Source organism: Dufourea novaeangliae, unplaced genomic scaffold (assembly GCF_001272555.1).
Source record: "Dufourea novaeangliae isolate 0120121106 unplaced genomic scaffold, ASM127255v1 scaffold105, whole genome shotgun sequence".
NCBI classification, from domain to species: Eukaryota; Metazoa; Arthropoda; class Insecta; order Hymenoptera; family Halictidae; genus Dufourea; species Dufourea novaeangliae.
In genome coordinates this window covers 231,013-296,821 of record NW_015373975.1, presented here as the reverse complement: position 1 = coordinate 296,821, position 65,809 = coordinate 231,013, and the positions used below count along the sequence as shown (strand labels likewise).

Genomic DNA, 65,809 nt, shown 5'->3' with positions numbered 1-65,809 from the left:
TCTACCGCTCTCGTTTATTTATGATGTTCATATTCCCCAAATAAATATCATATTTAACTAATTTGTTTAAGCGACATGTTCCTTTTAAAGATTTATCTCTCCAGTATAAATCCCTAAGACCCTTATTTATTATTCATTTCTTTTTGAACATTCTAATTTCATAGCCCTAAACCGGGTACCTGAAAGTATTTCATTGAATTTGTGTAAAAGATTTTACTACTTCCTAAAAGATTCCGTGTGCTATTTGATAGCATAAAAAACAATGTGCCGATACAGGGTTTCGATTTATTTACGAAACTAATCTGACCAGTTGCTGCATTCTTTGACACTAATTTTCAAGAAAATAAAACTTCTGTATTTCACTTAATTTGAGAGACATGTAGCTGAAATTAACATACATTCATTATTTAATTACTCGCAATAAATAAAATTTTTGGAAGTAAATAACGTGTAAGTGTATTCATATGTAAAAATTTACCAATTGCCAGAATGTAATTGTTCGTGCGTATTAAAATTCTTACAATAGGCGGTAAAACTATTCACACTCCCATATAAATTATAAATATGTAGATGTTAATGAAAGCGGTGTATATATTCTCCCACATGTAGATTTGATAAACTATTTATGACACTACATCTATTCTGAATTTATCTGTTACAAATATACAAATGTAAGGCAAGATATAAAAACGAATAAAACAAGAACATGTAAAAAGTAACATTAATAAAAATGTCCACTAACGATGCATTTAGAATAAATTGTCTTGTAGTTAAGTGAAAAAATATATACTTTCCCGTTTCATGTTTCATGACTGTCATATTTATCCCTTAACCTTAAACTGAAGCATCGGATATTTTTATTCCCGTCAAATCATATAGATACACTAATACACGCAATATGAATGGAATATATAACATTTCATTTGTGCTAATAATACTCAGAATTCATGCTTTATCGGTAACGTCGGGTATTGACATTAAAATGGTAAGTGGGCTTCTGACGTCCTCGAAGCATGGAACAGAAAATTACAGTGCATGTTAGGTCTATTCGTATATCTCGTCTATGATAATACCCACTATTCATGCAGTATCGGTAACGTTGGGTAGTGACAATTCAACAGTGTTGGGGCTCTTGAGCCCCCAAAAAGGGGGTTACATACCCCAGTAAAGTGGGCTGAAGAAATGCAAAAAGGGGGTTACATACCCCAGTAAAGTGGGCTGAAGAAATGCATTAGATGAATGATCTACTCGTCTCTGCCTCGTCTGTGACCTAACGGAGACATTCAAAACTAAATTGAGAAGTTCTAGACTTGGTTCTACTTTCCGCAACCAGGTGGCTACAATAAAAAATGAAATTTTCCATGTGTAGTTTACTCGCGCGTTTCCAAATTCAAATTTCACCCCAAAAAAATCAAATTTACTTTCAACAGTCTTAACTAAATTTAACAATTATTTATTTATTTATTTTTGGAAAATATGGGATAGACATAGTGATAGGCTTAATAATCAATACATATGTAACGTACTATAGTATTTGTATGAATATAACAACAGTTGCCTTATAAGGGTGTAACAAAAATGTTGTCCGACCCGGAAATGCAGCATTCGGGGGGTGAATTGGAATAACTTTTTCCTTAGCAACGTCTTAGTGAATAGTCGCGCATAGGATCAGAGTCCGTTAGGTGAAAAACGGTACGTATTTGAGAAGTTGTAGCGGCACAACCTCCTACATTCACCATCAGAGGTCTATCGAGTTGACACCTTTCCGGCAACTACCTGAAGCCTTCCTCGTTCGTATATATGCGTCCTTAACCGACCATCGTATATCCCTGCGTCTAAGGCAGGATCTGCTAGGTACCCTTACTGACGAGTGCACTATAGCAGGCCCAGGACGAAACGCTTCCTCTCCTTTACTTTTTTCACATTTTCCAGTCTCCAGATTGCCGCCAAAAAGTCAAACCGACTTGGTGGTGGTATTGAGAGCAAAAACCGTCTCTGACATCCTCACGCGTACGCGCCTCAAACCGAGGGGTCGCGGGCACAAACCGCGCCGTGGTACAGCCGATACGAGACAGACCGTGACGAACTATCGGACGATACAACGTAGAAGTCACCAAACTAAAATTCACAAATCAGATTAAATTCCATTCTCACTTGCGTCTTTTGTACTGCGGATTAACTGAGGTTTAGTGCACGTCTCCATCCCAGAAATTCTCCCGATTTATCGGCAGAATCATCGGCTGCTGCGATGTCTACGCACGGAATTTATTTATATTTTTTTTTAATTTGTGTCTCTCCTTTACTTCAAGCAATTCAGATTTTACTGCAAATGTTTCACGACCGTCCAGTGTCAAAATCTTTACAACTGCTTGTTATTTTTTCATTCAAATGAACCGCAAGCAAATGAGGTAGCTAACTCTATTTGTGGTATGGCTGGTGAAGAAGTTGCGTTTATAATGGCGTGGCAGCGTAATTACTCATTGTGCTAATCCACAACGATACGAGTATACACAGACGTTGCGTAATTAGCGCGTGGGCTGCAAAGAAAAAAAAACGAAGAGCGAAAGGTCAGAGGGATTTCCTGAAGTGAAATATACCACCAAAACGTTATAAAATCCGTATACTTGCGTACTTTCTACATTTTACAGATATATATGCGTCGATAAATACAGGAAATATATATTAATGATGAACGAAGACTATTTCTATAGTCTACTATTAGTTATTCGTGTGTTCTACAAAGTGGATGTGAAATTTTATTCATGGTATTTCGCGTTCGTACAAAAGGTTCGCTCGTTTATATAAATAAATAAATAAATCAATGAAATAAATAAGAACCATTCTTTATCGATGGTAATTCGTTATTGGAGTTCATCCTTGAATATTGCATACCATCGTGTTATTCGGTCCCGAGGGAATTAGTGTTCTTAAGCTTCACATGAAGTACAGTTTATTATACATACAGTGAAAATCGTTAACAAGTTACTATTTTCATGAAGTCTTTTTATAGTGTAGGCCATAGAGAAGAATATGTTCGAAACTCAAGTACTTACCAAAATATTCGTATAGCCTAGAATCTAGGCCCTAGATGATTCAATCAGTTGCCTGTCGATTTAAATGGAAATATTCTGAATTTGTATGACAGTCTATGTAAAATAAATTAGATAAATGAGATCGATGCGTCGCTTGTGTGCTTTACGAAAATTGTTTCACAGTTGTCGCGTGATTCGTACTAAGCCTCACGCGCATGAACGATTATTATTTGAGTCTAAATAAACGCAATTATTCGTATCTATTGGATCGATAATCATGACAAACTTATGAAAATATACAAATGTATAAATTAACTAATTTCTTCACTTACATATTACAATAAAGCGTGTAAAACATCTGAGGAAATGCATTGTTGTGATATTTTTATTATTCTTATATGAATGCACTAATCAGCCGCTATGACTGCTTTGGTAGTTCTAGTGTTACTAGTGATCGATGTAACTACATTAAATAATAAATTTAAGTAAAATCCATGAAATACAGTGGCCTTTAAATAAGAAAAAACTATTTTGGGTATTAATACATAATTTTCCGAAAAATGAGGGAATAAGTTATGCGTTTGTTTCAAAATACCACATTAGGTCTTATAAGGCAAAGTTTATAATTTAATTACCTGCAATGTACTACCTCACAGCATTGATCCCATAAGTACACAGGGTACGTGGAAACAATGGCAGCACAACCATACATGTACATGGAAACATTAATTCCAAATAAAGAATAAAGCTTTCTTATACTATAAGCTCAATTTCTTAAGAATGAGATGCAATGAGTCCCACCAACACTTGCTGTTTCTACTTACAAAATTTTCTAATAATAATCGAATGCACATTTTTCGCATAAAGTTTGAGGCTCATTTTTTTCCGAAAACAAAATATACTTACATATTTAGAGCTTATTTCTACAGAAAGAAGAGAAGATCTAATTGTGATTTTTTAAATAAGAATTCGACACACAAAAATAATGGGTCCTCTTTTGCTCTCGAAATAAAGTCTGGCAATTTGTGACAAATTTAATGTACAAAAAACCTAATTGTCAACCATTTATTTATACATTGCATTAAATATTGAACAGTGCGACAAAAGAGCAACGTAAATTACAACTTAAAAGAGATTTTCATGAAAGAAAAAAGTCATCTCACACGCGATTGTTCTATCATTGCAAACACACCCTATATAAAAATTGCAGTCTGCTCTTTGAAATATCATATTTCCTATAAGATTTAGTATAGCCCTGAATATTACTGTAATCTGGAATCTTCATGTCACATAAAACAGATCGTTTTTCGGTTCCCATTATTGTATGTGATTTCGTCTGGAACCAGCAACTTACTTAGCGTTTATATCTCATACTATCAGCCTGAAGATTTTGGTTGCTATAATTAATTATGTGGCATAATAAATAATTCAGGGCAGAAAAGGTTAATTTTTCGATAACAAAAACGCGTCTGTCATAATTATAGTATTATAAAAAACCTGAGATATACTGTTCAAATATTCTTATACGTGTATATGTAGTTGAATATTCCTGTACAGCCTTGGCCAAAAACATTGGGATTTCTTTGGAACTTTTCTATTGTTCATCACCCTTTCTGGGGTAGCTCAAAGGAATTTTAAAACATTTTACAAAGTTTATAGTGGGTCATAAAGCAACTGAGAGCAGTCGTAGTCCTAATTTTGTGTTTCTTCCTAAAAGTTACAGTCTGCTGTCAGTACACGCTATTAACATACATTAATTTTGCTTCCATTTTGCTGATAATATTTCGAAAATTAGAAAGTTTTCCTTGAAATACGCCAAAAAAGAGTGATCTGAGTGACCATGAACGCAAGATAATTCTTTAGTTTAAAGAAATAGTGCAAATGACCGAAAGTAATTGCTGTGATTGTCAAATGATGACTCAACGAAATATTGACAAAATTAATGAAAAATGATTCTTTTCACATTTCGATGGTTTGATTTCTTCCTAATACAAAAATATTTATTTATCTATATTTATTTAGTTATTAAACAAGTATAAACCCAGTATACATAAATAAACATTTAATGAATGGAATATAGTATACAGTACGGAATTAATCGTAATAGAGAATTTTTAATTAATCGTTAACTTAAATTAAACAGTTCTTAGTGCCCTATATAAGAATTTCTTCGAGTGCTCAATAAAGCCATTGAAAAAGTCAGTCACATTCATAAATTTATTGGCTGATATCAGTATTCGATAAATTGAATTACTTGAACCATATTAAGTATTTATGGTAGCATAATATAATATATGAATCCTTCTAACATACATTCAAGGAACAAAAGAATGAACAAGCTGCAACAATTGAGGACATGAGATCTGGCCATTTATAAGCTTAAACAAAAAAGAAATATCGTTGACAACTCTGCGATCAGTTAAAGAAGTCATATTGAATGTGTTTAATAATGGTCCATAATCGTGATCGTTAAAATATGTTTTAAAAAGTTCATATTTTATGGAATGCCTGATACTTTTGGCCAAGGCTGTATGTATGTATAACGGGGAACCGAGGGGCTGAAAAACTGCTCGTGTGCGAGGTCTCATTTGATTACGTTTGTTTCATTCAACATCGCGGTAACCGCACAGCGAAGAAGAAAAGAACCGACCGCGTCTATTTCACCGCTACGAAAAACGACCACTAGTGCATCTTCCGTGTAAATTAACGTACAGTATTCAAAGCCGTAGGAACGTTAAGGCCAAATTCACACTAACGGTTAAAGGTACGGTCCGATCACGATCAGTTTAAATTTAGACTATATCTCTTTCGTTAAGTGATCGTACCGTGACCACTAGTGTGAATCCGGCTTAAGGAGTCTTCCGTGGTCCGAAATTTTCAAAAATTCGGTATCATCAAATTGACTTCTTAGAGGCGGCCAGTACAGCAGAAGATCTACTATATAGACCTGGAATAGTGTGTAATTTAAAAAAAATTTTCATTTACATCTTAAATTGAATTTGACACTTTGAAACGCGTTTTTTTTCAAAACGATATTTTCAAAGTCATTAACCACGATTAATCGAAAATCGTTGAGCGGTTCTGTTCCAAATTTAGAGAGCTTATTTTAAATATAAAAATCTAGTCTCTAATCGAAGGATTTCACTTCTCTATGTTTAGGTTTTATCATGTAGTCTAAAAATAAGAATTTTTAAAATGAAACTCGGTCACATAACTTCCAACATTAGCCATTTTGTCCCGAATGATTTGTTTCTAAAATACTTCGATTAAAGACTAAATAAACTAATATATTAAATACATTTTCCCGAAATTTTGCTGTCAGGTGGTCCAGTTCCGAGGAGGAATGGGAACTGCGAACCACCTATTTAAGAAGGCCTTCCGGAAAGTTCTGCATAATTCTTAAATAAATCAATATTTTTCCATTAAAATTCAACGAAATACTCTTTAAAGAATAACTTTATTCCCTCACAACCACAGAAGAGCCATTAAATGGCCGAGAACCGTTCATGCGCGTTCGGCTTTACAGTTAAATGAATCACAGGTAGCCTAGACCTGAACCTCGGTAATCGATGGATCTTCGTTTGTTAGACTTCATGCTCTCGAAGTTTCTTTCCTCCCGTTCGCCGGAATCGGTAGCTTTCGATTACTCCGGTCCAAGTTGGTTCTACTCTTGAAGCACTTTCGACACGTCAGCCGCCAAAACGCCAGCCTGAAGTCGGCCGAGTAAAAAGCGTAGATGAAAGGATTTATAGCTGAATTAATCCACCCTGGAACGAACATCGAACGAGTTTTGTTACGATGAATTATTAAACACTTTGATCTTGTGAAGTGTGAAAAAAAACATACACGATGTGTTTACAGATTTATAATGTGTACAGACTTTCTGACATATTTCGTCTTAACGAATTTTAGGGAAGAGAAAAGTGTTAATATCAAGAAGCACAAAAGTCAACATTTTCTGATTTCTAATGGACTCTTTGTGTATCTTGTTTTTATTAATAATTAGGTTAATTTATATTAGGTCAGTGCAAAAATTTCGATAGATTCACATTTGGATAAACGATTATGTTCTTATATTGTACGTTGATTTAAATCAATATTTAATTTTAGATTATATCTTTTATTATAGAAATTTCTAAATCAATTTGGCACCACTAGCTTACATATATTATAATCTAGTGACACATAAGTATGTATCTCTAACTCAATTTTAATTCAGACACAATGTGATTAAAAGAATGGCAATTAAATTTTTTATTGAACAGTGTACGAGAGTAAAAGTGAATTTAGAAAGATTCACTAAAGATCTGACATTCGAAGCGACACCGTAGGCGGTAAAAAGGAAACGATACCTACCTAGCCACGTTAGTGCCGACATAAGGACATCTGGCGGTTTCATGGGTATGAAAGGTGTGGCCAGATAGAGGGTGAAGAAAGGTAACCAACACGCGATGAATCCACCTACGACCACCGCCAATGTGCCAGCGGTTTTTGTCTCTTTAGCTGCTCTGTTGATGCAACTCTGCTGATGACTACGGACAATCCCCGACTTTTTGCTGGTGCTCGGTGGCTCCGTCTCATCTGAAGGCTTGTCGCAGCTCACCGTGGTGTTGACGCATTCGGTTCTTCGTATTCTGATACTCTTTGCTCGTTCGATCTGCACGTAATTGACACGGCAATTGAAATTAACATACAGCTTTGGACCAAAGTATTAAGCACCTTTATTAGTACTCAAACAGCGCAAATACATCATGTGTACATCCGGAGAACATACGTTCCGGACGTTCGATACGTACGGAGAATGTCCCGAAAAGGTCAACCTGTCCCCCTCACGCCCTGGTTAAGATCTTTAAATGTCGTAGGAAGGTCCTATTTACAAACTGAAACGTCCTGAGGATGTCCTGTGTCAAGATTCATAGAAAATTTTCCAAATGTGTAAAACTGACATTCTCTGTATTTTTTGGGAACGTTCAAAGAGTTTTTAAGAACGCTATGGTAATGTCGGAAAAGGCGTATAAGAAACATTTCCCAAATGTTTCAAATTACGGTTAGATTTCATTCTTTGCAAGGTGATAGAAGTTAGGTTAGGTTGGTCTGTGTTTAATAAATAAAACATTAATTTTCCTGCAATTTCCGCGCCTAGAAGGAATTACATTAAGTTAGTTCCAGTTAATAAATAAAAGGTTAAATTTCCTGTAAGAAATTATAATGAAAATATAGGTCTGGGGATTATGATCTCAAAGTACATTGTGTTTATTTTTATTTTCAAAGCAAAATACTGATTCTGTGTTGGTTAGAGCCAGTTTAAGGAAAAAAATGTTTTTTCCAAATTTCCGGAGGTTTCCTAACGAAACCACTAAACGAAACCATCCGTAATTTAAATCCTACGAACACTCGTAAAACTTTAGAAACGGACATTTCTAGAACATGTGAAATTTAAGTCTTGAGAACATCTGTAGAACTTTCGGGACGGACGTTTCTAGAACATCCGATATTTAAGTCTTACGAACATCTTAGGGATGTTCAAAATGGACGTAGGACATGCGGATATAAACTGGATACGAAACGGACGTTTCTTGGATGTACGGTGCTATCTGGATACAGCCTGCTGCGAAAACTATTTCTTTGAAATCTTTCTTGTATTATTCATAAACCTTTGTCGGATAGTTCAAAGGAATTTTAAAACAGTTGATAACGTTTACGGTGGTTCATGAAGCAACTGTGCGATCCATACTCTACATTTTGTATTTCTTCCTAAAGCTTACAGTCTACTGTCAGTACTCGCTGCTAGACAGTTTAATTTTGCTGTTAATATTTTGAAGGTTAGAATGTTCTCCTTGAAATATGCCAAAAAAGAGTGAACGGAGTAACCATCAACGCCAGTAGATTTCTTTTCGTAGAAGAAGAAGAAGCACTACATGTCTTAAAGGTTTCTATAAAATCGGCAACCCGAAGTGAGGGCCATCTCCTTGTTAACGGTGGGCTCTGCAGCATTTCGAATCGCTTCGAATATGTATGTACATATGGCGAAACATTCGAATCATTTCGAACATGATTCGATACTTATAGCTCTTGAAAGTCTTGATGAGTCTTGAATCTTAAGTCTTTAAAGATTCGATATGTCCTGAAATATTCGCGAGTACTCAGTATCGTAAAAAAGTTTTCAAAATGTATCTTTGTAAGACACTGCTTTCAAGTCCTATCAAAACTTTCAAAACTTTGAAAATTATCAAAACTCTCAAGACTTCTCAGACTTGAGGCCTATCGAGTCTTTAGAGACTCAAGACTAATCACGACTTAAGATTCGTTTTAAATATCGAATCGTGTTCAAAGTAATTCGAATTTTCACAATATTGGGAAAGTTCGAATCTCGTCGAAAGTGAGATTCAAACGCCCATCACGATTTGTATTATATTACTATGCAACTATCGATATCCATCGATAATGCAACAGGTAAAAGAATCGTGACGTTTTGACAGGTTACAGAGCACGGCCATAACATGCCTAATGGAGTTTAGTAGCTGTTTGTTTCGTGTAATTAATAGATGTATTCTGCTACATCATCGGGAAATGAGCGAAACTTGTTGCTATTAAAGAGAGCGACGCTGCTTTTTTTTCTGATATTTTGGAGCTCATTACGGATCTGTAAGTGAGGTAAAGGTGCCCTCAGGCAGTGACAACGTTGAAATTTTGACCCTTTTTGTTAATCTGTTGAACAAAAGGAGGACAAAATGTGGCACGGTCCTATATTATGCATCATTTGGAAGAGAGATCAGTTAAAGAATGTATATTAAATAACAGTAATAAAATCCTTACAATATTATGACCTCTGTCGAAGGTATGAAATCGAACAAGTTAATATTACTCTAGATGTTCTTTAACTTACTTACAGGAAATGAAAATACTGTTGTTTATATATGAAAGTCATGAAATGAAAAAGTTCAATACATTTGAAGAAAATGTTAACGGTAGTATAACAATTGTCATTTTTTTACTAAATTCAGCATAATACAATTCTCACGGCTAGATTAAAATTTAAGAAGGCCGTATTTGTAATTTATCAAGTATTAAAATGTTCTTAAGCTTTCAAATGAAACAGACAATAATAAGACTGTTTGGTATTTTGTTTCACGCGTGCACACACTGGAACACTTCCTCCAATCTCTGTTCCATTTTTCATTCTGTATTTTGCAAACGATCAAGAATAGCTATTTTTCCGTTATTATTTGAATAAAGAGTACCCTATTTTATTTGTACTATTATTAATGAAAAATAGTTTACATTTAATATGTAAATAGTTTTTATTTTATTCATTTGAATTCTTTAAAGAAACACATTTTGTAGTGAGAAATATCGTGGTTTTTTTTTATTACATTATGATCCTCATGTGTGCAACCATGCACCTATAAATATGCATGCATAAGAAACTTATTATTGTTCGAAATATATTAATTGAAATTTAAACAAGGACCTTGTGCAAGGATACAACATTTTTAATTATTCAGAATGTTAGGAATAAAAAAAATATATGAGGGACCAGTGAATTTTATTTGCTCCGCTGCTTATTAAAACACCTCAAGGGAAATTCATACGATGTAACCTATTTAATGAAATGAGAGACATTTGAAGACATAAGCCAACTGTTCCTTTAAAATTACATTTCGATAACACCTGCTGAAAATTCGTAGGTAACTCGAAGAAATATTTCTTCACAGGTTTGGATTAATTTATCTACTTCTTGATTTACCTTCATGGCCTAGAAGTTTAAACAATATTTGTAAATTCCTCTGTTAATAAACAATTGCTTATTGAGAATAAGTTGAAAATTTTATTACAATTAACTATTCCGCTTTCCATCCTTAACCAGCTTGAATTAAAAGTGACTTACGAATTTTATAATTACAACAATTCCACATTTTTCAATTATTTCACTATAAGCAGAATCGATAGAGAGAGGGAGAGGGAGAGGGAGAGGGACTTAAAAATGACTTAAGAACTTGCGTAATTTCAAGCATTTAAAATACTTGTTAATTAGGTCATTAGCGTGAGGTATTCGTAGTCGATACAACATGCAATAATCGATATTTTAAACGTGCATTCATGAACTTTGCGTAGCACAATGTAATTCTATCGAGCAGTATCGTGATAAATTTGTACTAAGTATTCGTTTAAATAGATTCAAATTGCCAATCGATTTCTCATTTACGCCTGCTTGTTCGACTTTCCGCGTGAACTGTAATCCACGTCTGATTTATTCTTCAAGCGAAGTCACTTTCTTTGTTTTTTATAGCGAATTTAAAATAAATGTTAGAAGGAATGTTAAACGTTCAAAAGGCTGTCCAATCCCATATTACAAAAATTGTGTTTGTATTTAGTATTGGGATTAATCGCCTTCTTGAACATTTAAAAAATATTCATTGTAATAATATTAGCTGTGCTCTTAGATTTTAACGAAATTTCATGAACTTCTAAACTTTTTCCTGCTGTTGACAATTATGTTTTCAAATAATCACTTCCTACGTTACCTTTAAATTGTCATTTTATTTCTTAAGTCGTGTTTCCAATAGTGAGTTTTTCGTAGACTGATCAACTTATTCTTCTGTTTCACTTGAACTTATCATGTTATTTCAGTATACCTACATTTATTTTTAACGCTAGAACTATGTACCAGCGTTAAATGTACACTGCATTAAATTGTCTTGTATAATAGGATCATATAATATGTATAATTAGTATAGTTTAGAATATAGTATAATATAAAATCTGGAAAAATTATAGGTTATCATAAATTCCGACTGAAGCACCTTTACAATTTCTGTAATTGTAAAGCAAGAAATCTAAAATCCGTCAGTTTGAGAGGCTTTGGTACTTCTAGTGTTAAAGGCATATATCTTTAGGCTTAATTGGTTGTTTTCTATGTCATCTATATCATATAAAAGTACTACTCCTTTTCAACTACAAGATGACATAAAAGTCAGAAAATCAACATAAACGAACTTATCATGTTTTTCACCTTTGGTCTTCATATACAGGATGTCCCAAAAGATGGTACAATCAGCTGCGCGTAGGGCCACACGTACGCACAGCAGCATAGTCGAGAAGCAGAGATCAGTGACCTGCATCGTGTGCTTCTAGACTGTGTCTGTCTGCGCGTACGTGTGGCCCACCGCGCAGCTGATTGGAGTTCGTTTAACTGCTAATACCTCGGAAATGGAGCTTCAGATTACAAAGCGGTAAAGGACTTTTTGATTTGCATTTGTATGAGGAATATGCATGTTGCGGATTGTCCCACCTTTTGGGATACTCTGTACAGGGGAGAGTTGTCTATATTGGACCGACTCCTAGATTGGACCATTTGTGTATTTCTATAAAGAAATATATTTACAGTGTTTCCGTTGGCTATATTGATTTGAGGAGATGAAATCAAATGTGCGACAACAGTGAAACAGGTAATTAATTTGTTTGTCGCTTCACGTCGTCGAGATATAGAAATACATGGTGCGTGATCATTATTTTTCGTACTATTTTTTCGTATAATTTCAAATAATACTAGTATAAAGTGTACTGTCTTAGCTAGAATTTCATATTCATACTTTCCCATTTTCGTTTAAATATAACAATGAAAATATATTTTTCTGGTGCAACCTACAAGTTGCCTTATATTGGACCACCGCTAGTTGTCTAAATTGGGCTGGTCTATTCTAGGATACAATCTATATCATGGTAGCGAATAGTTCAAAGTATACTAAAACGGTTTATTTCGATTCGAAATGGCGACAACACGAAAATATGGAAAATGTGAAATCCACTAAAAAAACGTACTAATGCACTACGTGCACCTTAGGATACTTTTTTCAATGCCTTGAACAGTTTATTTTCAATTGTAGATTTAATTTTATTGGTTTTTAGAAGCGGTCCAATGTAAGAAACTGGTGGTCCAAATTAGGAAACCAGTTGCCTGCAATGGACCGAAGTCATCAGTTTAGTTTTTTAAGATATTACTCTTATCACACGTTTTTTCAATCTATGTATAATGCTAGTCTTTTTTCCGTTTCTCTTTGCATCCTGCGATGTTCTATGCCTGTGTAAGAGAGAAAAATAAAAAAATGATCCAAAATAGGCAACTCTCCCTTATTAGTACCGATAAGTAATCAACTATATTTTATCAAAATCAGTACTTATTTTCGAGGAAATCAGAAGCCTATGCTGTATCAGTGATATTTAGCCTCGTTCTACAATGTTCGCCGTCATTTTGAAAGAAGCAAATGGTAGAAAGATATTTCAAGTTTAAGCTGTGTTATCATTTAATGCAAAAGAAATAGTAGATCAGTATTCAAAGTATCCTCACCAAAATTTTTCTGCGCGGTAGGATGTTTTCGTTGCCGGTGGCCTCGAGGTTTCTATGACGACTCGCGATCAGGCAGGATATCCTCCCGTAAACGTACAGCATCACCAGCATCGGTAGAAAAAAGGATCCCATCGCGGAGAATATCACGTACGAGGAGTCCATATTGTACGAGCATTTTTTACTGTCGCGATTCGTTGCACGCGGAAAGCATCCCAATAGAGGAGGGCTGGTTATGGCGCCGGCCAGGATCCAGACCGCCACGATCATCAAACCGGCCAGTCGTTTACTTCGACGTCGCCGGCTGTATATTAACGGCTGAGTTATGGCTAGGTACCTTGAACGGAAATTTAATTCATTTAGACCTGTTGAAGGAACGCCAAACCGTCCAGGATTATTTAACACATTCGCGGCTTGGTTTTTCTAAAGATTTATCCCAACCACTCATGTCAACGGAGCGGCTTGATGCCAGGATTGTTGTGTGTATCAAATGTTATTGTGTTCTGTAGTCACTGGTATTTTTATCACTTCAATTGCTGTTTGTTATTTAGAGGCATTATTGAGTTGGTGAGAAAGTAATTTCCTTGCTCGCATACACAGTCTGTTCCATGAACTCTGTCCAGCAGAAACATTTTTGTTATTTCAAACAATATGCGAAAATCTTACTAATGAAAGTTGTAGGATTTAAAGAAGTACATTAGTATGGTAATAATGGTTTCTTGGCGGGTGGATGCGTAAAGGAGATATAGAGGTTAATTTCGTTTCCTTAAATGGAATGTCCAATTTTTTATGCTTGGTTTCGATAGAATACCTTTAAATTACTTGAATAATTTTGAGTATGAAAGTACTAAGATCCGTTTATACTACAATCTACCGTTTCTGAGATATTTGACTTTGTTCATATGACATTGCACATGGTCAACACTTCGAACACTTTTCGTAACGAAATTAATAAGATGAACAAATTCAAATATGTCGGAAACGGTAAGTTTTAAGATAAATGTACTTTAATACTTTCATACTCAGAATTCGCTATTCTATCAAAATCAAGCATAAAAAGTTGGTCATTCTATTTAATAAAACAAAACTGACCTCTATATCTCCTCTACGCATCCACCCGTCAAGAAACCATAATTACCATACAAAGGAAAAACCTATATTATCGATTAATTATAATGGAGGAAATTAAATTGTTGATGAAAGAAATTGTTACTATTTAAAAATTGTTGCTTCTTTTTTAATGTTGCAGAACCAAAAAAAATTTTCCTTCCGACGCAATATACAGGGTGTTCCACCTAACTTTGCCACCCTTAATTATTCTTTTATTTGTCACGGTACAAAACAATAGTTCGTGAGAAAGTTAGTGTATTTTAGGGGGGAAATTAGGCTATGAGATTAAAGGTCATCTGAAGGTCATATCTTCTGAGATTTCTCTAATGATGACGTTTTCTTAAATGGTATGCCCCATTTTTTCATTTGCCATTACAAAGAGGAGATCAAAACGTATCCAACAGTGTATCACACTATTGGGTGGCAACACTTTGAACATACACTAAAATAATAAATAATGCGATTATGGTGTTCATTTTATTTCTGCAATTCATTTTCTGTGAGCTTTCACCTCAACCAGTTACGTGCGAAATTTTCAGCCCATGATCATTTCAAGGACATAGTGTGATACATTGTTGGATATGTTTTGATCTCCTCTTTGTAATAGCAAACAAAGAATTAGGGCATCCCATTTAAAAAAAACGTTACGATTCGAGAAATCTCAGAAGATATGACCTTGAGATGACCTTCAATCTCATAGCCTAATTTCCCCCCTAAAATACACTAACTGTCTCCCGATCCATTTTTTTTGTACCCTGACAAATAAGAGAATTATTAAGGGTGGCAGAGTTAGGTGGGACACCCTGTATGTATAACATTTTGTGTACGTCATATCAATTGATCTGGATGATCACATTTGTTTCCGCAAATGTGAATACACAAGTCAATTTGCGCAAATAATTTCAACATAAGCTACCGTTTAGGCGTCACGATTTTTTCGCGCAAATGTGAATACACAAATCAGTTCGCGTAAATTATTTAAACTTGTAAGTAGGCCTAATATCCTGAAAAACAATCTGCTCTTAAACCAACGATTAAAACAACAAAATCACGTGCAACATAGCCATCAGCCGCGAAGATATTGAGGCCCCCTAATTTTTGGCGACGTAGCTTCCGTTCACCCGGTCAAGTATAGGTCGATACAAAACGCAGAGATAGGAGAACGCCGGAACGTGATCGGGAATTTAACGCGTGGTAAACGGTATTTCTCCTGCCCCGAAAAATCTCCTATAAACTTTCGACGATCCTTTCGTCGACATCCCCGCGAACTAAACCCGCGGCTTCCACTTTGAAAATTCTACTCAGTAAGAGGGGTAAAGGGAGGGATTTGGAGGGGTGTTTCATTGTTGATACCAGGACGATCTGTTTGAGGTGCATAAGCCAAAACCTGACCTGTAATCTTGTCCCGTTTACGTGCAACGATTTGGTAATACGGTGGCGGATAACTCACCTGTCTATGGATATGGCGCATAACGACAGAATGCTGGCAGTGCAGAGGAGGACGTCGAGGGAGACCCAAGAGTCGCATAGCACTTCGCCCAACTCCCAAGTACCACCTGTGAGCTTTGTCAAATTTATTATATTAGACGCGAAATTTTCTTATCTAACTGACGACTGTATATGTACTGCTAACATCTGCGCGACCGGTCACCGGCGTTGTAACGGTGCTGGTACACCGACGAGTAAACTCGGCTTCCGCTAGGGGAAAAAGTGAGGTAGGCGAAGGGCCTCCTAGCATTTAGTTTTGGCAATTACTGAAATTTATGCCAAATTAACATTCGATTTAACATTTATTTCAGTACCTGAAATAAATTTTGCTAAATGGTAGAAAGCTCTTTCCTTACGCCACTTTTTCCCCTAGCGGAAGTCGAGTTTGCACGTCAGTGTACGCCCATAAATATAGAAATAAAAACAGCGTCTTCCTGAAAACGGGCGTCCCAAGTTTAAAAAGGGATAGATAGCTTTGTGAGGACTTGGCATCTGTTTTTAAATTTAAGTAGCGGGGAGTGAGGTTCTGGAGGTTTGGGTTTTGGCTGGTTGACTCAGCTACATTAGAAAGAGATAGCAAATCCTCCGAAAGTAACCCGTCTCTTTCTAAAGTTGGAACATCAGGTCAGCCTCACACGTATTCTATACATATTTCTATGTCTATGGGTGCACCGCATGATTTATCTGACATTTTTCTTACTGCTATTTGAGACACCTGGTTAGTATTCTGGTGAATCTAGAGCAAAAATAAACAGACCCATATTCGAGTGTCTCCCAATACGCATTATTTGTATAGACATTTAACATTTAATTTTCCGATATCCAGATTCTACGTGAAAAAAATAAGAAAAAATTTCCACATAAAATTTGTTCGACTGAGGTTTCGAGAAAGAGAAATTTGAAGATTGGTCAGATATGCGTACAATTGAGTACGACTTGGCTATCGTGTATGTGACCAATCTTTAAATTCGACTTTCCCGAAAATTTGGTCGAACAAATTTTATATGGAAATGTTTTCTTATCCTTTCACGTAAAATCGCCCTCTTTCCGGTTGTACTACAATTTCTGACCCATCCTATATTTGAATATCCGAAAATGAATTGTTGAATATCTTGACAAATAATGCGTATTGACAAAGACGTGGGATTGTTTATTTTTGCTGATTTGCTCAAATTCACAAGAAAAAGTTTGATTAACATCGACTACCCCACAGCAGTGACCTTTGCTTGTCAGTTGTATAGGTTCCTTAGGAACAAAAAGTGATTTGACTTCATTAGGTAAAAATTTTTCGGTATTCCATTTAGAAATAATCTAGTTCTAATTGTTTCATTCAAACACGGCGATACCTACGGCAGAAGCTTAAAACCCCTTGCGTCCGTGGCCAGTCAACGCGTAGCGAGCACGGTCGTCAATGGGTCAAAGAAGTATTCCCCATTTGGGGATCATTTTTAAGAGATTTTTAAAACTAAAAATTAACACATTGGCGCCCGATTTTTGGCATACAGAGTGTAACAAAAATGTTGTCCGACCTGGAAATGGGGCACTCGGGGGATGAATCGGAAAAATGTTTTTCCTTAGCGACAATGTAATCTGAGGCTTCGTTACGGAGATATTAACGAAAAACCGCGACCAATCAGAGCGTGAGTTTACCAGTCGAGTTCCCGCGGTAAAGCTGCCTACCAGTCGCAGCACGTAGCCACCGCTAGCGCGGGAACTCGGCTGGCAAATTCGCGCTCTGATTGGTCGGGGTTTTTTGTTAATATCTCCGTAACGAAGCCTCAGATTACATTGTTGCTAAGGAAAAACTTTTTCCATTTCACTCCCCGAGTGCCCCATTTCCGGGTCGGACAACATTTTTGTTACACCCTGTATATGACTTGTCCCTGCTCTTGACGCAGATCTGCGATAACGGGCGCCAACATATTAATGGACCATGGAGCTGGATGTTTTTCGTATACATGTTTGCTCACATTTCAAGAATGCGCAATAAAATTTATATACAATTCATTTTTATAGTAATAATGTTACTGCATGTTCTTTTGCAGCGTATCTTGTATTCATTCACGTATTCTTGTATTCATTTCAAACAGAAAACTTAAAATTAATCTTAATCGATATTGGTGTGGTTACTGTTCGTACTAGAATGAAGTAAAAAACATGTATTTTGACGAAAGCGCAGCCATACACAAAAAAATATATGAATTTTACCATAAAAGTTTCAAATTTCTCAAACGATAAAAAACAAACGATTAAGAATAAAAAACCAAAAAAGAAAAAGGTAAAGGACCATCTATGTTGTATGTACAGAAAAGCTGAAATGAATTGGTTATCTGATTATTGAAACTCATGGCAACCGATTTGGAAAACATGATTTCGAGAAAATCGCGTTTAAAGTTTTCGCTGCAAATGACTTTATACTGTCATTCGCATTAAACCAACTAATAGAGTCAAGAAATAAAATCAAGGAAGAGATCACGACAGCGATCCTTCGCAATTTTTGTGTATAATTTCATTTCGGAGGAATGTGGTGTATCGCTTTCTTGAAATATTTGTAACTGTATCATTTCGTCGAATTCAAGCATAACGTTTTATGTACACATTTTCAAAATATTATACTTTAAGGAAATGAAAATAAAAAATTAAACTTTTGACCCCTCCAAATTGGAATATTCTCTTAACCTTCAGAAGACTAACCCGTGGAAAGCCCAACCAAGCCATTTCTGACCCACATCGAAATCTCGTATAAATATTGGGTCGTTTGAACAGTTCATAAAGTTTCGAGCACAGTGTCTTCGTTACTTTCTTACTGGACGAAGGAAACATCATTGGAATAAGTACTATTTCCCAGGTGTGGATTGAATGAATAGGCACAAAGTCTATTCTGATTACGTTCTATCATACTTGTAAAGAAATTGCACTACTTGGAGCGGAAAATTTTCTAGTATATACCCTTTTAATTACACTTTATCCCAACAGATGATTATTCCTTTGGATCGTTATAATATTTTGCATCAAGGAAAAACGTTCAAAGCAAAATTCATCTTAGAAACAGATTGAACAGTTGTGTTTAGCGAAACCAATTGAAATTGTACATAACTAGTACAATAAAATTAATTGAAAAATGTAAACAAATTATTAAAATAGTATGCTATGAATTGAAAAGTATAGATTGTAACTGTGCCCTTGAAGAAGCTACGAACTTTCCGAACAACCCAATGTTTCGTCAAAATATTCAGCCTACGTTCTAACTTAGGCATAACACTTCGACTGCCACGTCATCTAGATGGTAAAACACTATATAAAACATATTCAGTAAAGGCCTATGAAATTTGAAAATGTAAAAAAAATACTAATGTGGAAAATCTTAGTTTACAAGAAGCAATATCATTAAAAAAAATGCTCCCATTTTGTGGACTTTTGACAGTCAACGTGTTAAAATCTGAGTCCAGAATGACCCACTTCGTCATCCGAGGGTTAAAGCTTAAAGCACATGAGGATTTTCCGTTTAGGGAGCTGAAAGCTCGGCAGTCCCTCTGGGAAATGACTTGGACATTCCGCTAACATTGTAAATAGTTTCATTCGTAGCCTGCGGGCGTGCTGATAATGAAGTTTTCATGCGTTTGGTCTTATACACGGTATCTTTGTTTTTACGTAGAAGTGGATTTACTTCATAGAGATTACGTTGAAGCGTTGGAATAGATTTGGTATGGCGTAGAGCCTTTTTCTGGATTATTCTGACTTTCTTTTGAAATAAAATTGAATAGAATTGTATTCGACAGTGCATATTAAAAATATTTCAAATGAGTACTTATTATATACGTTCTAGCTTCTTGTTGCAATGATAGCCGTGAGAGTTCGGGGGTCCGATGCAAGGGGGAGCTATGCCATAACAGTAGCATTGTGAGATATTAAGGCTTTTATGAAAAGTAGTATACATCATAGTACACTATGATTTTATATACAGTGTGTTTGGTTATACAAAAAAATTTGCAAACTAGTGGAAAACTATCCACTGTATGAAAGAATGGTTCAGACAAGAAGTGAATGTTCTCAAGGGGGACATAATCTGGTATAATTAGTTTTTTGTAGATGGTCAAGTAAAAGTCATATTGTGAAGGTGGCATATGCTATTTTAAATAAAATCATATAGTTTTAACTCTTGTACTCGATTTGTCTCGGTATTCTCTACAAAAAATGTATTAACTTATTTATGTCAAAAAATGATTAGTTTTGGGGATATTTAAATCCTAATATGTATTGCAAAGTGATTGTCAATTGAAGAAAGGTGCAGACATACTGGTTAAAGGGGATTAAAAGGGGATTACATTAATACGTAGGTTATTGAACGTTACACGTGGAAATCGCAGGGTAAAGAAGGAAGTTGGTTTACCGAGCGTCTGAGCGAGAGGCTCTCGTGCCGAAGTGCCGGAGGATGGAAAGAGACACACAGTGGAATTGAGATCGTGACAACGTCGCACGAAATACGCAGCTCGCGTTGGATCCCCACCAGGCCACGCGCCGAGGCAGGGCGACCGTCGAGGGCTCTTCTTTAGAAAAACAGACCATAGACACCAAAAGGTGCCAGAATGAACAAAAATCTCGTTTTTCAATATTTTGTGGCATAACTCCCGCTTAAACTGGACCCCTCAAATGTTCAATTGGATTATCTTGCGAACTTCGCTTATAGGAGAACGAATTAATGTTATCCAGATTGATATCAATAGAAATAAAAGAATAAACTGTTCTTCGACGTATTGAATGTAGTTTACACTTGTAATGAATGGTTGAGATTTCACTTGATTGATGAAGTGGACTTGTTTGTAGTTGTATCCAGACATCCTTGTTATTGTCTGTTCGATTGCACCTTGGTTTTCTCTCTGTGTCAATTGGATGATTGATGTATCGGAAAGGTGGATATGTTAGTGTATGAATGGTATTCGGTGTTTGTGTGGGTATGGCAAAATTGGTGATATTCGTGGAAGGTAGGACGAGATGCCGATGTTACCCCTCTCAATGTAGATCTGTTTTTCTTGGAACATACAATCAGCTGCAGGGAGAAACTGTAAATTGGTTAAAAATTCTTGATTATCCTGTATATGTTTTCTAACTGTTCAACAATCCCTGGTGCTGATTATCGTTTGGTCTACAATAAACATTTTCGAAAAAGTATGGTGGTAGCGAACGTGTTAATTACAATTTTATTTATTTCTCGGCTCTTTCTAAATGTATTAAAGTTTATAAATATTAACAGCTATTTACTATTGTTATTCTATGGATATCCTATTTCAATCCAATACGAGCAGTAGCAACATTTAGAAATATTAAGACTTATATTAATTTGTCAGTCTAAAGGAAAGAGCAAGGAATTTATCTTTCGAGAATTATTACTTTATTTTTGTTACAGAAATTAAACTTTATGGCCGCACTGTGAAAGTGATGTTGGTATTTATATTACTATGTCTCAATGAAAATACTATTATATGCAGGTGATAACAATTGGCTATTCCCAATTGATCACTGAATAGTTGCTCTCAATCTCAACACGTGGGGAGATTGATTACCGGAGATTTACGAGTTAATAGGGATATTAATTTAGAGAGCCACAAATAGTTAATCATGTGGTGTCAGATAATTATGTATTTTAATATCCATTTGCCGTTAATACTTGATGAGTGGTTTTGGTTACATTAATATCATCAAAGTGGTATTTTCATTGTAATAATACATTGTAGTATTACTGGGATGCTCCATAAATTCGTCCATTTTTTAATATATTCCTTTGTACTATTTTTTGGAATGAATAAAGTTATTTCAAATTACTTATTTGAATTATACAATTGATTACAAAAGTATTTAGCCATCATAGGCATTAAGCGAATTTTGCATAGAATTGTAAGTAGGTTTGCAAATAAAAAACTATATCAAAACCTACTTTTAATATTATTTGGAATTTATTGTAAAATAAACTAATAAATGTTCATTAAAAATAGGTTTTGATATAGTTTTTAAAATTTGTTTTCTGTAAGGTATAAGCATTTGTTCTTAACTCGATAAGCTAATCTCTTAATCTGTTTTCATTTATTTTACAGATATTTGCAAAATGGATACAAAGTTATTTTCTAAACAACGTAGTATTAACTTATAATTAAAATGGGATAAATACACATTTCGCGTAGAAAGTAAGGGACGTAATATTGTGGAAGTGGTGCATAGAGGGTACATTAATTACTGTATGTAAATGATTTCTTTCTGTAGCTATAAATGCTTGACACTGAAGTTACGGGACTCGTGTGAATGACGGATGTCTGATTTCTTATTTGGTAATTACTGAAATCATAAGCGTGCTTCTATTAGAATCTAGGTATGATATATTATAGTTTTTTCCATACTTTATGTTATACTACATTATATTATGTTATCTTATATATTATGAAATTTATTATGACTATGTGACAAAATTTAAAATACTCCAGAAAGTTGAATGAATTCGATCATTTGAGACATAAATGCAAAAATGTAAGCTTCTTTGGATTCGTTTCGATGTAAATTATGAAATAATAATAATATTCATTTTAAACATTTTTTTGTATTATAAAACTGATTCCAGATATTTTCGTGATTCATTGTATACCTCGACATACATAATTGCAAGTTACATCTTCAATACACTAGGAGAATATAACACTCGAGCCGAACATGAATGACTGAAATGTTGTTTCCATTCTACCCTATTAATCTTCCTCCGTGATATCCTAATGCATTCTACTTTTATCCTCTGCTACTCTCTTACGTTCCATTATTCCAACGTGTTCAACAAGATGTGTGTCCATTTACGGCTTAAATGGGACACCGTGTATACGTCTCGCGTCAATGTTGTACGTAAACTTATGCACTCTGTCGTGTCTATTTGATGGAATGAAGATTTGCAATGCTACAGACAAGAAATTATTTTGATTCGTACTAATTATTTCATGTCCTACTAACTGCAACGTGGAAAAATCGATTATTTAATTATTAGAATTAATTGCGGCACTAGAACAAGGAATCAGCTTAGATTATGTGTTATATTTATTCTAATACTCTGTATTTACATTAATAGTTACTAAAAATCACCGATACACTTTAAATATTTTATACAGTATCGTTTTGCATAGAATAAAACGTTATAACAGGAGAGACCACATTTTCATTTTATTTTTCAATTTATAAACCCCTTAAATAATGAAACATATTTTCTCCGATTCAGGTGTCTATAAAATAACTTATTTAAAAATCTGCAATTCTATTAATCATTTTGAGAAATAGCTACTCAATCAGTTAAATAGGAAGAAATCGGGAAGTAGACAGAAAGTTTTGGGGAAGTCTTAAACGCTTAAAAAACTTTGGAGAATATTCATAATCTGATGTTTCACTGTTTGCTCACCTTGGAAAACTTATTCGGGGCATGTCAAAAGTATGTGACACGAACAACTAAAATCAAAATAAAACATCAACATGTCTAACACGAATTAATGAAAGTTTTTAAACAACCACATAATATCAAATTTACAACACTTTAAACAACGTGTTTAACGTTATTGAATTCTTCTTTTCCAGATGAATGTTGTTGTAATTCAAAGATACTTTGCAGTTAATATTAGGCCATTTTGTATTTGACATTATTATTAATGAACCGTTTTTATTTACATGTCAGTAACTATTTAATTTGTCTTAATGAATTGTTCTGAAGGAATGGTTCACTATTATTGAATTTACATTATAAATTATACAATAAATTCATTTATTTTCTTCAAACAACAATTTAGGTTCTCGAAACCAATAAAATTTGCATGTAAGGTGTATGAGCAACAAGTCTACTGCAAACATAATATTAAAAGATATATATGTATATCTATAATATATTATTAAATTATATATGTACAGTATTAGAGATATTTGTTAACATATACATATTCATAGAATATACATAATATACTATATTAAAACCATAACAGATATTAACTTGGACTTCTGCACATTATTCTATTCAAGTAACTATTTACTTATGAAAAATAATATTTTTTATTGAGAATCGGGAAGAATGTACGCAGTATACTACGTGTCCAAGTCATTACTCTTGATACAAATTACTGATCATCCGTCTCTTTCATCCACACAGTGATTTATATTGACAATAATTACAGTGTTGGCTCCCACAATACACGGCTCTCATGGTTCCAATAAAACTTATTTCCATTCTACGTCCTCCTATTCTTGGAATTGTTCGGAATCCTACTTTTGAATTATTAAAGCACTACTTGGTCTCCTATTTTTGGTCAAACGCGAGAGCATCGATCGGGTAGGTTATTCAGTAAAGAACAGGAAGGTACGACAACGAAGAATACAAAAATTTTTATATTTCTTCTGCAATACAGTTTATGTAAATATGTTAAACGTATTTTAGAAGCAAGTTAGTTCCCATTATATTTATTTTGGCTTCATGACATCTTACAAATTAAAAACGATCTGATTGTGAGTTAAGTCCGCTTGGTTTCATTTCCACAGAATAGTTTTGCTAATATGATGAATAATTAAGAAATATTTGACCGTTTGCACTCGACCGTCGTCTCTGAAGCGACAAAATATATGGAAAATCAGAAATTCCGAGTGCAAAGGGTTAAAAAATCGAATATGAAAATTCATTGGCTGAATTGTAATTTCATTCCACTACTGACTATTTCGATTCTAGTATATCCATTTATGATTATTAGCAGCGATTTAGTATTTCTTTTCTACCCTTTTACGTCCTATTGACTACATACTATATAGGTCATTAGTGACGAAGTTCAGCCGGTATTACGATATTTTTGGGTAATTAGGTTTTAAAATAAAGATCTGTGTCCTATAGCAAATTGATTGTGTTCCTGAAGTGACACTGTGCAATGAGAGCAGTGTCAGGGTTTATTTCATGTTTTCGCCTTTGATTCGAATCTTCTGCACTCAATCAGAAAATAGTTGCTTGATATATGTTTGTGGCAATAGTTGCAGTAATATGGTTCTGTTTTTTTTGCGTCACTTTCACAATGAATATCCTGTTTCCATCTAATGCTAATTAATAAATATTAAGGTTTGCATTAATCTTTTAATCTGCCGATAATGCATAAATATAATGTATAGAAGTCACAGACAACATATTTGTCACCATGGTTCAGAAAATAGGTAATAACTAACTGTTACACCTACTTAACCAAAATTGTCTAAAAATAAAATTTAAATATTTACTTCCAAGCAACCGAAGTACATCTCATATAGTTTTTTCTCACCTCTCTGAGACGAAAGTTCTATGATTCGGAGCATTACTCAGCTCATGTGACTTTTCAACTTCGCAGTACTTTGTAACGTATAATGTGAGGAAAGACGGGAAAGAAAGTACAGAACGCTAGTGTTACGGGTTATGGTCTGTTTTTCTAAAGAAGAGCCCTGGGAGGTAGGCCAGACTTTTTGCGGTGTTGTCGCGATCGCGAGACATCTATGGCACTTGTGTCTCTTTCACTATTCGCGTCTTGGCCAATGACGTTCGACCGTCGACGTGCGTCCTCGTCTACGGTCGTCTGTCTCCATCGCACGTATTACAAACTTCTCGAGAAGGACCGCTTTGGAACGCTTCGAATCGCTTCGAATCTGTACACGGACGAAAACTTCGAATCACTTCAAATCTGATTCGAAGCTACAAAAGTCTTGAAAGTCTTGAAAGTCTTGAACGGATTCGAAGTTCCGAGGCGATTCGAAGACTCGAGCGGCTTCGAAGTCTTGAATGGATTCGAAGTCTTGAGCGGATTCGAGTCTTGAACGGTCTTGGAAATCTTAGGAGTTCTCTACGCACAGCCTCTTAGCGAGACGTCTGGGTCGTCGAGTTTGTATATTTTCATGGATAGGCTGTGCGTGATGAATCGACCAAACGCATTGAAGGCACGTCCACTTAGGAGTGCAACCCCCACTGTCTTTCCTAAAAGACATTTTCCTCAAGATTTCCAAGACCGTTCAAGACTCGAATCTGCTCAAGACTTCGAATCCGTTCAAGACTTCGAATCTGGTCAAGACTTCGAATCCGTTCAAGACTTCGAAGCCGCTCGAGACTTCGAATCGCCTCGGAACTTGGAATCCGTTCAAGACTTTCAAGACTTTTGTAGCTTCGAATCAGATTCGAAGCGATTCGAATTTGTCGCTCGAATTCAAGACAGTTTCGAATCGATTCGAAGCGTTCCAAATCCCATCACTAATTACAAACCTCTCGAGAAGGATCTACGTAAAATCTCAAGTAGTGGGGACTGCGTTTGGCACGCGCCCGTCAATCATCCATTGCCTGGAAATGGCGGAGAATGTTGATGAGACGCTGAACGTTTTCACACGTCAAGATTTAAAATACATAAATAAAAAAAAGTTTATTTCCTTTGAAAGAATGTATTGTACCCAAATATTGAAGAACATATTAAAATGGGATTAAATTAATACGTAGATTATTACAGTGGCCGCCTGTTTATTGTATATTTCGGGGCTGTAGAGGGCCAGAATTTCAGGAATTATGCAATAAACGTACGCCAATTACCCGAGCGCTTTCCCCACCACTCTGGTCTACTTCAGTCGTGCTCGCAGCTACATGTAGGGTAGGCTGAATATGCGCATTTTACGGTTACACTAATTATCTCCGTTATTTTGAGAGATATCAGAAAAGTTCATTCACAGAAGTTGTTCAGTATGAAGAGGACTATTACTTAGCCGTAACAAGTTTTTCGTAGGTGGAGTATCTTCTAAGTTTTCAAAGTTAATTATGTTATTTTTAATAATAATATTGAAATATTATGGAATAAAATACTTTTATTACATAAATTGATTCTTCCAAATATTCTGCGTAATAAAGTATTAAGGTATTATGTGAAAAAGGTAATAATTCGTGACATATTTTAGTAGCAAATGTCTAGCTTGGTTAGCATCTTTTACCCAGTACGTCTGATCCGCGAGACAAGAAGCAATCAAATTACCACTAATATTCATTATACCAATATCTATTGCACCAATAAAAACATTATTAAAACAGTATGTACATTATTATAACAGTGTTCCGTTGTAGAGTACGCGCGCGTGTGTGAGAAATACGTGTGAGCAAGGGGCGTGGCTTTCGTGCAGATAACGGTGGCGCGGGAAACGAGTGTCTACTGTACATAGATTATTAAACACTACACGTGGAAATCGCAGGGTAAAGAAAGAAGTTGGATTACGGAGTATCTATCGCACGAAATACACAGCTTGCGTTGGATCCCCTCCAGGCCACGCGCCGAGGCGGGGCCTACCTCCCAGGAATCTTCTTTCGATAAACAGACTATAACACACAAGTTGCACTGATCCTCATACCATTACAGTCGCTTTATCTCCCTTTCTATTTCTCATTTCTCCATAGAGAATTCTGAAATGCAGATATTTCCTTCTTTCAAAAATCTTTGATTTGTCGCTATATTCAATTTTTAACAGTAGGTGATTCTGTAAAAAAAAAACATAAATCGGAAGAAAAGAATAGCATTTCTTTGAGTTACTTACAGAAATGTTATTAATCCCTGTTAAAGTTTTTGTTTTATTTCGTTTTACGTACCCTTATATACCATAGATACACCAAATACTTGGTTAATTAATAACTTTCAGCCTCCTGATAAAACGTAATAGCCATTATTTCTAAAATTAATGTAGAAATAAACATACAACAAAAAAGTTAGAAACATACAAACGATAGAATTTTCCTAACACCCCGTAGGAATAAAAATAGAAATCGTTTGTGTTAAGGGCACTGTTATGTTCCTAATCCAAACATAACAGCCGTTGTTTACCAAAGTAATATGGAAATAAACATAAATAAAACAAAAATGTAAGAGGCATACAGACGATAAAATTCTCCTCAGATCTTGTATTTATTTTCTAACCAAAATGATATATGACAGAAAAATATTTTGATTGTCAGAGAAGCGTCAGGCAGGAGGAGTGCCAACTAACTATCCTTGCGCAGCCACAGCTCGTAACTGCAGGTATGTTGTCTCATATGGCGTGACATATTGCATGAATGTTTTTTTCTGGAAACACTGTAACGTTCTCCGATACCTAGGTATGTTCATTTGCATAGGAATAATAGTTATAATATTCTTCGATGAACAGTTTGTATTTTTCGTTGGAGACATAGAAAAAAAGATTCTGACTGTATTATCATTGACTTATATTACTTAAATTTGGGGAGTAGTACATGGTAAGCAGCAGTACACTGACGTTTATAATAATTAACGTGTTATAAAAAATATTAGGTAGATGAATGTATGATGTGTAATCATAGTTTAGACTTTAGACAAACGAAAATAATGGTTGTTATGTAGTAATGTTTCTTCTCTATGACGAAATATTCGTTAAGATTTTTGTAATAAAACATGTACAGTGGAAGAGAATTTTAAAGAAATTTTAAATGAAACATTATGCCGAATTAACGACTTGACGGACTTTATACATATTCTGTTAATACACTTCTGTTAATTTCGAAGTGTTTTTCGTAAAAGTAGATACAACAACAAAAGAAAATAACAGTTTAAACTTAATATTATGATTCCTTTCCATTATTATAAATGTTCAACATAAAAAATGTAAAAAAAAAATGGGAACACTTTTTAATATTATACTATGAGCAAGAAAACTATGGCCCACTATGGCAAGTAATAATAAAAGTGAGACATTAGAAGGATACATTTAGATCCTCAAACTATTCGTTACAATAACTGCGAACGATGTTTTGCTTGAATTAATGAATTGACATGCAACATTGTTTAAATCCAGTATATTATCCCGCCTCTGTGATTAACAAAACTGACATCAGATGTCAGAGAGTAGTTACGAATACTATTGAGAAAATGGAATGGAAATAATGATATTAAAGATTTTTAACACATTGTATGCGAGCTATCTTGCGCGTTTCACCTGACGACGTGGCACGGGTCACGTTATGTTTGGCGACTTGGATGCGTTAGCAAGGTATTTCAAGAAGTCGCCCCAATTACTAATTCACTGTGATTTTTTAATTTTTTATTTAATCTTTTTTTACTATTCCCTTGATGGCTTTCTCTCAAAATACATTATTTATAAATACCAGATATTTTTTTAAGATTAACAGTAAACAAACGCTAAATATTACATTTTTCGGTTTAAAAATTGGTTTATGAGGTTATATTTTATACAAAACAATATATTTAAAACTTCAGAAATGTTTTATGGTACGGTACCGTTCAATTCCAAATGATATATGAAAGACGTACTACATAATAGGTACTTGTTCCGGAAACTATCGACAGTGTACGAAAAACGTACTACATACGTGCTCCACAAACAATGTGTTAAGTTGAATAATAACTCTTAAATACAAGATTAACAAAATCGTACCTTTTCTATTGATTCACACCAATTTTCAAAACGACATCCCTATGCACTTAAGTAAATGCACTAGTAAATACATAACACAACGAAAGCTTAAATTAAAATCAATGAAGATCCAGAGCTAAAAACTATTTTATTCAACGTATTTCTTTTTTCATTAGTAGACTGCTGATGTTTATACATACATATATAGCATCTCTTAGTTTGGAAAAACGTAATGAGATGAAGATTTTAATTAATTTCAATACTATCTATATATTATTAACGTAGTAAAGTTTCCAGTACAGAATTAACAATTCTGCTCCATTTGAATTGTTAAATATTGGTATTGGAAATTGTGAATTTACATTTCGCAATTATTTATTGTTCACTTATCCGATTAACTTTATTCAAACTAAAATTTTACAAGTGTTTCCACGCTGTTGTCCGAAAGCTCTAGAACGGTCCCTTAAATTTAATAAACATCGTCCGTCATTCTGCACAGTAAGGAGTTCTACGCGTTGCTGCCATATGCAGATTTAATAACTAGCTACCGACTCGCTTCCCAACAATTCTAATTTCATGGGACGAGGCATGAATACGAAGGTATGTAATTCGAGTTTCCAAGTTTCTTGTGTCACGTACTCACGACGTTTCCCCGGCTCCCATCCGTAAATATCTTTCTACATTTCTACGCCGCTGAAATACACCGTTTATGTACCTGTAGCAACACTGCCGGTGGCATGACAGCCAGGCCAACCAATAAATCCGCAGCGGCCAAACTGGATACGAAACAATTAGTCACGGACCTTAGGCGCCTAGTTGTTATTACAGCGGCAATTACTAGGGTGTTTCCTACCTGCGATGCAACAGAAAACACGTGTGACATTTCAGCTGAATCAGTACAGATGAATAGAATGTCTAGTTTTTCATACACATTTCACTACTTTATTACTTTCATCCATTTCGCTTGTTTCATATTAGATTGTTGCCCATGAAATGGCCATTTTAATACCGGCACTTCATATTAAATTGAACATTATGTGAATGTTATTAGTTATTAGTCAACGTATTCTTACACAATTATTGTACTGAATTTGAAGATGACTCTTCGAAAACACTTTCAACTATCACTTTTTCGCTAATTGTACGTATTGTCAACACTAAGGGGGTAGCATACCAAATTGTCAATTGCCGATTTTGATGGAACTGTGTAAGATTGTGGTTCTCATAAAAATATTTGATAAGTATTCTTTTTAGCTGCTCTTGTCCACGTTAGAGTGGTGAAAACAGCCCTCAAAGTTAGGGGTGTGAACTCTATTTAGTCCAATATCTCGGAAACTATTAGAGATAGAAAAACGCTATAACCTGCAATATATGTGCTCCTTTATAAGACATCCAGCTATGTGATTTGATTCCAAAATAATCCATTTGTTTAAACAGTTAATTTAAAAAACAAGCATATTTTGTTAATTTTTCTGGTCAAATGTTAATCGACTTTCTTGTACATTTGTATATGAAAACTACGTACCCAAATATTAAATACGAATAACTTGAAATTTTGATTTTCGCATTATTAAAAAAGGTACAGTATTTCAAATTTTCGCGCATCTTGTTCAAGATGAAATGTTTCAAGACACAGCTTTTTAAATGTTCGAAGCCATTTTGGTTCAACTGTCTGTTTAATAAATGTTTTACAATCGTGAATTGATCGATCATCGCTTGTTCGTTACACCTTACCTATGTAATGTACCTTTTACGCCGACTTACAGCAGTGCGCGTTGCAGGTAACTCTTATAACTGCAGCCTTAATTTTAACCATTTGAGGATCAACCAGCAAAGCATACTGTAATATAATTACGCAAAACTTGAAAAAGTGTACTATCTTTCTCATTATACGAATTCAAGTACTCCATTTTACAGAAAATGCGAAAAAATTTCAGATACAATATTGTTTTTAATAATGCAAACATCAAAACTTCAATTTAACCGTATTTTATATTTGGCAATATAGTTTTTACATACAAATGTACAAGAAAATCAATTAATATTTGAACAGAAATTGTTTAAACAAATGTATTATTCTGGAATTCAATCACATAGTTGGATTTCTTATAAAAAAAACACGCAATATTACAGTTTATACTGTTTTTCTATCTCTAATAGGTTCCGAGAAATTCGACCGAATACAGTTCATAGAGCAGCTAAAAAGATACGTGTCCAATATTTTTTGTGAGAACTACAATCACACAGAATTGCATCAAAATTGGCGATTGTCAATTCGGTATGTTCCCTTGTAAGTAGTACTTTTCGCAGAAATCTAGTTGCATCTTTATGAAAATTATTTATGAATTTGGTTTAAATGTCAATCTTGTAATGCACGCACAGGAAATATGCGAATTTAATTGAGATTAATTCTCTATCTTAATTAACTTTAGAATTTGACACGATTGGTTTCATTTCTATGTTAAATAGTACCTTTAAACGAATAGAGGACGCTGTGTAATTTTGCAATAATGAGAGGAGCGATGTTAACAATTTTCATTCATAAAAGTGACGTCAAATGTGCCTACCAGTAAAATCGGCTATTTCATGTGCAACGACTTAATAGATTAATTAAAGTAAACTTTAATGAAGACGCTTTTATAATCATTTCGTTGAAGATAAAACGCCTGTACTCAACTTTACCAGTTCTGCAATTGACAAATTGTTGTTAGTGACAGTTAATTCTCAGTAAATTTGCGTTTGGAGAATCTCGACTAGCGACCATTGTCAAGAGAACGATGCCAGACAATGAATGTGCAATATATGTACAAGCGAATTGGGTTTGGATGTAAATCATGTTAAATGCGAACTAAATAATAATAGGTTGGGTCGTGACAATTTGAACTGCTTCACTACTTTTGCTTTGAAGTTAACATGTTTCGATTAGTTCTGGGTTAGGTTTATTAACAGAAATTATACTTTACACTGAACTGTGCTATTTACAAGAATATGAATACTGTTTCTTTCTTCTGTCTTTAATTTTCTTTATTTTTGGTAAAGGAAATTAGCCAAACATGAGGTACCATTTTGTTTTCCGAATGTCAACTTAAAAAATCAAACGCAACAAATAAAAACCTTATGGGTATTCAGTCATATATTTACGCTCAATTTCAGAGCAGTTTTATATTTCTAACGTTATGAACAATATCCTATGAATAATCCAGTGCATCAGTGTATGTATTTATATAATAAAAGATTTTCTCGCAACATAATGTGCTAAAAAGGCGTGAAATAAGTTACTGCCAGGGGCAGAAATTCCGATAAGAATAACGTAAAAGACGAGTGAGACAATTACGAAACTCATCAGATAAGTGATCGTGACATGTTTAATCTACCGTGGGCAGTATGGGTCGTTGACGATCCTAGCGAATTCCCATTTTTCCCGAACGTTCCTCCGAATTTTTATTTTTATTGGAAAAAAGCTTTAAACATTTGACCTAGCGAACTATTGTATAATGTAGTAGAGACTTTGATAAATATCCTGGGATTTTTTCAGACTTTTTAAAAACCTGAGAAAGTAAAACAATTAGGTTTGAACATAAACGACCCAGTTTGACTACAGAGTCTGAAAAATTTTTGTTTTTGCCTACGTAGAGTTAAACATGGAAACGAAACCTGCAATACAGAAGAGGAATATGATAAAGAGCAACGAAATAAGCAATATAATAATTATGACTACGTATATTATCGTAATTGATAATTCTCATTATGTTCGTATGTACATGTTCCAATTGTTGATATTGTTACAAATACGTTTTACATGGTTAGACTGCAGATGTTTATACAAATATCGATTTTTACGGGCTATTTTACATGAACCGGAGTCGGAAATTTGTTTTCTTTGTTTACTGTTCCAGTAAGTTCTAAATAAAATAAAAATATCTTTAGACATTATCAAACTCTTAAGTACCTATATTAAATTCTGAAGAACCCTGTATGCTACAAATGCATAAAATCCGCAGTCTATATAAACCAATCATTTGACATAGTGACTCCACAAAACAATAAGTAGAAAAAATTAATAAAGTCACAAAGTTTAACACCAATCAAGTGCTTCTGCACTACAATTTGAAAAAATTCAAAAAGTGAAGTTGGTCACCATGGCCTGTGAATGCTTTGTATCTAGTATACCCATTTCAAGTAAAAAATAACTCATTAGCACATAAATGAAGCGATAACTAGACAGTGGATTTTATGTATTTATAGCATAAAAAGCTATATGGAATAGAATAGAAGACAAACATTTCATCGGGTTTAATATATTTTATATTTTATTCTGAACCCGATAAACTTCCTATTAAAAAGAAAGAAGTTTCCGTTTTTAATTCTGTTTTTGTAAATTATTTCATGAAATTTTATTTTGCATGAAGATCCACAGGCTCGTGATAACTCAAAATATGATCAGGCAGTTTATTATTAGAAAGCGAACATTGAAAATAGTGCAAGTTACTAAACTGTATCAAGCTTTCATGTTGAGTAATACAATGTACTCTAACAAGAAGAGGACCCCAACTTTGGGTTGCCGATTATAATGAAACTTGTAGAACGTGCAGCAATCTTCATCGTCTTTACAAATCGTCCGCCATATAGGGGCAGACACACGAAAGTTTTTAAGTTATTTGTTTTCGAAGTTTTCCGCGTGACTTAAGTACAAGTTACGTTTCCCCATTATTCGCAGGTGTTGTAGCGTCGCCGGGGTAATGTCCACGGGTTCTATCGTGACGGCCAGCATCCAAATACGTCAAAATGATTTTTGGAGGGGACGTGTTTGAACTCTGGTCGTCACGATCGAAACCATGGCCGTTACCCCAACGCTACAACACCTGCGAATAATCGGGCAATATAACTTATGTATTATAAATCACGAAGAAAAAGTTCGAAAACAAATAAAAACTTTCAAGTAAGTATCTGTCTGTATATGTATAGATATGACTCGTAAAGTGGAAGAAACCCACTTCATGTTTTAGAAGTTGGGGCCCTCTACCCTATAGGTATTTATTAAGGGGTCATGCTCAGTCAGGAGGCCGAAAAAAGAGTGTTCTTTGGGAATTTTTTTACCGAAAACTATAAGACCTTTTTCAAAAAATGTGTTTGTGCTTTAAAGATTGCAGTTTCTAAATTATAAGGTAATTTTTTTATTTAAAAATATTTATTAGTAAATAAATGGTGAGCGATCTCCCGGATGTCTCTTCACAAAAAGTGGTCTGCCGTGATCACTGTAACTTCGTAACGGTTCATCTGAAATTAAAAATTCAGTAAGATTTATGTAATGGAAGAACCAATCTTGTCCTTGAACGTGGGGTTTTTCGAAATATTGATTAGGAACAAAGTAGCAAACGTTTTCCTGAAAAAGTGCGATTTTCACCTAAAAAATCACTCGTTTGTGGTCAATTAAAAAAAAAGTATGGAACGAACAAAAGAATCCTTCGTTCAAGGACAAGTTTGTCTGATTTGAAATAAGGCGCAAAAGGCTTCATGTAAATAGACACAGTAGTTTTCGAGAAATATTGATCACCGTTTTGAAAAATGTAGTTTCGAGAAAAACGCGTTTAAAGTTTCAAGTCAAGCTTACACTTATATAATATGTTCATTTTTTAACGCCTGTAACTCTGTCATTTTTAATTGAATTACCATGAAACTTGCACAGAATATTCTCGAGATGTTGTACTTAAAGAAAATGCAGAAAGTGAAAAATCGATTTTTTTGAAAATTTCTGACTGAGCATGACCCCTTAAAGCGTTCAAACAGACACTTTATCTTACGACCTTAGACTACAGACATTAAAGCTCTACGACAACATTAAATCCATTTGCTATATGATTTATTATATTGCCAGTTTTGGAATTTTAGTCTAGAAATGTTTCTTTTTCTGTACTTTTTATCGGTTGATTTCTGTTTGTGAGCTTCCAAAACTTGCCAGGTCAGGACAGTCACCTTCGTAATATGATGTTCGTACAAAATTATAACGATCAAAACATTCAAACTCGTTCTCCCTACAATTCTGATTTTGGAGTCATGCTGTTATTGCAGCAAATGAGCGATACGTATAATTATACCTCACTACAAAATTTACGTATGGATTATAAATTACGTCATTCTCAAATGAACAATGTAAATTCGAACAAAGCTATAAAACTCGCTGCAAAATGGTTGTGGGCAGAAAAAAATCGTAGGAATATGTTTCCTTGAATGCTGAACGCTTTTCAATAAAACGCAAGACGAGTTTGCAAGTCTAAAACTTTTGAATGTTACTGTATATTTGCTGAAACTTTTAGGTTTCCTCAGCTCAATATTTGTATTTTATATTGAATCTTCCGTACCGAGATGAAGAAAATGTAGGAAAATGGATTCCACCTAAATGAACTTTTTTCAAGAATATCAGTCGAAACTTTAATATACCGTTAAATCTTTGGTTTCACGTAAAAATGAAAATACCATTGCAAAAATATCATTCAAATTGAGCTGCTAAACGAATGAAATTGTGTAAAAAGGAAATTGTTAATCACTTGGATTCCTACTTTTTACGAATCGTCGATAACTGACTCATTCTTAAATATATAACAAACACTTCTTAGCAAATTTATACATACGCAGATTTGCTTATTTTAGACTAATTTTTTAAAAATGTCACAAATTACTTATCATTTTTTTTGTAATTCTTCGTTCTTTCTCGCCAATGTGTGATATTTCCTGACATGGAATGGGATACCGTAGTTTTATAGAAAGAAATGAACTATTTTGTTACGTGATGCTCAACAAAATTAAATCGCATCTATCTAGGTAATCTTTTCAAGTTACATAGGCATCCAACTAATTACTAGGTTTCCACTATTTTTTCTTTTTTACTAAACACTCAACAGGGTTCAAATTCAATTCATTCTCTGTAATTGCTAAAAATAGCATTAGACGTGGAAGACTATTTAAGAATACTCCTCAGAAAATTAAATGAAAAATAACGATAAAGATTCTGAAGCTGAATAATAATGGTCAAATATAATAAATAGACTGCGAATGTTCATGTAAACTGACATTTTGTAAAGGAATTCATAAAAAACAGAGCAAGTGTATGAATTTGTTGTTTTTTTTAAGTATCTTATTGGGTTCAGAATCAAATGGGAAACTCGTTACATCTGATGAAAGTTTCATTATCTATTGTATTTAACAGGATTCTATAGGCTATAAATATATAAAATGCACAGTCTTAATAGTATTAATAATGCACATTATGTTGTAGATGAAAGTTAATCGTCTTGAACGCAAGTAAACTTGAAAACGAGGAATCAAATTTTATTTGTGACTCCATTTAATATTAAAGAAAGTCTAATATTAAAAAGGTATTCAAAGTTATTTGGAGGTGTCTTACCATTTTTTTAATGGGACTAAACGATAGGGACCCGACTGCGATACGGGACTGAATGGTTCCGCCGCGCCGTGAGTGGTGGAGCGTGCGTCGCTGGCATGCGTCCGTCGACTCGCAAGCGGCACAATGTGTTTTCATCAATATATGTATTTAGCAAGTGTCTTTTTACCAATGAAGTTATCAAGAATGTTTTTCATCTCAACGTGTTCTTCCCTTTGTCAGTTTTCCAATATTTTTATCATCGTAGCGTAATAGTGGACGCCTAGACCACTCCAACGATCTCAATAGTGTGACCTTCATGTGACCTTGATTACAAAAAATCCCAAAATGTCACAATAGCTCTAATGACGATATTTTCACAACACCAGAAACTCTGAGAGGACGTATTAGAACTGCATGTACTCTGTTCTGTTTCACGAAAGAAGATGCTTGGGAGGTAGGCCCGACTTTTCGCGGTGTTGTCGCGTCATAACACGTCTTCGGCGCTTGGGTCTCTCTCACTCTTCGCGTCTTGGCCAATGACGTTCGACCGTCGACGTGCGTCCTCGTCTACGGTCGTCTGTCTCCATCGCACGTATTACAAACTTCTCGAGAAGGAGCTACCTAAAATCACAAGTAGTGGGGACTGCGTTTGGCACGCGCCCGTCAATCATCCATTGTCTGGAAATGGCGGAGAATGTTGACGAGACGCTGAACGTTTTCACACGTCAAGAGTTAAAATACATGAATAAGAAAAAGTTTATTTCTTTTGAAAGAATGTATTGTACCCAAACATTGAGCAACATATTAAAAAGGGATTAAATTAATACGTAGGTTATTAAACGGTGCACGTGGAAATCGCAGGGTAAAGAAGGAAGTTGGTTTATCGAGCGTCTGAGCGAGAGGCTCTCGTGCCGAAGTGCCGGAGGATGGAAAGAGATACCCAGTAGCATTGAGACCGTGACAACGTCGCACGAAATACGTAGCTCGCGTTGGATCCCCGCCAGGCCACGCGCCGAGGCAGGGCGACCCTCGAGGGCTCTTCTTAAAAAAAACACACCATAGTAAGGAAACTGTAAGGACGAGCAGAGAATCGTTCGTTTATCGTCTACAAAAATTTTGTTACTTTCAGAATTTGTTAAAATAAATTTTCTGCATTAATCCTTCTGTCGTAGTTATCTCATTATTTAAATCTTACTCCCAAACATTTGTGGTCTTTTCGTTCTCAAGGTCACACGAAGGTCACACTATTTAGATAAAAAAATGCAAGGTCACTTTCAATTAACTTTGGGAATTATTAACGAAAAATTGTTTATTTCCATTATTATAATCTACAATAAAAACGATAGAAAAACGTTGTTACTATTTCTTCGTATCATCCACCGTTTGACAGTTATTTCAAACGGCAGAAATTTGTAGACATTGTATATTTCTGACTTCCATTTCAAGCAGATACTTCTATTAAATACTAGACGGTTAACTTATATAAAATGTCCTCAAAAAGCATATAGATTAGAATACCTGTATTATGAAGAGTGTATTAATTATATTATCACATTGTTCCTGCACATGTGCAGACTGGGATACTTTTAGTCGATGCATCTTGAGAACATTAATATAAGCGATATTTCAGGAGTTAGCAGTTATATGTAGTATCTATATAATATAAAAGTCCGTGATTTCAACTAATATCGAATCTGGAGAAAAAACAGTGGATTAGTCATTTGTACACATGCTATACTGTGTTCGACCGGAGCAGCATCTTTGTGGAGGGGCGTGAAATTATAGGCGGTAGAACTAGTGAATGATGGGGCGCCTTTGAATGACCGACGGATCTAATCATTGCTTACTATAGTGACGATGATCAACATGGTGAACAGTCCCGCTAAAACAAGGTCCGTCCAATTCGGCAGGTAATATTCCATTTGCGCGTCTCCGTGGCCGTCCATGGACACCGTGTGATTCCACTGATAAATGTCCCCATAGTAATTGCCCGTTTGATTCGCCATGGTGCTTACCCCCGGTCCATTGACGATGACCTCGGCTCACCAACCTCCGCATTTTCGAGCGTCGTAAAGCTTCCTGAAATATAAATTTTTCAACATGATTACCGGCCGATGCGATGCATCGAAGGAACGCGCGCGGATTCGCCTCGAGAGAAATCACTTCTGCCAATTATTTTTTTTCGTATCAATCGGGTAATACATTTTACGGTACACCGATCATGGGGCGAAATTACGGTCACAGAACTGTCAAATCACAAAGAATTACAGAGTAGAAATGTTTACATAAGACAACATTAATGGTGTGTTGGTTAAATGCTTGTAGATTAAAGTATTGAAAATTTATTTCCTTAATAAAGCTGTTCTGTGAGTATCCTTGTCGAAAATAACGATTCACACTAGCACAGATAGAAGTTGAAGAAAATTTTCATCAATTAATAATTAATACTTCCGAATAAAATTTAAAATGAATTGCAAGTTACGGTCCGTGATCATTGTAGTTAAAAAATATTTAGTTACTAACTTTATATAGAATTTTCTCTTTTCAAATGTAGTTGGAGCAGGGTTCAAAATATTCCAACAATAAAGTATGAACAATTACACAGACAAACGTAAAGTACAAAGAAAATTCTGTTAAGTACTAAATAATAAATAAACTTATTTACTTCTCTATTCATGTGTTTATATATTTTTATTTTTATATATATTTATTTATATATATATTTGATTTTTAAAGAATGTAAAAAATATCTGAAAGTATGTACACACAAATGGTTTATTCCCTGCGAATGTGAACGACCCAAAGTGTTTGTAAAATGACTCCTACGAATACATTTCATTGGAGTAATCTTAATAATTACTATTCCGATTGCAATTTTTTACTAATTGCAATTAACTGTTATTTATGATCATTTAGATCAAAATATTTTTCAACTGTAATTAGAGCACTTGACAAATTGATAAATTACAATTTTAATTGATTTTGCTCAATCTGCTACGAATGCATGGGAAACTCGATGCAATTAATATTAAACGGTTTCGTTACGAGTCACGAGGCCTGGCAATATCAATTAGATTACCATTGAATACATTAGTTTAATAAATTAAAGTTCGATAGTTTATTTTAAAGTATTATAGGTGGAGAATTTTAAATCGCTGCATTATAGTTCAGAAATAAAAACATTAGTAGTATTTTACAGAAGATGGCTAAGACTTGAGTCAATTTTACTTTTCATTCATATTAATCTATTCTTCTTCCATGATCCTTATTTTGAAATCTCCATTATTGGACATTTTTACAACGAAATTCCGCAATTCAACTGGCCATAGTAAAAATAAATTTGATTTAAAATGGGTCAACCGCAGTAGAACGTCGACAATCCGAACTAATAGGAAGATAAATCTGTTCTGACAAGCGGCTTTTCAGATAATTGGTTTAGGAAAACCACAGTTGTATATATGTCATAATACAATCTTCAAAAGTGGATATTTATTACATGAAGGTTCACATAGTAGCACTAATAAATATTTGTACGCAGGGCCGTTCCTGGCGGAGGTGCAGAAGGTGACCCCACACCAGGGCGGCCAAACTAAGGGGCGACCGCAAATCGTTTATTATATGTGTGGGATTGGAAAGGTTACGTGATTAAATTAGCAAGTGTAATTAAAATTAATATGTATATTTGATGTAACACAGTATATGTATACATATAGTTCTACGCCTCCGACTTGTGTCACGTTCGGAACCACTCTGCTGCTTACCTCGCCTCTCAACGGCGACCACCCTAACTTTTTCCTACCCTATCCGCCAGGAAAAACTAAACAAAACGTTCATTCAGTCCCATTGAGTCCCATCTCTGGGCTATGTCACTCTGCGGCGCACAGTGGTTGGAATTGAAAAATCCAGTGACATTTTGATATAACTTTTGAACCGTAGGGGATATTGATACGAGGTTTGGACTGTGTAATTTAACAATACTAAACTATTCAAAGAAAGCTATTCAATTCAATAAATAGCAGTAGAAACGATAGTTTTCCTTATTGAAATATAGTAATTACAGCTAATCATCGATAAATGTTCGAAGGCTCCTCGGCACTGAACATTAAATATTTCATAAACTAATGGCCATATGCGGCTGAACAAATATCATTGGCTTCAGAAGTCTAAGCTCTATCACTGTGCTAAACCTCATTAATAGACTGCGAATTATATACACTCATAGGGTATACGACTATGTGAAATATGATAAATGGTAACGTTAACGTCAGACCTAATACATTTGCTGTCCTATTCTTGTAACAACAATATCCTTCAAAAATAAAATAAAATACAGTCTTCACATCTGTCTTTACAAATCACTTCGAAAAAGGTTATTTTGCAGAAACTCATTAAAAAGTCAGCGTTACACCCAGGAACCTCTACTTGTCAATGCCGTAGAGCCTTCAAACACTCATCGATATCTCACTGTATTGAGAAAAGTTAGTTATTCATTGAAAAAAGTAATTATTGTTGCTAATGTACGTTGACTGGCACAGTAAAAAAGAAAAGCAGTAGTTCCTCGTCCGCTTATCAAGCATGCAAGTCGCAAGTACGTACAAATGTTTCTTTCCCTCAATCTCCGTAGTCGAAAGTTCCGCATTATTCATCCATCATCTCCGCCACGTAAGCGCAAAGCTCATATTTTTCCGCGGTATTCGTCCTTCATTCATATTCATACAACGGCGAGCTACAATTGACAGGCAACTTTTCAAGAAACATGTTAATGTTACGTGTACGTACGTGTATGTATACATTCGAAACGAATTACCGAATGCAAATTCCCCGTGTGTATATTACAGGAGGATCCAGAGGATCGCAAACAGGAGAAACGTTTAATGGGGAGACGTCAGAGGAAAATAATGCAATTCACAAAAGATAAGAGGGGATCCTCTCTCGTACATAAGTTAAACGCTATGGACAAACGGCTCTCCAGGCTAAAACTTCTGAATTGTACTGGTACAATACTTCAAGTATTGCGTCTCCTCGTGTTTTCGTTGCATCAACAGGGGGTAATCCATCAACATTATGTAGAATATGGACGACAGCCATATTGAACGTAATGTGGATTATACGGAATTTTATTGTTCGAACGAATGTAAAGTAGCTTTGCACGAGAAGTCGAGAGGTTATCTTTTTTGTAAATTCGATATATTGGTCATTGGATAATAACATCTTCAAGTTTGTGAAAATGTTGGTAAATTACCGTATTATTTGATTTAGTCATTGTGTAGTAACACATTGAGATTCATAAATAGACTGCGGAAGTTTATGCAAATTCACATACTGGAATGTTAATGTATAAAAATTAGAAGTGGATAGAACTTTAAATCCTGGAGTAACGACTTTATTACGGTAATAATAATACAGTAAATCATCGATGAGTGTTCGAAGGCTCCTCGGCACTGACAAGGAGATGTCCCCAGATGTAACGTTGACTTTTTAATGAGGTTTAACACAGCTTGGAATTCTGAAGCCAGTGATATTTGTTTCAGTCGCATGTGGCCATTAGTTTATGAAATATTTAACGTTCAGTGCCGAGGAGCCTTCGAAGACTCATCAAGATTTTACTGTAACTAAATGTTATTAAATTCTATTGAAACCTTTATGTTAATACGTTTTGCAATTTAGAAAATGGTATAAGCGTATAAACATCCGCAGTCTATTCACAATGATACCTACTGACTTGTTTTTAACACGTTTGTGGCTGAGTGGGTACTATACACTGTGACACAGCTCTGTCTAACTCAAATATCTTCATTATTTCACGTGATAGGAGATAAGATTATTTACAAAAGTTGTATGGGTACAAGAAAGATATAACTGGTGGTAATAGTTTCTTCACAGGTGGAGGGGCAGAGGAGATCTGGTGATCAGGTTTGTTTTGTTAAATGGAATGTCAAATTTGTATGGACAAATTCGATAGAATAACAAATTCCGAGTGTAAAATTACTAAGGTACGTTTATTCTAAATCACACCATTTCTGAGCGTTAGATACGGCTACTTGGGTTGTTTCATACAATTTTGTTTTCTCTCTTCGATGCAAACTACACCGCTTTATTACATTGCTTATTTTATTTGGCCCACGCATCCTCTCAAAGTTGACCAACATTTTTTAACATTCGCTTGCTGCGCTTCATCTTTAAAAAAAAAGGAACAAACTACATGAAAATAATTTTTGAATTCCCGATTTAAAAACTAGAAACTTCAGGCTACAAAATGATCGTATACAATATTTTTTATAACTATTTTTCGCGGAGATATAGTCATTTGAAAATGACCCATATTTTCGGCAAATTTTAGTGGTCCCTTAATTTTGACGCCCAGTGTATATAAATACACGATAATTACCAAGCATGACAATTATCATTTTCTAGCGCACCTCAAACATAACTTACGTTTTTGTTAATTTTCTAGCACCAAGATCAGGACGTCAGATCTGAGGTTATTTATGTATGAACAATAAACATACAAGATTCTTGACACTTCCATTTACTGCTTCTTATATGCACATTTTTGTTTAATGTCACATAGTAGCGAGATGCATTATTTTTATGCTTATATGTATATATTTAATTCACATTGATAAAACTATAAAATCAGAATCGAGTCAGTAAAGTCTTTGAGATTCGACCTTGGTATTAAATGGTTAACAATGATTTTTGCCGTACTGTAATAGCTAAAATGTACATTTTACGATAAAAAAGTTCATTTCGACAACGAAACGGTTATATAGTACTTTCTACTTAAAATATTCGTAAGTAGACTGCGGATTGGGTGTATTTATAGAGTATCCAAATGAGTGAAACAAAATAAAATATGACTTCCATATTGTTGAATGTTTTGAGCTACTACCAGTCTTTTACTTTAATTCCAATCTATAAAATCTTTCAATAGGGGAATTAAAAGTCTGAGTACTTCCTTGCTTTATTAACGTCTACAAAATAACAATTTGTTTATCGTTAAAGTGCTTATGCATTTGTAGAATCTCCTAAATTGCAAACAATATTAAAATAAAATTTTTATTAAAGTTATTACTATTTATATATTATTGTTACCGTAGTAAAAGTACTAATGCAGCATTTGAAGTTCTATCCAATGTTAATTTTTACCAATTAGTATTCAAAATTATAGATTTGCATAAACTTCTGGAGCCTACTGATAACAATAAATAAGAATTCAACTGATAATAAAGATATCATTAACACTGTGATGTGTACGTCAGACTAATCCTCTATAAATGATGTGACAAATTTTATAGGATATTTAATTATTCAATATTAAGCGATCACAATTTGTGTGAGCATTCAGCAAAATGATTGATGACAATACCTTGTTTATCATCTTGAGAAATAATTACATACTTTAACGTGGGCCACAGGTCTTAAAGTACGTTGTAATTAACTCTAGGCGCGCGTGAACCGCGTTAACCTGTATCATTATGCTGAGGTTACCCAAATAGGTGGATTACTCTGCACTAATGAAAACCAAATCCAGTTTGGATCACGATTAAGACGCTTAATAAGGAATAAGCAATTGAGCCAATAACAAATCCAAACTAGACAGTCAATATAATTTAATTTCTATCGAATATACATATCGAGTACCGATTTGTTTAACATTATTAAACTTCTACTTTGAAACTATTATATAAGCTATTTCTAAACCATGTAAAGACTGAAATTATACTTATTAATCATAATTGCACCATTTTTATTTATTGGAATATTAAAAAGTTCAGGCTTCTTATTAAAATCAAAACGACAAATGTAACTGAATACGCAAGGATGCGATTTGAATACCAGTAATTACATTATAGTTTTGGCCTTATTCCATGAAATATTGAAAGGATCAAGTTTGTTATTAAATTCAAATTGACAAATGAAATTGAATGCACGAGAAGGCAATTTGAATACCAGTAATTGCATTTTAGTTCGATACGTCTTTCATGAAAAGTTATAGGACTCGCGTAGAATACAAATGACATTCGTCGAACCTATGAAAACATATTTGGCTTCATTATTCCGAGAAATGAAATGAAATTTTTATTACGGATTTTGTTGATGTGTTTCGACTGTTAATGCAATTTACGATGTTCTTTTTCAGGGTAATATGAGTTAACGTTGATCAATTATGTAGATAAATAACGAACTGCATTTCGGCTTACGTTTAATGCCCACTTTACCTTGTTTTGATTCCAATCAATTATGCATTTATGTAGTTGCATGGGTATTTTAGTTATGCAAGTAATATCAATTTGTTTACGAGAATTCGTTTAAAAGATATAGTATTGACATTTATCGCGAATATCTTTCGGTACCTTAATTAGATTAATTAATCCGGGATAACTGTATAACGCCAATTAGATCCAGTAATTCGGTGACCTAATAGCTGGTAATTTTACTACTTACCATCATATATTACGTGCATTATTTTACGTATCCAACATATAGTAAAAATAAACTTTATAAATTTCAGTATTTCATTTATTATATAAAATGATATGAATTAAGAATATTGATCTCGGAGCTTTAATTTCGTTATCTATTAAGGGAATATAAAAGTTTTTGTGGGGTTTGCTCCAAAAGAGTATACTAATAACAATTTTAATTATAATTTATTAATAATTTCATTTATAACGTATGCATTTTTAATAGAAATTATTATTGTAATAAACAAATGTTTGGAATACTGTTATTACTGAATTTATATATAATTACATAATATTATATCAATAATATAATCAATAAATTTACAGTTTACCACAAACTGGGATAGACATAACAGCGTCTCTAAATAGATCATACATGTTTTTTATAGCGCTTGTGACATTGATTCCTTTCATTTCCAAAATGTTTTTCCAAAGCTCAATTTTAATGTTATTTTAAATAATAAAACAGGTTCGATCATGTCAATTTCTGTTCTAAACAATAATTCAATATGCTATTAACATTGTTTATTATTTTCACAAAACCGAAGCGATCACATCACCTGCACAAAATCGATCAGTACTTCTGCACTGACCCAATGTAAAAAGTAATGAACATAATCTGACTGATTAACATTAGGTGTAAACTGATTATTTATTATTAACCGTACCAAAGAGTAATCAATAAATTAAAAAGATTCAATATTTATTTCCAAAAAAAATCACACATATGCTTTTATAAAATATGCGCTATTCTTCTCCAATATTCTTCATTGCTTTTCATAAGCACAAGAGCAGAATGATTATTTAATTTATACTATATGTATAACCATTTCATAAAAAAAATAGGAAATTACTCATGGGTAGACCTAATATTATACGTAGAACATATTTTTTGTAATTAAATAAAATCAATTTAATAATTATCAATGAAAAAATTTATTATTAATAATTTCGTAGAAAAACTATGGAACAATCGTTTCTTGATAGAAATTCTTCTTGATCAAATCAGGGATTTGAGGCTTTCACGGTCCGACATCATACAGTTCTCACTGTTGAGGCTTTCGGGTGTAAGCCGTGTCCTTGTGCAATTGTTTTCCCAACGTTTCGCAAGCATTGCAGCTAGCTTCATCCGGGGGTCGAAGACACACTGATACTGGCTTGTGCCTAGTGGTGCTCCTCGAATATACTGGAGCTTGGTCATGTTCCGGTTCATTGCTTACCAATTAAAAGAGAAATTTTTGTTTTAGTTGGTCTGCTGAACAATTCCGTAAGACCATGGCTTACACCCGAAAGCCTCAACAGTGAGAACTGTCTTCTCGATCAATTTATTATAATACTACATTTTTAACGAACTTTACAGTTTAAAGATGTTCCCAAGAAAACTCCAGAATTTACATCAATCTAATTATGTAAATCAATTTATGTAAATTATTATAATACAAACCATCAGCGTGACCTCTATCTGTTGTAACACTCTATCTGTCCTCGATAGGGACAAAAATAAATGAAATAAGGGTCGAGACAAGACAGACAGTAAGAAAATGCTAGAAAGAAATAATAAAGGATGGTGAAGGAAAGAAATCAAAATGGAAAAAAGAAAGGCACACGTAATATGAAAATAAAGGAACATCAATTCAAGATACAGTTGTTCGATGAAAATAAAGAAATAGCAACTCAAAATATAGGCGGACAATAAAGAGGCAAGATGTGATTTCAGATATAGCAGAACAAACAGATAAGGTAGAACAATTGCAACAACAATACGAAAGAATAGTACACGCGAGATATAATCGAGATCAGAATCAGAATCATGATGTCAAATATTTGTAAATGATCTATGATTTTAATGTATCGTTCAACAAAAGAATGTGCCTCTGAAAGTGTTAAGAGGGGGGAGCTTTACGGGTGGTTGAGGAGTGAAGACCTCCACAGTATTTTTTCTAGAGTGTCGAAAAATATTCATGCCAAATTTAGGTACGGATGCGTTGAACGGTACAAAAGCCTTTACCTAACAAACAAACATACATACATGCATATTTTGACTTTTGTATGTTTACATACATACATACATACATACATACATACATATATGTATATACAGAGTGTAACAAAAATGTTGTCCGACCCGGAAATGGGGCACTCGGGGGGTGAATTGGAACAAGTTTTTCCTTAGCAACAATGTAATCTGAGGCTTCGTTACGGAGATATTAACGAAAAACCCCAACCAATCAGAGCGCGAGTTTACCAGCCGAGTTCCCGCGGTAACACCGCCTACCAGTCGCAGCGCGTAGCCACCGCTAGCGCGGGAACTCGGCTGGCAAACTCGCGCTCTGATTGGTCGCGGTTTTTCGTTAATATCTCGGTAACGAAGCCTCAGATTACATTGTTGTTAAGGAAAAACTTGTTCCAATTCATCCCCCGAGTGCCCCATTTCCGGGTCGGACAACATTTTTGTTACACCCTGTATAGATAATTAATGTTTGCAGTTACCGTTTCTAGTTAATATTGTAAAAAGTGTAATCCCTTTCTAAGACACGATCTAAATTCGTCGGTTCTCCATTCAGGGAAGTTGCATTTGGACGATATTCTAAGACAAATTGATACACAAAGAAAACTGACGATCGTAGTCGAATCGTTTTTAAAAGCTACCCCGTTACCAAAACCCTGAGAAACCTAGCGACGAATCGAATCGAATGAAATGCTTCGAATAAATTCCATATCGATAACATTCGTTAAAAGCAATGCAAAATCACTGTATCAGATATCTTTACAAAACAAACGCCTTTAAGTCACCTAACTGAATCAATTAATGATTCGTAAGATCGAAAGGCATAAAAAATAAACGACTTCAATAGATACTTTTTATTAAGAACAACGGGTTAATCGTAAATCCAACGTTAAATGAAAATTCCGTTGAACCAAAATAGAAATTAACAGTTTAAGGCGCGCTGCTACGAGAACAGCCGTGGAAGTATTGACATAAATCATCAAAATGGGACGTGCCGATGGTACTTACAGGGGAACGTGAAGATTTTCCCAAGAAGTTTTCGGATCTCGAGTACAACTATAAATTTGCGAGAATAATCGCGCGAATACCTCTGCTCGTCGAAGCAAGACTGTTTTCGTGTTGCTACCATTCCGTGAATACCATGCAAGCCACCGGAACTAAATGGATTACTCGACCGAATGGAGCACAGCAGTTGATCGTATTCGGCAATTAGAATTACCCAGGACGGAGTAAAATGCTGGAAAAGTGTATATAAATTCGATTACAATGACGCTTTACGCGAGACTTATTTTTTCTTCGGTTTAAAAGATTTCGTGAAACCGACCTTGATAATAGAATCCATAGGCGACGTCGAATACGTGCGATAAATGTAAAAAGTACAATATGTTAGTGGAAAATATTCATATATGTATGTAAAAAGCACTTTGGATCCTCTTAATATGTTGTTACACTTTTTGTAACAGCTCTTTCCAATACATAATACGAAATGTGTTTCTATAAAAACCCCAAGATTAGCTTTGCTTAGTTTTTTTAATGTAATTAATTTGTGTATGATACTGGTATAATAATATTTTTATACCTCGGTACTTCCACTTCGTTAGATGTTTAATTTACATTATTTAAAATGGTAATTCAAATTTCCAGTACTTGATATTTCAATGATTTCCAATAATACAAAATGTGTTTCCATAAACAGCCATTATCAACTTTACTTGTAATTAATTCTGTAGGTGATTAATTTTATATGATATTATTATAATATTATTTCTGTAACTCGCTATTTTCATTTCGTAAGGAGTTTACTTACATTATTTTAAACTAAAATTCATATTTGAATTATTTGACATTTCAATCAATGACGCTTTCTAATAGTACAAAATATATTTCTATAAAAATGCTAATATCAGCTTTACTCGTAACTAAGTCTGTATATAATTAATTCTATGTAATATTATTATAATAATAATTTTGCAATTTGCTATTTTAATTTTCATTTCGTTAGAAATTTAGTTTACAATACTTTAAATTGTAATTCATATTTCAATTACTCCTAAAGAAAACAAATTTACTTGTGCTATTACAATTAACGACAAATTGAATTTCATCTGACAATTAATCTCATTGCCACATTCATTAAAGAGACAGGTAAAGAATGAAGATAGTAATTCTTTAATTTTGATCAGCATGTTTCATTGATAAATATTGGGCAAACTATTCCCTCTAAGATAATCGACATCCTGTATACAATAATTTCAAATTTTTCCTCCTATATTGCTTAAAATTTTCAACATTTCATTTTCACGCATATACATAAAATACAAAATACTTAATAAAATCATAATAATTTTCGTGACACAATTTCATTCACAATAACTGGACTATAGACATTTATTTAAATTTCCATTTTAATAGGTTATCTTATAAAAACCCAGCAACAAATACATGTTGCGTTAGTCCGTTTTAGAGATCCATTAAGTTAATGATAATATGAAAATTTTATTAACATTGGTCATATCCTTTTATCTCGTAAGGTTTTATATACCGGCATATTTTATAAATGCATGAGATTCCTAATCTACTAATAACTCGCAACACGTATAGATATTCTATTGCATATGTATGATTTTGATGTCTTTAGAAATGAGGTATAAGAATTCTCTAATTCTAAATTATCAAAAAATTTGAGAAAATTACGAACTTATTATTGAATAGAAACATGTACCTTTTCTAGTAAAAGTTATTCTATATTACAATACTACCTATTCCATGTAATGAAACAGTAGATTCATCTTCTACTTTCGATTTTCTATTTCGCGAAATATAATTCCTTCGAACTTTATTCGAGATTTATTTAGAACAATAAAGTCTATATGATACTGCACTGCGTGTCATTGATAATTCACACGCAAAGTATCTTCTGATGTTAAACGATAATGCAGTCGCCGTAATGCATTGTTTTTTATGGCATGGAGTTGTTAGCACAACCTGAAATACTTGTACATACATATAATATACAATCGTTAATTTACGAAATACTCGGTTGTATTAGATTTCAAGCGGTTATTGTTTAAAACAATGAATATTTATAATATATTGTACATGTAATGCATTGTATTCAATGGCCTATAATATACTGTGTTTAAAAAAAGTATTGACTGTCAGATGATGCCATAAAAATTATTAGTATTTTATAATAGACAATTCTGTTTGATAGGAGTTAATAGTAAACCATAATAATTAGTGAACAAAAATTAAATCGATTATACGTATAAAGTAGTATAATTTAATCTTGGAAAATACTTTTCAGTATAATATCACATTTAAAAAAAGGATATTTTTCACTCTGGTGTGACGGTCCATTAGGAACAGGAACAAAAAAGATAAATGGTATTTACGTCTTTCTGCTGTTTGAACTGACGACGTACCTTCGATTGTTTTAGTTCGAAAATAAATTGCATAAGTTTACCGGAACGACTCTTCCTAACATTTTTCTACTGGAATTATGATTTCCCGTTTTTTGTCAAAAATTCGTCTGCTGTATGTACATACATATACATACATGAATACGTATACTGTGTCCCTTATCAATATTAAACAGTACCATAATGGAAAAATAGTTAAAAAAATTTAATGAATTATCGTATTCCAAGGTGCTCGTGGTATTAACCTTCTTCTTATTTTCTGTTGTTAATGTTGTAATATGAAATAACTATAATCAAATTATCAACACACAAACCTCAATAATGTAGTATATACATGTTGCTACATAAATGAATAGTACAACAATGAATTAAGTATATACATACTTGTTTTAATTTTGCTTAGTGCTATGTGTAATCATGAGATTAAATTTCATTGAGGACTAGGGATTGTTTCATTTCAAAATCAGTGATTCATTTCGTTAAAAAAATCTATGTATTTATAAAAGTTTCTAATATAGCCTGTCAGGAATTGATTAAATACATAAATTCATAACTACTATCTTTGCTCAACATAATTATACTGGGTAATAAAAAAGGGTTTCAGATTTTAAAGTTTATACTACTTATTGAAAGGAATAAAAAATATCTAATCAAGATGAGTCCTAAAGTCAATCCCTTGGGTTTAAAATTAACTCTAATATTAACCAACGTTCTATATCGGACGTTTCTTCGCAACATATTGAATGTAAACAGAAAAATTTATTTAGAAGTAAGTACATTAATTCGTGGTTGTATGACAACAGGCAATACGAGTTCTGCATTGAAATGGAAGCAGGACACGTGGAACATCTATAACAAATGCGAAGACAAAATGCTGTATTCTTCGTTGAAGGGATTGATTCTAAGACCTAAGTCGACTAGATACTTTTTACTACTCTCGATGAGTAGGTACTATGAGCCTATAAAATCTTCACCCATTTTTTAACACTAGAACTACCAGCGTTGTAATATATGTATAATACACTATACCTTAGTATAGTGTAATATAAAGTACATAGACAATTAAAAGTTAACATAAATGCCGATAGAAATGTCTCTAGGATTTCAGTAATTGTAAAATGAAAAATATGAAATCCGTCATTTTGACGGCTTGGGTATTTCTAGTGTCAATCATCCTGTAAAGTATTCTAACACATACAGTCATGTTTCGATGCTATAATATCACACTTCTGTTTTATTTGCTCCAATCCCTAACTGTGTTGTCTATTTAAACGAAAAATGTTAATAAGCGTATAGTATGTTTTTTAAATGCACTGAAATTAACGATGCTAGAAATTCTAATGCCTCAATTTAATATTTTCGTTTACGACATACAACATTCTTAATTCAATTCCTTCACAAATTTTCATTATCATTTTATTGGAACCGAAATAATTATACGGCGAATATTTATGCAAATCTCTAATTTCATAGTTCATATTATGAAAACAAGCTTCAGGAGAAAGTGATCTCATCCATTAAAAAATAAATTATATTTTAGGGTAAACGAAAATTTTATATATATTCTTGGTAAAGTTTTCATTATACTGTACTTTGCATTTATGCATACGCGATGCATAAAATCCGCAGTCTTGCAATAATTTATGTTGTTTTATCGTTTACATCGCGTTAAGGCGTGTAATATCATCGTATAATATCCATGAAATAAATGCAGAGGAAATTCTGTCCTGCTAAGATAGGATTCTAAGCCTGCCGGTCATAAATTTCTGCATGTAATAAAGCTAGAAACATCTGCACAGAGTAAATTTGTGGTGTACCTGGAAACTAACTTGGAATCATATTCATTGTAATTCTAGTGTACCAACAAAAAAAAGAAATAAAATAATTCGCATTTTTCTTTTAATGAACTTTTTACTCTTTACTAACGTAATTGTTACTTGCATTCAAAAAACATCATCGATATTACATGATACAGTTTTATTTAACTCCAGCACTATTTTATCTGTCACGTTAATAAAAATAATCGTCGTGTGATGTATTTAACAAGCAATCGTGCTGGATAAAGAGCTTTCTACATATTGTCCCTTGTTCAGATGTACAGATACAACATTGCGTTAAGGTAAATACAGTCGATTTGCAATGTAAAATCGGAATTGAAATTCGAGAGTGCAATTTAACCGCTGAAAGGAATAAAACGGTGCTTTAAATAAAAGATTGTGTAATTTTCTGTTAACGAAAAAGGAATAAAAAATCTAATCGAAATTAATTGCAATAAAAACTACTGTACCATTAGTACCATTATAGGTAACAAAGTTTTCATATGTAAAAGAGAGAGACCGTGGCGTACTGATAATTTTTATGACGTAAAACAGGTAATATGAAAAATTACTTTTCAATTTCAGAATTAGAAATCGATGCATACTTATCATGGTTGTCATCTGTTAACTAATAAGAACACGAATTCGAATGTGTACAATACATTACATAACTACAATAGTATCAGGAGGTGGATATGTGCAAAGATCGAACAAAAGCAAGATAAGATTGTTAAAATTGAAAATGGTTTGCGACCATACAAATAGGGTTCTTCATGCACTGAAACGCAGCAATAAAAAAAAACAGGTTTTTAACACTGAACAAGTTCCGAAAACTTCGAAATGATTGAAACACGATTGAAACTAATTAACAAAGACAAAACATTAAAACTAATTTTTATTAAAACAATTTTGTTTTCCATATTCTTAAAAAAATAAGGATATTATAATGTTGCTAGGAAACACTGCCTATTGAAATTTGAAATATAATTTTAATATTCTCGAGTACATTAATATTACTCGTATGTCGTTGTTGATGTATTAGAACACCCAATAGAGAAAATAAAATTTCGTCTAAATTTTATTTCAATATAAACTTTATTCTGCTGTCTAGATAAAAATTAAATTCTCTTTCTGCACTATTTGTTTTGATGGAACACGATTCGATTTTGCCCTTTTAAAAATCATCACTTAATTTTTATACTAGGTGAACATATTCCTATTTGTTTTTCTAGGAAATGGTTCTCAATTAAAAAGAAAAATTCTTAATTGCTTTATTGTGTTAGTTTTACTGATTTCTATGGACAAACTTCCATTTTTTCATATGCAGAGTATCGTTTTTACACGTCTTTTTACACGAATTTTGCAATGTATATACCGTGTAAACGTAGAATTAAGTGTATTGGTACAAAAACTGTGAATTTGCATATCCACGATCTTGTAAAAATGTATTATGCTATTAGAATGTATCGAATAGATCTATTGTCTAAAAATTCTCACTTCGTTGTGTACTATGCCCTATCTGGCACAACAGCTGGTACTAATGAACATCATAAAAAATGTAAATGTTGGAACTGCCTATAGGGATAGTTAGGAATAACTTCGAAATGGACCCATTGTTCTGTTTTCTAAAGGTTCTTCGGGGTCAGAAATCTAGTACGCATAATACGTGAGTGTGTATTTCTTATGTAGAAAAGTCCCGTGCAATCTTTTAGTCAGATAACGAAACAATATTAATAAACAAATGTTATGCAGTCGTAATAATTAGAAAACAGTACTACAAAGTCAATATAAGGTGGCACAATAAGTAATCCACTATTGTTCTTTAATTATGAGACGATATATTTTGAACTAAATCTTTCTTTCCAACTGTCAACTAAATGCAAAAATTGACGAAACATGTTGTAAAATCGTCCTAATATAAAGTAAACAGTATAGATCTTTGACTGTTACAAAAACTTAGTAGGTACCAATTTTACCTAATGCACATTTAGTATATGTTTGCAACAAAATATTTGCAAATGAAGTTTACTTCAAAATATTGTCATCCAGAGTGGAGCGTTATTTGTGGTACAATCAACGAGGGGGTGATTCTTCATTACTTTCCACTTATTTTTTCATGATGAATCACCCCCTCGTCGATTGTATCACCGATATCGAACCGACCCTATATGAGCAACATTTTTTACATGAACATGTTGACCATCGCACGGAATTCGTAAGATTCATATTGCTAAAACTTGATTATCAATCAATTATATTACAATTGTATGATGTCTTTTTTTTAAATTGCGGATAATGTTTTAATTCTGTTAATTAAAACATTATCAACGCTGTTTGCTAGAACAGTGGCACAACTAAGAAAATGAAAGATTTCTGGAAATCGGTTTGAAACTTTTCGTTATAGAAAATTGTAAATTACTGAATCATTCAGCAATGAAAAGAAGTCCATTTACAATTTAGCTAATAGTCTTTGATTTTCGAGGATCTTTAATAAAATATTGTTTATACCTATTGCTTGCTATTAAAGAACTGGTTAAAAGAGCCTTACTTGAATTGTGTCATTGTTCTTTTCAACCATTATAATTTTATTTTATAATTTTTTGACGTTCTTTCATGGAAAAATAGTTTACTTTTACAGTTCATTTTTACAGATGTCTCAACATTAATGATTTCTGAGACGTGCCAATCTTCAGATACGCGTGGTTTTTAAAGCAAAATTGAAAATGGCGCTTGTATACACTATTCGTGCAGTCTCCATCCTTTATTAAGAAATTATAATCGACAGAAGTGTTTTTGTCGATTAGAAATTAATTCCCAAAAATGGGATATTTTTTCTAACACATCAAGGTCGTCTAACCCATCTGAACAGATTCTCTTACAACCCCTCTTATAACCCTCGAAGCTTCCGGTGAATCCGTTATCAATCCGTTTGGCTCTTTCTGAACTCGTCGCCGTGGAGTGGGGAGATCTTAGATAATTATAAAATCCTCGAAAGTACAAGACGGGAATACTGTTTTGTGTCATTATGTAACCAGAGCGTAGCGCAGAATGCAGGCAAGCAGACTTGTATGCACACCGTATACATATTTATGTTGTATACGTGTACGTGCCCGGTGAATATTGTACACGAAACACGCCATGCTCAACAGAATTTAGCGAGTGGGTACGTTTAAAATGAAAACGCTTTCTTCGACGGTACTTAATTTCCCGCGACCACATTACGGAGCAATTTTCGACGAAGAAACGAAATATCTTTTGCAACTGGAAACTCCGGAAGCGATTAACCCCTTCCAAATAATTCATCGCGGAAACAGAAACCGTGTCTTTTGTTTTGTTAGAATTAGCCTGGCTGTAAAATTGTCGCGGCAGAACGTGTTCGTGTTTCATGGATATACTCTTGTTGTTGCAATTACGTATAGCGACGGGTTGAGAATCACAATAGTGTAAGTAGAAATTCTGAATATTTGAGTTAATACTATTTTCAAAATCTTGAAGCCAGCATCCGTTTACCCTCATAGTTAATTAATATACGACTTCATTCGTTACTGAAAAATGACAGTACTTTTCTTTGTCTCTAAACAAGTAGAACTAACCGTTTAGAATCACAGTAGTGTAAGTCCACCTTATGTATGTATAAATTTATATTTTTTTATGTAATTTATACTCTTTTTTCTATTGTTTGTTGATTGTATGAAAAAAATAAATAGTTCTGCTGTGATGGTACGTAAAATTTGAAATATTAATGCTGTTTTCTAATTTTTTTATCAATTCAATTCCAACGAATATGACAACAATATACATTGGTGGAGAAGAAATTAATAAAAAAGCTTCAGTACTTAAAAATATCATTATACACTTCATTTATACACTTTCAGTGTATGTCAAAGTCACGCTGATTTAAAAAGCAAATCAGACTTTCGCTTCGATCCTTCATAAAACTATAATAGAGGCTAACAAAAACAATTAAAGAAACGGCAGAAATTTCATTAAAACAAAATTTGTATGTCTTTCTTTTGGATGGCCAGTATCACAGGCAAGTTCGTAGAGTTCCCGAGGATCGCATATTCATCAAACAAGAATATATGCATCTTGAACGTTATCATTTGGACGGAAGCCAGCTCCATTTTTGTTATTCCGTTTAAACCACCTGCATTTCTATCAAAACTATCGTCCGTACGTAAATAACGATTATCGTGGTGTATACGAGAATCGATTCGAAACAGGGTAGGGGGACCTTGTAAAAGGCGGTGAAAAATGCGAAGAATGCAATCGTCGAGTACAACCATGAAATATTCAAACCCAAAGATTTATGCGCGCGATTTTCGACTACGAACGGGAAATTATGATTACGCCCGCGTCGCGGGTTTGTCCAGCGAAAAGAAAACAAAAATAATATTCACGATGGCCTTGAACCAGTTTCGTAATTTTCGGAGTTCCTGGATCGATCGATCAGACAGTGATAGAGGTATGTTCGACTGGAAGGCGGGTAGATTCCCGGTCAGTCGTAAATAATCGCTGGTCTGACACAATGCCGGCGAAATGGTTTATGGTATATAAAACACGACTCGCAAAACTGCAGTGGATGAACGTTCGCCGTAAGACGAACGGGCCTGCGAAATTATCAGCGATCTCTGAAATGTTAAGGAGAAAGACTGGGAAAAAAGTTCGTATTCGAGAAATTACTGAATTATTGGTGTGCTTCACGGAACTTATGAATTTAGAGATGTGTGCTTTTTGTCGAGATGAATGGTGATCCCAAATTATTATTATTACTGATTTAATAACATTCTAGCGCACCTGATCATGATTAGAATTACAAGAGTCCTAAATATAAAAAAATTTTGCCTTTAAAAATTCGGACATCGTGGAAATTGGCTCGTTATAAGGAAAAATGGCATAATAAGAAATTGGAAAATAAGAATTCAATGTTTATTGGAAAATACAATGTCCAAGTATTGGGAAAATAAGAAAATAGCATTGACCAGCATAAGTACAGGGTGTCCTCAAAATCATGGTAAAATCGGTTAACTGGTGATTCTACAAGGAAAAATTAGTCGAAATAAAAGAATAACATTTTTTCATTTCAAGTTTCGTATTTGAAATAATCGAATTTAAAAATCTGCTAGATACGTGTGTAATTGAATAGGATCTGGCTACAGCGTTTGTTCATTGCATTCTGTTTCTACTTACTACCATGACAAATACAGTTGTTTCAAATTAGTTTTCAAATTCGATTTTCTTGAAAACAAAACGTCAAACGAAACAAATTTATTTCTTATCTTCGGCTTAGTTTTTTTGTAGAATTACAACTCGGCCGGTTGTACCATTGTTTTTTTCGGCTCTACTCACAATTATAATTTCTCACAAGGGAACATACTGAAGTAGCATCATCGTTTCTTATACAACTTCGTTAGGAAGTAATTCTCAGAAAAATATTGACACATACTTTTTTTGGCCGCCATTGCTCATGTTCTATTCAAGTAAAATACATATATTTGGTCAAATATCTTGGAAACTACATATTAGAGGTCGAAAAACGGTTTAAATGCTAATATCGCGTGTTTTTTGATAAGGACTACAGCTATCTATTCGTTTAAATAATACATTAAAGAACAGCGTTTTTTAGATTAAAGATCCATTCTCTTGTATGTATATTTATATGTGGAAACTATATACATAAATACAAAACACGGATAAATTGGAATTTCGATTTCTGTGTTAATTACTACAAAAGTTATTATAGGTTTATATGTGAAGTTTTCTCGTTTTTTGTGCAGGATAACGATCAATACAAGAGATGTAATACTTCTCTGAGTTACTACTTTTGAACAAAAAAACCTGAATTTCAAAATCTAGTTTAATACTATTGCACCCTCAAATCTCAAATTAGTTTGTAGTTATAGAATCAAGAATTATTAGTCTTACTGTGTGATCATAATAATATAAATTATTTCAATTATGAAACGTATGTATACAATAATTCATTGCTTATATGTAATTAAATGAGATTATGTATTATATTAAAAATATGTTCCTAATTGGACATTGTATGAAAGTAATATACGGAGATTGGATAATAATTATAAATATTGTCCAAGTAGCATAGACTCATTTTATTAGGAATAGATACTGAATTTGTCAAACAATAGTGAATTACTCGCACAGTTCAAATTTTCAAATTCCCGGGAAATAATGCTGGATTGATTCACGTGGAACACCCTCTATATACCTTGGGGTGGTTGCATGAATCAATAACCTTTGTTATACAAACGAGGAATGCTCAAAGTCGAATTAAATTGTAAGTCGATTTCCTGTAGAATTGCAGCTGCTCCTTTATATTTGGAGTGCCTATTTAATTCCATGAATATTTTGTTAAGTTGGAGGCTGAACGTCGAAACTGTGTAGTATACTTACTGCTAAAGAATTTTCAATTAGGATTCTTTTTATAATTTTTGATTTTATATATGATTTCGGTCAATTTTAAATTTAGCATGTTCACTTAAATGGTTAAAAAAAGGATATACCTTATTAATTGCAATAATCTACTCGTGTCAGATTATCGCTAATAACCAATTCATCTCGTTGATTCGATTGTCGATGTTGTTTGATTTCGAGTTATCTTCGAGAAAATTAAAAGCCTATGTCGCTTCAGTGATGTTTGTCCTCGGTCTTCAATGTTCGCCTTGATTTTGGAAGAAGAAAAGGGTTGAAAGATGTTGTCTTAGGCCTACTGTCCACTAAGGCGTTTCGTCATAGACGCTTCATAGACATTTGACGCTTGCAGGACGCTTCCATGTAGCGACCAATGTAAAACAATGGACGTGTATCCACATACGCTTCAGCGTCGCGTTTTCATCGCTGCATGCGTTCGGCATGAAGGGAAATTTAGGGGCATTTAGGAGAAAAACAAAAGAATTCGTGCCGAATAGTTTGTAATTCTCTACAGTTTTATGCCAGTTTGAATGAAAAAGGATTCGCTCTAGGAATGTTCCCTTGTAAGACGAAAATCAAAAATCAAGAAATTGTGTTCGATGATGAAACTGCTGATTTGCACAATGTGAAAGTGTCCCACATTTTGATTAACACCCTGTATATAAATTAACATTTAATATTTCCATATGAATAAGAATATTTTCCATATGAATTTAAATAAATACGAAATACGTATTGTTTAATCTTCTTTTTAATTATAAAAGTTTTTCTTGGCCGTGATAATGACGACTTTCAAATCGTTTGCTAAAATAAACACTTAAAGAAAATTCTCGATTCGGTCTGTCTCTACATAAATTCCGATAACGTTGGTTTTCTTCTAATCACTGGAAAGTCGACCATGTGTTCTGTTTAATATTCAGGTATCGATGTTGCATAAGTAAAAAGTCAGCATAATCGCGGAGAACGAAATATTCGTTTCTTCCATAAAGCTTTCGCGGCAATATTAGTTCCTACGATAAAAATCTGTTGGATATGATCCAGCAGCAGTTGTTTCCCTGTTGCAAGACCATATATTACAGCCGCCGTGCCAGGCTACTTACACTACCTTTCAAAAGTTTAGAATTCTTTGAATGCATAGAAAACTTTCGATATTCACAATGAAAAAAAGAAAAAGGACAAAGTATCCTTGACATTAACTTTATTCTTGGACAAAAATTTTATTCGTGTAATCCTTCCTGTGAAATGATGAATACTGTCTTATGATTTTTTCTGCTTGAATTTTTAATATTATTATTCATTAACTAGATACAGCACTTTAAAGTTTCCAACTGTATGAAACGTACGAAATGTCTATTTCTAGCAAGTATACAAAGTTTACGATGAATGAATGGCCAAGAACGCATGGAAGTTTCTTTATTGTCTCGGATTGTTTCATAACGTGGAAACACTGAAACTTTTATAGACTGTATATTATAAGCACAACTTTGGAGAACCTACGTGATAAGATCCAAAAGTTTCCGATTTGAACCTGATCTGCTAGAGGAAAATAAAAAAATTGATTAATACTAGAACTGCCAGTCGTGAATGTATGATATATATATATTAAATCAAATGTTATACTACATTAATAGATATAATATATGTATACTACAGTGCAAGATATTATTGTAGTACATAGAATATAAACTGTATAATGATTTCAAGGTCATCAAACACTCCGATAAAAGTCCTTGTACAATTTCAATATTTATAAAGTAAGAAATCTGAAATTCGTACTTTTGACGGGTTTGGTAGTTTCAGTGTTAATATATATTTCTGCAAACCTTGTATACATACAATATAATATGTACACTTCCAGAAAAAAGCTGACGAAAAAAATAATACTCTTCTATGTAATTGTTTAAATAAAATACAAGAAATGTGTCCTTAACAATCTGCAAGAAAATCAAGGAATATATTGTCACTATATAAACGTAGGGATAAACCGATACCGTCAAAGTATCGATAATTTTATTCATAACATGTATCGAAAAAAAGTGTGCATATCTATCTACTTAGTATCGCATCAAAAGTATCGATACCTACTTGTATCAAAGGAAAATGAATGCAAAGTTCTTTGTTATTAATATATTATATTTTAACTAGAGTTGAACATAATTTCATTCGTATAATAAATACATAGTGAAAAGTTGCAGTATCTAAGAGCGTCATCCTGAGCTTTAAACAGTTAATGAGATTAAATAATTATTTTCCAAAGGTCGACTCATTCAGGAAGATAAAAATTGAAATTTCCACGTTTAAACGATTAGAAATGACGAAGTACTTTTTTATTTTTCATTCATTATTCGAAACTCCTTATCTACATCTAGATTATGAACTTGCACATTTCTGATTTTAACGAAGTTATATTTTATTAATGAACATTTATTAACAAAAACATATTTTATTAACGAACATTTATTAACAAAGTAATATAACTGAACGACAACCACCTTTACATTCATTAACTTTCATATAAATTACTCGCTCCATTCGATATGAGTACCTTTTTCCCATACCAAGTATATATGTATAACAATCGACAGTATCAATACCAAAAATACTCGGTACCGATGCAAAAGTATCGACTATGTATTTATATTTACTTGGATCGGTTTATCCCTATGTAAACCTAAATAACAAATATGAACACTAGAACTCCCAAAACAGTCAAAATTACTGGTTCGTAAACTTTTACAGAAATTCTGAAACTGGCACAGAAGTGTATTTCCTTGGATTGTTCACAACTTTACAGCAATGTGAAGATAAAGAAATTAGTTAATTTATAAGTCGTAGATTTTCAGAAAGTTATAGTTCTTAACATTAGAACTACCAAACAATATGATTAAAATGTTATAACAATATATTTTATCAGATCTTTTAAAACTTTTATAAATTTGTAAATTTTCAAAAGTTTGCCATATTCATCGATCGATCAGTATTTATTCTGTCAATTGTTTTGTATTAATTTTTATATATTATATTCAACAAGTTGCTTCGTTTCTTCAGTACTGTCAAGTAGTGTATACAATTCAATAGCTCGAATATAAATACGATGATATAAGCAGCTAAAAGGTGTGTAACCTCGCCGTATGTTCTTGGTCACTTGAAACTCGCTCTGTTCCGCCGTTCGAATAGCTCCTGAACTTTTGCACGAAAGTGTACGGAGTCGCTTCCATATATGAGCTGCAATACGAAACTTTTGATCTACAGAGAATTGGCCTAGCACATCAAACAAAGCCCCTGTTCCCGCCGTCTCTGTCTCGCGCTTCCCCGTGGATACTTCACCGCATTTGTATCAAGGTAAAAGGGTCGATGATACCAAGGGATTCGTGAAATTTATTTTTCCCAGTGTTTTCACGAAATACGTGATACCGTCTGGTCTCTCGGTTTTAAGGATTTCCACCGATTCCCCCCCCCCCCTTATTCTCTTTCTGTGTCTCTCTCTTTCGCCTCTATCTCGCTCGATGCTGGCATGTAGCAGACGTAGAAACGCGTATCCAATATCTCATTTTGGTATGCCTGACGCTTCCTGGTAGACGTGAGGTATTTGTAACGGGGGATTGTTAACGAGTCCACAGTCTTACAAGTTACGTCCGCTCGAAGCGTTACGTACTGAAACGGTGGTGTACGCTAAGTCCATGATAAATCCTTTGTTCTCGAATGATGTTTACTCTGCCGAATTATGCACCGATGGATATAAGGTTTTTTATTAGATGTTCTACTTAGATCTTCTTCAAAAGTTTGTCATATTCTCGAATACGAAATTTGTAAAGTGTAAAATATAATCTTTAGATTACTCCTATAGTTTCCGTAAGTCCTCTTAAACTTGAAATTTATTGTGATTTTTTGCAAAGAGTTTTCTGATTTCTTTTCAGTTATACAAGGGTGTCCCGTTTCAGTCGATCCTCTTGAATGTTTCCGAAAGTATTCATGATACCGGAAAAATTTTTGAACAAAAGTTAAATGGTTTCGAGTAGAACATAATTTGATCTGAATAGTTTTTTTTTGAGGTGGAAGCGTTGAGGACAGGTAAAGGTCAATTGTAGTTTTTTTAACGGAGTCATGTATTTTTTAATGCTTCAGTTGATCCTACTCGTCATTCCCTATACAAAACATTAATCTATTTATGCCCAAAAATCATTAGTTTAGGAGATATTTTAATTTCAGAGTGTCGAGGTCGTACTTGTATACGATGTGTACCTTCTTAAAGTTTATGTTTACAAGTATGTCCATAGACTTTAAATCGCGGAAAACACGATAAAAAATCCTTACGTCTACATTTCTCAGTTTATCATTACAAAACTAGTCATTCGGGGGGTTTTTGGGGTCGCAGAATCTGATTTTGAGCTCAAAAATGTTGTTATACTAAAGTTAAGCCCAGTAGAGGGGAGGAAATGTCGATAAAATAATTTTATAATTTGTTTAATAGTGCTGTCTGATTTGTTTGTAATATTTTAATTTAATTACAGCATAAAATTTAAAAAAGACTAACAGAGGTAGCGATTGTATGAGAGAGAAAGATATTCAGCGCGCGTATACTAAAAAGTCAATACTTTGTATAAATTCAATTTTCAGATATTGAACGATTTTTCATTTACTTATATAAAAGTATATAAATATTTGTAAATAACAGAAATATAAGAAATTATGTGACTATTGTACTTAATCGCGTGTTGCATTTGTCGGAATCGAGGTGAATCCTTGAAACTTATATTATTCGATAGCCTATAGTATAAGGAATATGACTGTAAGAGCTGAACTTGCGCATCCTTACGACTTCGGAGTAATACCCAATTATATTAGTAACAATCACGCGGCTGGGCGCGGCACGTAATAAGTATCTGTGCCCGTCCAACATGTTTCTATATTCCTGAAAATATTAAGGAAGGCATAATTGAGTAAAATAAAAAGAGACACTAATGAGTATGCAAATATATAAACATAGAAATACAAGTTCACGTTAACTTACATTTGATTCTAAGAACGTGTGCTCCACTTCTTTTGTGTTCTCCTTTAATTCTACTTCAATAATATTAAGTGATCTATGATTCAGATCTAACAATATTTTTCTAGTTTCAGGCTATAAAAATACATATTTTTATTGTTAAAACTATGATGATCGGCTAGTTTCATAACTTTCACCAGTGGCCAGCTGTTTCTGTCAAGAATTAACAGAATATGGTTTCTGTTAGGTATGTAACAAAATTCAATAACTTTGAATATGTAAAAAGTATGAAGTCATAGTAAGACGATTCCAGGGTTCGCGTCATCGGCCATTAATAGTTTGCACTCACATGACGCCACTGTAGCGTCATCGTTCGTCATAGTGTTGAAGAAAGATAAAGGAATACTTATTGATGTATTTAATTGTTGGCAGCAATGATCTGCCCGGCACTAATTTCGCACTGGTTGGTAGCATTGCTAGTGAGATAGGTTGATGCGTATTATTCTAATAAAGTAAAAAGGAAGGCAGAGAAAAGTGAAAGCCGAAAACTTAAAATAATAAACTGAGTTTGTAATATACATACATAATGGTCAAATCAATATACGTTTCGTTACTAAATATAGCTGTACCAAAGAGTTACATTTTGTTCGTCACATATACCTGCACACATACAATAAACACGTTAAAAGTCCAACATTAATAATTCCGTTAATCCTAATGCGCTTACTGATAATCATTAAAGAATCTGGACTGTGTCACTAAAGGGAAATTTAATGATAATAATATTTCCAATACTTAATTATATTGAGTGTGTAATTTGTGGTTTATTCTGATTCAAAATATGATAGTGTGATCATTAGACAGCATATTTTTATGCAAAATGACATTTCCTAAATTGATTCATAAAGACCTGAATAAAAATAAGAATTGCTTTCTTCTGTACAGTACCTAATTGGGTTCAGAATAAAATAAAATCTTCGTTACCTCTGGTGAAAGTTGTGGTTTTAATTATATTTCACAGGGCCCGATGTACTGATCATTTTTTAAAAGTAATTTCGTAACTTTAGATTCTTCGATGATATAAGAAAAGCCAAATATTTTCCAAACATTGTAAAGTATAGATTACAAAATAAGAGTAGGTATCTTCCTTTTCTAAGTGACATAGAAAATTTAATGAATTCCTTTAAAAGTAATATAAAACCTAATGTTCTTGGGATCCTATATTCCAATTTGACACACCAGAAAATGGTGGACAATTTTTAAATATTTCTAGTTGCTGATTACAAGGTTCTTTATAAAAATATTCTCGGATAATAATTTAACTACTGGAAGTTGTATCGTCGAAATAATAATTTATCAAGTGTTCCTCTGTCCGAAACACAGATACTGTTTCTCTGATCTTGAAGAATTCCTTTCCACAAAGAACATCAAAGAATAGGAAAGGCTTTATACAAACTTATTTAGAAGACAAACGTCCTTGTAGACAGAAAAAATACAGAAGTATGTACTTCAGATGTAGCAGTCGTTATCTCCTATTGAATACAACAGACGTATTATCGCTGTAATCCCCTTTCTCGTTACGGAAACTGGTTGATTCTATAATATTTTTTCGTAAAAACAAATTTCCTTCCCTCAGTCCAGCAATCAGAGTCGCATCAATTGCATCAGTTATTCGTAACTTTTTTCATACCCTTATAAAAGAAATAAATTGAACGACCTGAATAACCATATCATTTCGATCATTTAATCTCGAGATACTTACGTCTTAAAATATAATAATTAAAATATCGTAAAGATTCACGCGTAGCTTGTGTTTACGTTTGGATACGAATGTGTGAATCGTTGTACCACGTCAACCTTCAGGAAATTTTGGTTATCTTCAGACGCAAATATCTCGAGA

The 65,809-nt window shown here is 33.7% G+C and overlaps 1 protein-coding gene across 1 annotated transcript; it reads right to left on the bottom strand.

Moving 5' to 3' along the window:
* Positions 1-6,623: 6,623 nt before the first annotated feature.
* Positions 6,624-38,781, bottom strand: LOC107187090 (tyramine receptor 1-like). The gene is made up of 6 exons (XM_015575094.1): positions 38,623-38,781; positions 30,110-30,247; positions 15,938-16,050; positions 13,381-13,714; positions 7,389-7,689; positions 6,624-6,799 (listed from the first exon to the last, which is right to left on the bottom strand). Exons 1-6 carry the CDS (start codon positions 38,779-38,781, stop codon positions 6,624-6,626), a joined length of 1,221 nt encoding a protein of 406 aa, XP_015430580.1.
* Between the last annotated feature and the right edge of the window lie 27,028 nt (positions 38,782-65,809).

Bases quoted from the DNA above. Each gene is read 5' to 3' on its own strand.
- LOC107187090 (XM_015575094.1), bottom strand. From the start codon at position 38,781: ATGGCGAATCAAACGGGCAATTACTATGGGGACATTTATCAGTGGAAT. The intron at 13,715-15,937 runs GTGAGTTATCCG...TTTCCGTTCAAG, and splicing joins TGCGCCATATCCATAGACAG to GTACCTAGCCATAACTCAGC. The intron at 7,690-13,380 runs GTGAGGATACTT...AATTACGTGCAG, and splicing joins TACCGCGCAGAAAAATTTTG to ATCGAACGAGCAAAGAGTAT.